Below are 54,176 nucleotides of genomic sequence, written 5' to 3' on the forward strand. Positions count from 1 at the left end.
TATTTTTAGAAACCTTTTAGCAGAGCTTTTTATTCTCTGATGTCCAGACTGCATCCTAATCTGGCACTATAAACGTATTTTGCGTTACAGCCATTAAGACAATGGTAAGAAAGTGGAGAGCCAAAGACTGTCAGGTTCAATCACAGGCTTTTATGACAGATTTCTGTAAAAGATTCATGCCGCATACACACGATCATTTTTCGGCATGAAAGAAAACGTTGTTTTTCAGCATGTCCAAAAAACAAAGTTTTTTCCAACTTCATCATTAAAACTGACGTTGCCCACACACCGTCGTTTTTCAATGACAAAGCGCGGTGACGTACAACACGTACGACGGCACTCTAAAGGGGAAGTTCTATTCGCCTTTGGGCTGTTTTAGCTGATTCCTTGTTAGTAAAAGACGATTCACGCTTTTTTGTCTGTTACAGCGCGATGAATGAGCTTACTCCATTATGAACGGTAGTTTTACCAGAACGAGCGCTCCCATCTCATAGCTTGCTTCTGAGCATGCAGGGGTTTAAAACGTTGTTTTAGCCCACACACGATCATTTTTTACAACCCAAAAAAAGAAACTGAAAAATTATGTGCAGCCCACACACGATCATTTTAAATGACGTTTTTAAAAACAACGTTTTCTTTCATGCCGAAAAATTATCGTGTGTTAGATCTATATTCATAAAAGAAACTAGCATGATTCATTTTTTCACATCTATGTGTGCTTTCAATTTGCAAATTTAAGGTTTTACCCAATTGTGTTCCTTCATTTTTTAACAATTGTGCTAAGATTATGATTACTTGTGGATCTCAGGGCTTTATCTATACTCTTGCACAAGCTCAGTTGAAATGTTGTTGATTTTTGCATAAAAAAATTGGATGTCTTGGAATGAAATTCTAGTGCCTTAAATCCATGTCTCTTCTTCACTTTTGCTTCCATTATTTTCATCCCATAATTGATTTAGCTGGGAACCCGAAGCTTCTAGGGACAAAGAAAGTTCTGAGACTGCTTCATCGGTATCAACATCTCCTGTACTAATACCTGCGCTGTATGATTCACTCTGACTCCTAGCACTAGAAGGAATTGTTGTGCTGTTTTTGGGGTTTTTCGTTTTCTTTTTTGTTTGTTGATAAGAAACAGGGGTTGGGATCTTGGATGGCTTCTTTTCTGGTCTGTTATCTCGTCTGGGACGGATTTTGGGGCGTAGCTTGAGTTTGTATATTGATGGCACTCTTTCTGGCTTTTTCAGCGATCGTTTTGGCTTGGATGATTGTGGTAACTTTGATACTTCCGGGGTTGCTTCTGCTTTAGGACATTTGGCTGATGAATCCAGGTTATCAGCTGCAGCCTCCAAACTCTTCTTCTTGGCTTCCATTGCCAGTTGTCTTGCTCTCTGAGATGGCAATTGCTTGACTTTCTTTTCCTTGTTCTCTGCAGAGATCAAATTAGTTTTATCTGTTTCCTGTACCAATAATGCTGGCTTACTTTTCTCTTGACATACTAAATGCTGAACAGTTAAATCTGTTTCCGCAGCCACAACAGATTTTGGAGTTATTGTGGAAATCCAGTTTTCCACATCAACCCTATTAAGTTTTAACTGACCTTGAGAAAGTTCTGTGATAACATCATCAAAACTTCCTCCTCCAGACTGCCATTTGGTATTTATATACACTCCACTTCTGGGTATTTCTACTTCCCCATCAGGTGTCTTTAATCTATTTCTCACTGAGACAGAAGATACTGAAGTCCTTTTCATGTTAAAATTGTGAACAGCAACATCACTTGCAATGCTAGATGTAAAGTTATTGCACTTGTTTTCTTGGTTGCTGTTCTCATCAGAATCTTCCTCTAAAGCCTTTATGTTCGATTGGATTTCGTCTTCCAGGCTCTGATACAGTTCTTGCTCTTGGTCTGGGCCAATGGGTTTTGGTGTGTACCTGTAATCTCGTTCCATATTATCTGACATAATTGAAGCTTCCAAAGAACTGGTTTGCCTGATCTGCGTTTTCATACTATAGCTGGGGACCTTGTCCCGTGTTAGACCATTTTTGTTAACGTGCACTGTTGGAGTAGACCTACCAGTCAGTATAACTTTGCTTTGCTCATTTTGAGCAGGCACGCTTCTCATTACTGTTAGTTTATTATGAGACATAAAATCGCTTCCTACAGATTTGCTTCTATCTCTGTTTAGAGATTCGCCTTGGTAATATCTGCTTGGTGTAGATGGCCTACTATAAATAGGCATCGTCTTGACACCATTCAGTTCTTGCTTAAATGGCTGACTAAGCTGCTTAGTTGGAGACATTGAACGTGTGATATGTTGTTTAGGTGGTGAAGAAGACTGAGTATTAAGATGCTTAGATGGAGAAGTAGGTCGAGTATTAATTTGTTTTGAAGGAGAAGAGGACCGTGTATGTTTAGTGGGAGAGGAAGGTCTTGTAGTAAAATCAGAACTGACCCTGGGTTGGTATTCTGATATTTTGTTTTGCTGATTGTGGAGTAAGTATTTGGAGGGACTTGGTGGTCGTAAAAAGCTGGAAGGTGTTTTAGGTCTTGATTCTTGCTGAATACTTTGCTTTTCTGATGCTGATTGTGCTCTAACATTTGTAGTATGTATCTGGCTGTGGTAGGTATCCGTCATTGTTCTTTCTTTATGTCCAGGAGCAGGACTCTTCATTATTTGTCTTCTTCTGTGGTTCTCATAGAAGACATCTGAAGAATGAGAGTTTTCATCTTCACTTCCAGTCAGTTGGGACCCAGTGGAAGATGTAGATAGTCTAAGACCATCATGGGAAGACTGTGGACACAGAAATTGTTGACCAGAATGACCATCTTCAGTAAATAGTTGTCTCCTTGATGGGGTTGCAGGTCGTTCATGTCCTCTGGCAATATGAACAAAATCAAAAGTTAACAGAGGGAGGTTTATAAACAACATTGCTCTTTGAACTCTTAGCTAAATAAAAGGGTCTAAAAGGCTATCTGTTTTTTTCATGTAGAAATGCTCAGATCCCCAGTGCATAATTTTTTTTATACATTGCATGTCCATAAACCCATACACAGGCTGTAATATATAGTATCTATTTCCATCTATGCCATAGGCAGAGCAAAATGGAAGCAATTAATGGACAATCTTTCCAAAACACAGAATTAAACATTTGGTGATTGGAGATGATTAGTTGTGATATTTTCACAATTGTACAGGTACACCCACATCATTTACAGTATAATATTGAATAGTAAGCAAGTATCCATTACCTTTTCATTAAATATAAGAAAAAATCCCACCAAAGAGCACAATTTATGTCAATAGATTTAAAAAGTAATATTTATGATGAACTTCTAATGATCCTCAAAACAGTATTTTTTTAAGAAGCACATTGGTCTTTACAGTCTGGTTTACGTAGTAAATCCTGTATTCTATATTCATTTAATAGAATGATGGTGAGTGGTGATAAAATACTTAAGAATATTAGCAACCAGCTCTATTCCCATTAGATCTTTTTAACAAATTGGCATTTTTCCACAGTAACCAGGCAAGTTCTTTCTTTTATGCGCTTACAGTAAAACACAGAGGTCAAACCTAGGATGCTGTTTTAATCATTTTACTATGTTTGGTTAAGAGAGAAGTATGGACTTTAAAAAAAAAAAATTAACATTTATACTCACCTAGGTGAATGCAGCATGAATCCGATGCTCCATCTGTCCCCCGCTGTCTCTGCAGTGGAAAGTTGGAACTGAGCAATCAAACACTGCTTATCTTACTTCTCCTTTAAGCCAACAGGTATTCTTCATAAAAGTCCAAATGCACAAATAGCCATGGAACAAACAGAAGAAACTCCTCAGTGTTAAGAAAGGTGAACTTGAAAGGGGAATCCTCCACCTTAAGAGAGCCACAGACACAGGTTAAGATGTGCTGTTACCGCAAAACAAAGACTCTCTAATTACGGAAGGTCCCTTAAGCCTTAGTACATTCACCATTGACGAGGTCCAACGAAAAAAACAACCCATAATAGTGGGTCCTTGTTTTGCGGTAAGAGTATATCTTAACCTGTGTGTCGGTGGCTCTCTTAAGGTGGAGAATTACCTTTCAAGTTCACCTTTCCTAACACTTTATGAGGAGTTTCTTCCGTTTGTTCCATAGCCATTTGACTTTATGATCATAGCCTTTTGTGCGTTTGACTTTATAGAGACTCTTTTCTACACCTTTATGCACATTTTGAACAATTTAAACTTTTAGCACAACTTATCTTTCTTTGCCATATTTTTGTTGTGTTTTTTTATCTCACAATATTTGTTGCTGCTTTTATATTTATTTTCAACACAAGCGCAATATTGCTTTACAGTTTTTTGGACATTCTTCATAGGAGCCTTCTATGTAATTCTATTTGCCTTTTTTAGCACTTGATTTATTTTTGTTTTAAAAACACATAGCATATTGGGCATTTTCAAACATTATATTAACCCATATAAATGTATCTTTTGGATCCACACCATTGATTTGCGGTAATGTGTGGTTTTTAATGCACCTTACGTGTATTGGTCTACTGTGGTGCATTTATTTCGAAAGGCACCTTAAAGTGGTTGTAAAGGTTTGTTTTTTATTTTCTATATTGGTTCCTTTAAGCTAGTGCATTGTTGGTTCACTTATCCTTTCCTCCGATTTCCCTTCTAAATGATTTTTTTCTTTGTCTGAATTTCTCACTTCCTGTTCCTCCTCAATAAGCTTGCCCCCATCATCTGAGCCGTTCTGAGGGGATGACGGGGAGACACACAGCGATGTAGTCCCGAGGGAGGGGGCGAGCGCGTTGACTAACCCCCCGCCAGAACGGCTCGGATGATGGGGACAAGCTTACTGAGGAGAAACAGGAATTGAGAAATTCAGACAAAGAAAAAAATCATTTAGAAGGGAAATTGAAGGAAAAGGTAAGTGAACCAACAATGCACTAGCTTAAAGGAACCTATTTAGAAAATAAAAAACAAACCTTTACAACCCCTTTAATGCACCTTCACAATGCACCTTGCTTGCAGCATGTCAATGCTGTCGTGAGCTGTGGTGCTCTGTGTTGAAAGAAAAGAAGGCCATCATGGCTGAAACATGTTAGCTATTTTGTGCCGCTTTTAATGTAGCCTTATAAAGAATTTGGAATGTACAGAGTTGCTGGTTTATTTCTTCTATGAATTGATGCCTTGGGAGCACACACTCCAGCCATGAGCAACGGCCCTCAGCAATCTGTGATAACAGACCAGTTGAGCTTGGGTAAAGTTTCTTCAGTTGGGAAAAAAAGGTACAGATATGTTTTTCTGTCTGCCCTGATACTTTGGAAACTCATTCAAAATTAATGGATTGCCGAACGCAATGCCTGTTAACACCTGACATAATACGCATGTTTTGCAAAGCACTAGTGGACAGCTGTGAATGTGCCTGATCTCTGTGTCCCATTTACACTAGATCATTTTAGATGCACCAAAACTGCCAAGGTGTAAACTGGTTAGTGAGTGCAAATAGGACCACCGGTCTTTGTGCAATCATAAATAATTTAATCCATAATTCAGATGCTAGTTGATGTATTACTATGTTAATTTGTTTAACATCATGAACATATGCTGCATGTACCTGAATGCAAAACTCCTCTGGAGGTCACTGTGTACATTAGGCGTTCTAAACCCAGGCGTCTTATCAACACTTTCAGCAGAGGTAGAAGATGAATGGGTTCTACCATTGCCAGATGTGTAGGTCTTCCAGTCTACCGGAGGCAGTGGACTCTGGGAACGGTTTACTATTAGTGTGGTTTGAGTTTTGTTGGGATTGTCAGACCTTGCTGTTAAACGTGCTGTTATCTCATGAACTGGGTGAGCTGGCTTCCGATTGCTGACTGATGCTGAAGCTTGTTTATGAGCTGTAGGAAAAGGAGTTAAAACATTTATTGTGTCATTATTAATTAAAAATCTATCAAATTAAAACCATATCATAGCTTGGAACACCTTTACAAAGCTTTCCAAATACAATCTTGAAAAGAAAAAAACTGTTTTAGTCTCCTGTGAGACAGAAACCTACACTACCGATTTGCTTCCTTACATTAGCAGACTTTCTATAAACGTGTGGTGAAGAGATGGTTAACGTCTCACAATAATCCAAAAATAGAAAACTGCAGACACAATGTCACAAATATCAGGGACAAGTGACATAACAGTAAGAAGGTAATGGACCATGCAGAGACGTGATTGTCTCTCATACCTTTCCTTCAGAATAGAGTCTACTAGCTGGCAGACTTCCAAGAGATACGTGAGTGACAGTGATGGTGTGCATATAAAACTAGGTATTTCAAATGACTAATACTAGAAAGCAGCTAGATAGGTTCACTCAGGCAACCTGTCAGAATTTTATAACCACCACTAAACAATGACCTCGCCTGGGTAATTGATTTGCATATACTTTGACAGGTAATTGCTAGGTCTGTATAACAGATTCATGTTTTTCTTAAATATATTGCCAGGATAAAAAAAGTGTCTTCTTTGCCACCAAGATGCATGCTGTAGACTTTTAATGCCATGCCATACATTTATATGACATATATAGATATGGGTAACGTAGGACTATCCATATACAAACTAGTTAACAGTCAATTCTTGCTGAAAATAATACAAATGTATTTAATAAAATTAAATGAATTTATATAAATATTTTTAGAGCCTTTATCAAGTATTTTGAAAGCAAACACATTTGGGAGGCTATTTATCACTTTAAGAGACTTATGTTGAAAAGATATGTAGTTGGATTTAATGCTGTAAAGATAGCCAAACATGACCAACTGACATATTATCTGTGGCATTCACATTTCTAAATCTGACAGATATGAATATTATTAGGCTATTTACTATTCAAGTAGCGTTTTGCAAGAGATTTTCCCCCAAAGTTTACTAAATGTGGTGAAGTTTCACTTTGCAAAGAATACCCAATCATCTGCAAGGGGGAAAAAAACAGCATTTTTGCATCCATAATTGGCTGATGGATGTCAACAGAGCTTTACCTCATTCACTAAACTCAGAGGCAAATTTCCCTGCAAAGTGCAACTTCTCTTGCAAAATAACCAGCCTTTTTCCCTTTAGTAAATCATCACCACTGTGTAATGGAGAAAATAAATAATTTAATTAGATACTCATGCACTACACAATGCAACCCTTGTAAGTTGAGTTTGCCTTTTAGGCCTTTTAGATCCAAGTTGATATTTGTTGTTCCTGAATCTCAATGGGGGTCCACATATTTTTTTTTTTATTTCTATAGAAACTCTACAAATTATGGCCTCCATTTGGACACCTTGAAACAGCTTGGTATTCACCAGACCTTCTTGGAAGTGGGCTCAGAATATTGTGTGGCTCCTAAGATAAGATGTACAGGCACTGATAGGTGCGTGCCAGGAATAGACTTACCATGCAGTAGAGCAGGCTTGTTCTTATAGGAGGAAGCAGTAAAACAGTGTTTTTTTCTGAATATAGTTTTTGGCCACAGTTAGTAGTATTTAATCACAATTAAAGCAGTATTAAACCCAAAAGCAAACTGGTATTATATTGCAGCTTGCCAATGCTTAGATATGATGGCTGTATTAGTTTCCCTTTATAGGCTTTATTTCTTCCACATCTAATGATTATCAATCCTCAATATATAAAAAATGTTGTTTTGGGATTAATATCACCTTAACATAACTTGTTATAACTCTTATAATATTGAATATGTTTTCCTGCTTGTCGAAGCAGCTCATTTGTGTCTAATGAGTTTCAGGAACATATCTAGTATTTAAAGCCACAAGGTTAACTCAGTAACCTCAATTCAATCGCCATGGAGTGTGTCAAGGCAAATGTTGATTGTCAGTGAACATTATGAGAAGTGTGAAAAGTGGGGCTGAAGGTGTGAATTGTAAAATCCTAAGAGTATGGATTTTAAAATGACATTATAAATGTGGATGACAGGTGGTGTTAAAGGTTTGAGTTTTAAATTACCATATTTATCGGCGTATAACACGCACCCTAACTTTAAGAGGGACGTTTAAGGAAAAAAACTTTACACAGCCCCCTGCGTATAACACGCAGGTACAGTTTACCCTCCATTTTCAGGGTAAAAAAGTGAGTGTTATACACCAATAAATACAGTATGTTAAGTTTGAGATGGATGGCCTCTTCCACGTGACTTGCAAATCAGTTGTCCAAAATGTTCACCTCACTATCCTTGAAAAACCTAAACACAGAAATGTTATATCTTGCAGTTTACCAGTTATTAGATGTGTTCAAAGCTGCAGTGAAAGACACTGGTGATACCATTTCATGTCAATCTTTCTGTCTGTAGAAGTTATCCTTGTGCTTAAAATAGGTAGTGTTGGGGCAGCAAGGAACATGCTTAGTCTCACTTTAATTCTGTTTGGTTTTGCATTTCATGGTGATTGGATTAATGTGACGGAGTCACCTGTGTGGATATATGTTCTGGGGTATGTTCTTGACTTTCATTTTCCATTTTCCTAAGAAGCTACTTGGCTAGGTAGCAAAAGTATTCAACATTACAGAAGATGATCAATTGTTAATGACTACCACTAGCTACATCATGACTTAGATAAGCAAGAACCTTCCCAGACATTCATGGCCACACGTTTTTCTCCTAATCATTAACAAAAACAAGGAATGTCATTTTAGATTACCACCAGTAAAACAAAAAGAAAGACAGGAGATCTTAGCAGAGGTTTTTCTTAAGATGCCGAAGGTGGTGTACCTAGAGCAGCTTTTCTCAACCTTTTTTTTTCACAGAGGAACCCTTAAAACACCTTCCAAGTCTCAAGTAACCCCTGCTTGTACCTATTATATCTGTAGGTCACTGTACATTAGCGTGGACAGTAAGTTAATACATAAGAATAAAGAAAAAGATAAGGAATGTGGCATAATTAGTCATTTTGACACCCAGAACTTTTTAATATGACAAAATAATCGTCGGTAATAATGGAAATTAAATTTAGCAAATGGTAATAATGTCAACAAGAAAAATGCAGGCACCGAAGATGTTAGTGTTCTCCCACATTGGTGGTCAATAAAGAAGTGCTCAATTCAATTGGTGGTCAGTGGGAAAAGGACTTGCTTACATTGGTGGTAAGTGGAAGAAGGGCCTCCTTACATTGATGGTCAGCGGGAGAAGGATGCTATTGGTGGTCAATAGGCAAATGGCCGTATACTTACGCATAACTGGAAAGATTATTGGTGTCAGGGGTTTCTAATCTGGAAGGCAGAAATTGTTACTTGCTCAAAGAACCCTTGGTAACCTCTAGAGGAAAGGGACCCTTGAAGTCCTGGTTGAGAAAGGACTGCAAGGCATAATTTTAAATGTTCCCAGAGTTGGTCTTTAAATAGGTGTGGAGTGTAATGATCATACTGATCATTGCTAAGAGTTTTGCATACTACCCTCAGAAGTCATCAATACATCAGTTTGGTTAACAATAACAAAACGGTCCTATCTGTTAAAGTGCAAGTTCACCTTTGTACACTTTTTTTTGTATTATTATTATTCCTGCTCCCCTATGCACCAATACTATCATGTACTTTTTTTGCAAAAATATCAAAACTTTCCATTAAATCTACAGTCACTTACTTTTTTTGTCCTAATCCACGTTTCCAGACGTTTCCATTAGTAATGTCTGCTTCCTGATCAGACTTTAGGTCATAACACAGGAAGGAGTTGACCAGCTGACCTCATTAGCACACACCCTGCATCATTTACCCTCCCATTCCCAGGTGCACATTTTTTAAATTAAATGCAATCAATCTGTGATCACCCTTCTCATTAAATACACAATATACAATCAGATTGCATAGTGTATGGCCATGTTTATGAACCTAAAATTACTAGTTGCGCTTTTAGTGCCATTAATTTTTAACGGCACACTAAACACAGAAGCAAACACATTTTGCCACATAAAAAAAAAACGAGGGGCAAATGCTGCAAAATGCACAGTAAAAAAACATACAACCCACAAAACGCTAAAATGTCCTATTAACCACATGTAATGCAGCCAATTGAAATCAACAGGCTGCCCTATGCTTCACAGGAAAAACGAGACACAAAATGTTTGCTCCTACTATGCTTGATGTGAATGGGGCTTGAAAGTGAAATTAGAGCAATAACACAATAACAACAAGGCTCCATTCACATCTGTATGTTTCCTTGCATTTCAGAAATGTGCTGCACCAAAAATCGCTGTAAAAATGCACCAAGCTCCACTCTAAAAAATTGTTCTGAAGCTTCATTGGGGGGATTGCTGTGTGTAGGGCAGCCCGTTCAGGGGATGGACTGCCCTACGTGTGATGAGTGAAAATGCTCCAAAACTTCTCCCCCTCACAAAAAAAAGACGCATGTGGGAATGTGAGTTCCCGCTATGCAGAGTTGTGAATGAAGCTTGACAGCTGAGTGTTTTTTGTCCACTCCCTCCTATGCACTTGTATAAAGATGGCCATACACTATGCAGTCTTTGTGTAATTGTGTATTTAGTGAGAAGGGTGATCACTAATTGATTGAATTTCATTTAAAAAACGTGCACCTGGGAATGGGAGGGTGGATGATGCAGGTTGTGTGCTAATGATGGTTCATGTGTGATGACCTAAAGTCTGATCAGGAAGAAGACATTACTAATGGAAACGTCTGGAAACGTGGATTAGGACAAGAAAAGTAAGTGACTGCAGATTTAATGGAAAGTTTTTTGATATTTTTGCAAAAAAAGTACATGAATGCTATATTGGTGCATAGGGGAGCTGGAATAAAAATAAAAATATACACTATCACATATAAAAAGAAAGAAATACATTTCCTCTATGTAATTTTTCCACGCTTATCTTCTATATGTTTCGATATGTCATACTCATTTTTTGATTATTCTATAGGTAATAAGCATTTTGAAAAGTTTCACAGTATTTTGAAAGGTACTCCTCTCTGTGGTTGATCCTGCTCGATCTGGTTGCTTTCCATGGGAAGGTTTTTGTGCTCAAAAAGTTGCTCTAACACCATTACTTACAGAACAGTGTCTGAATCCTTTACATTTTGGATTTGCAACCTTTTGGTTGGAAGTTTCTGCAACCATCCGGATGCAGTCATGTATAGTCATAAGCGTGGAAAAATTACATAGAGGAAATGTATTTATTTCTTTATATGTGATAGTTCTGTATATTGTTTCTTCTATTTTTGTAATATTTTTTTTTTTTTACATTATATGAGTTGTAATATAATTTTACTATCAGGCAGCACCTATAAAGGCCCATGCTCCCCAATTGGGTTTTCTACTATTCTTTTTCTAAGGGATGATGGTGCCAAATATCTAAATATGGAAATGGATCACTAATCACGAATTTACCATCTTACATGAATGCTATATTGGTGCAAAGGGGAGCTGGAATTTAGAAAAAAAAAGTGTACAAAGGCGAACTTAACCTTTAAGGGAAATTCACCTTGGATGTCATTATTACAAGTTGCTATGGTTTTTAAAGTCAATTTTCTACTGTACGTTTTGAAATGTTTTTTTCAATTTCATTTTAATTAATGCAGTGTTTACTGTAAATATTCATAGCAGCTTTCTTGCGCTGTTTAAGATGTTCTGCTTTGAGAACCCATCAGTCAAGGTATTATTGCAGTTACTAGTTAACTGCTTCAGAGTACTTTAATGTTAGCGGTGTAAAGCTGGCCATATACTATGCAATCTGATTTTACAATCTGTTCTAGATTTACTATCAACCATGTTGTACAAGGGCATGTCTGACTGGATATAAATGTAATGGATTGTTTAGGTACTTATCTTGCATAGTTTTGGTAACTTTGAGATTGTACACTCTCTGTATAATGTATTGCCAGCTTAACATACAGGGCAGATAATGACAGTGAACCTACAAGAGAGATTTCTATCCCTCGATCCAATAGAAACTACGATAGACTTAAAGTGGTTGTAAACCTCTGAAATTAAAAATTAACAAAGCATACACTTGCCTTGATCCAAAGCACCTATTATGATTTATGTCTGCTCTGCCATTTCTCTACTATCTGCATGGCTCACTTCTGGTAGTGTATGCCAACACCAGGCATTCCTGGAAGATCCTCTTGCCCCCATCCCCCCAGCACACAGTAGGTGAATGACAGCCCCAAGTGTGCATGTTTCCCTATGAGACTGGGTAGAGGGTGTTTGTTCATTCCCTACACTCAGCTCCCTGCTCTGTGCTGTGCTGTGTGTGTCTGTGCTGCGCCTTTTGGTTTTTAGAAATGCTGTGTAAAATGTGGGCTTTAGGAGGCTGTAAACAGGTGACTCTTATGTTGTGGGATTTGTTTCATCTCTGTGTATCACCTGAGGTCAATCACTTCACTGGGTGTATGAGAGGGATTACAACCACATTAACAACTTCCAATTCCGGCCAGTTCTGACATTTTTCTTATACATGTTAGAATATTTTGTTGGTAGAAAACTACTTTGAAGCCAGAAACAATAAATATTTTCTGAAAGCAATGGCCCTGGAGAATAAATTGGTGGTTTTTTAAAATTGTATCTAGTAAGACATTTGTTCAGCTGTTTATCAAACACAATGTTTCGTAAATAAATTATGCACAAACACAATAAAATACCCAATTTTATGGTCAAATATAAAATATGATGTTGCATAGATACAAGACATGTAAAATTGTAAAATGGTACATGCCCAGGAAATGGTAACAAACAATGGTAACGAAAATCTTCATAGGTGATGCTTTAAAAGCCTTTACAAGTTGCCAAATTAGAGTAAAACATGAGCTCTGGTGTTAAAATGATTGCTCTCACTCTGGTGTGTTTACCGTTTACATATGCATGCAGGACCTAAGTACACAATTGCATTTGCTTATGAGCACAGGGGGATGGGGGCAGTTTTTTTATAATTTTTTTTATTATTATTATTATTATTTTTTTTCTTTTTCTGCATTGCTTCTTTTTTATATATTTTTTATAATCAATTTTATTGCTATCACAAGGGATGAACAACATTCATTGTGATAGCATGGACAGTGACAGGTACTCTTTATAAATAAATCTGGAGAACATCATTCTTCTGCCCTCCAAGGCAGATCAGTTTGAACAGCTGCCTGTCTGGCCCTTAAACAAACAACCAAAACAGGAAGTTACGTAATACATATCACTTCCGGCTTCATACGTCACAGAGGAAGGGGAGGAACGGATCTTTCTCCCTGTCCGCTGTCTGTAGCCAGCCGACATCTGCAGCCATGATCCTGGTATTACCACTTCTTCCCAAGGACATACGGGTATGTTCTAGGGACAGGAATTGGCAGTCCACAGCTAAAGCATTACAATAAGGATCCGTATTTTCAATAAAGCAAAAGTTAATTCTGTTCAAGTTCAAGTCCAATGAATTTGTAAAATTACAGTGACATTACTAAAATAAAGATCCTTGCACTTCTCTTAAAGCTTTGTAAATTGAGCCTATTGCCTTTTCTTTTTCATTAACTAGGCACAGGTATAAATAATGCCCTGTTTAGGGATACATACAGAGAGAAGTACATCGGCAGGGGTCGTGCTTGTCCAAATAATGCTCCAGCGTGTCCCAGCCCCCTCCTACTCTGACCATCACATGGTTACGAAGAATCTATAAAACAGAAACCTGCTTACTAAGAAACGTTTGATAATTTCAATGTTGAGTCAATTTTATTAAATACAGTAGACAGACAAATGATTTCTTAGGGCCAGATCCACAGCCCGGCAGCGCAACGTAACTTTTTAGATTTAAGTTACACTGCCGCAAATTTTCTAAGTTAGGTACCGATCCACAAAACACTTACCTGGAAATTTGCAGCGGTGTAACTCAAATCCGTCCGGCGCAAGGTGGGCCAATTCAAATGGGGCGAGTCCCATTTAAATTAGGCGCGCTCCCACGCCGGACGTACTGTGCATGCTCCCGACGCTTTTTTCCCCGACATGCATTGCGTGACATGACGTAATTTTTTGAACGGCGCGGCGCGTAGTGTATTTCCGTATTCCCGTAGGCTTACGCAAACGACGTAAAATTTAAAAATTTGACGCGGGAAGGACGGCCATACTTTACACAGCAGTACGCCTGCTGTGTAAAAGTAGGGCTGCCTCACAAAAGTGTAACTAAGTGACGGGAAACTAACGTAGCGGCGACGTAGCGAACGCGAAAAAGCTTTGAGGATCGACGTAACTCCTCATTTGCATACCCGACCCTGGATTTCGACGAGAAATGCCCCCAGCAGCGGCCGCGGTACTGCATCCTAAGATCCGGCAGTGTAAAACAATTACACCTGCCGGATCTTAGGAATATCTATGCGTAACTGATTCTGTGAATCAGTCGCATAGATAGAAATAGGGATACGACGGTGTATCAGTAGATACGCCGGCGTATCCCTTTTGTGGATCTAGCCCTTAGTGCCCAGAATGTCAGAACAATAACTCTAACTGAAAACAACAGGCCTATTCATGTAACCATTGAGAAATAGTTCAAGTCTATGTGGTATTTAACATTTAGCTGGAAATAGTATATCTCCTGGTTGGTAACAACATTACAGATTACTAAAAGACTATGGGGTGATTTACTAAAACTGGAGTGTGCAAAATCTGATGCAGCTCTGCATTAAAACCAATCAGCTTCTAGCTTTTTTTTTTTTTTTTGTCAAAGCTTAATTGAACAAGCTGCAGGTAGAAGGCGATTGGCTACCATGCACAGTTGCCCTCGATTTTGCACTCTACAGTTTTTTGTAAATCAACCACCTACAGTGAGGAAAAAAAATATTTGATCCCCTGCTGATTTTGTACGTTTGCCAACTGACAAAAGCTGGGGTTTTACTTTACCAAGTTGTCTCACATTGATGGTGGCCTAGATTCTGTTGTAAGGCGTCTGTCAAGGTGGAAAGATTAGCTTGTGGAAAATGTCCAAGCTGCAATCCCAATTTTGCTTACTTCCATCGCAACTGTGGCCTACAACTATGCCAGCTAGGGTGACCACGTGTCCCGGTTTGCCCGGGATCGTCCCGTAATATACATTTTTGTCCCGTGTCCCGGGAGCCTTCAAACCGGGACAATAGAGAGTCCCGGAATCAACTGCCTGCCACACTCACTGCTGCTGCTGTCGCTGTAATTAAATGATTCTAAGTCACTGGTTGCTAGGGAAGCCCCGCTTGGCTTGTAGCAACCAGTGACGTCACCGTGTCCCGCTCTCTCTGCGGCTCCGACTCCACCCCCACCTCCTCCTCCTCCAACGGCCAGCCGCGGTTCTTGCTGCAGAGAGAGCAGCAGCATCGTTACAGGGCAGGCAGAGACAGTGAGTCACTCACCGTCACCTACCAGTACCGCGGCACAGACCAAGACCTCCTCCTCCTCCCCTCCAGGCCTCGGTTGCTCAGCTGGACTCGATCCGCCGTCCGTCCTGAGTCCCGACCTCCCGCGAGTCCCGACTTCCGCTGCGCCGCGCCGGCCATCCTTGGAGCAGGGGCAGAAAAGGTAGGTGCAGGGGAGGGGGGGGGGGTTGACCATGCAATGGGGGGAGATATTATACAGTCCAGATTACAATTTGCAGGGGCAGCAGAGGTGACAGTGAGAGAGGGGGGGGGGTTGCATGGTGCACCCCCCTTTTCTCTGTCACCTTTGCTGCCCCTGTAAATTGTAATGTGGACTGTATAATCTCTCTCTACCCAGTCCTCTGTCACCCAGTCACTCTGTCCCTCTGTCACCCAGTCACTCTGTCCCTCTGTCACCCAGTCCCTCCGTCACCCAGCTCTCCGTCACCCAGTCCCTCCGTCACCCAGCTCTCCGTCACCCAGTCCCTCCGTCACCCAGCTCTCCGTCACCCAGCTCTCCGTCACCCAGTCCCTCTGTCACCCAGTCACTCTGTCACCCAGTCACTCTGTCACCCAGTCACTCTGTCCCTCCGTCACCCAGTCCCTCTGTCACCCAGTCCCTCTGTCACCCAGTCCCTCTGTCACCCAGTCCCTCTGTCACCCAGTCACTCTGTCCCTCCGTCACCCAGTCCCTCCGTCACCCAGCTCTCCGTCACCCAGCTCTCCGTCACCCAGTCCCTCTGTCACCCAGTCCCTCTGTCACCCAGTCCCTCTGTCCCTCTGTCACCCAGTCCCTCTGTCACCCAGTCACTCTGTCACCCAGTCCCTCTGTCACCCAGTCCCTCTGTCACCCAGTCACTCTGTCACCCAGTCACTCTGTCCCTCCGTCACCCAGTCCCTCCGTCACCCAGTCCCTCCGTCACCCAGTCCCTCTGTCACCCAGTCACTCTGTCACCCAGTCCCTCTGTCACCCAGTCACTCTGTCACCCAGTCCTCTGTCACCCAGTCACTCTGTCACCCAGTCCCTCTGTCACCCAGTCCCTCTGTCACCCAGTCCCTCTGTCACCCAGTCCCTCTGTCACCCAGTCACTCTGTCCCTCTGTCACCCAGTCACTCTGTCACCCAGTCACTCTGTCCCTCTGTCACCCAGTCCCTCCGTCACCCAGCTCTCCGTCACCCAGCTCTCCGTCACCCAGCTCTCCGTCACCCAGTCCCTCTTTCACCCAGTCACTCTGTCACCCAGTCACTCTGTCACCCAGTCACTCTGTCACCCAGTCCCTCTGTCACCCAGTTCCTCTGTCACCCAGTCCCTCTGTCACCCAGTCCCTCTGTCACCCAGTCACTCTGTCACCCAGTCCCTCTGTCACCCAGCTCTCCGTCACCCAGCTCTCCGTCACCCAGCTCTCCGTCACCCAGCTCTCCGTCACCCAGTCACTCTGTCACCCAGCCCTCTGTCACCCAGCTCTCCGTCACCCAGCTCTCCGTCACCCAGCCCTCCGTCACCCAGCTCTCCGTCACCCAGCTCTCCGTCACCCAGCTCTCCGTCACCCAGCTCTCCGTCACCCAGCCCCCCGTCACCCAGCCCCCCGTCACCCAGCCCCCTGTCACCCATCCCCCTGTCACCCAGCTCTCCGTCACCCAGTCCTCCGTCACCCAATCCCCTGTCACCCAGTCCCTCTGTCACCATGTCCCCTGTCCCCCAGTCCCTCTGTCACCCAGCCCTCTGTCACCCAGTCCTCTGTCACCCAGTCCTCTGTCACCCAGCCCTCTGTCACCCAGCCCTCTGTCACCCTGTCACCCAGCCCTCTGTCACCCAGCCCTCTGTCACCCTGTCACCCAGCCCTCTGTCACCCAGCCCTCTGTCACCCTGTCACCCAGCGCTCTGTCACCCAGCCCTCTGTCACCCTGTCACCCAGCCCTCTGTCACCCAGCCCTCTGTCACCCAGCCCTCTGTCACCCAGCCCTCTGTCCCCTGTCACCCTGTCACCCAGTCCCCTGTCACCCAGCTCTCTGTCATCCAGTCCCCTGTCACCCTGTCCCTCTGTCACCCAGTCACTCTGTCACCCAGTCACTCTGTCACCCAGTCCCTCTGTCACCCAGTCCCTCTGTCACCCAGTCCCTCTGTCACCCAGTCCCTCTGTCACCCAGTCCCTCTGTCACCCAGTCCTCCGTCACCCAGTCCCTCTGTCCCCCAGTCCCTCTGTCACCCAGCCCTCTGTCACCCAGCCCTCTGTCACCCAGCCCTCTGTCACCCAGTCCTCTGTCACCCAGTCCTCTGTCACCCAGCCCTCTGTCACCCAGCCCTCTGTCACCCAGCCCTCTGTCACCCTGTCACCCAGCCCTCTGTCACCCAGCCCTCTGTCACCCTGTCACCCAGCCCTCTGTCACCCAGCCCTCTGTCACCCTGTCACCCAGCCCTCTGTCACCCAGCCCTCTGTCACCCTGTCACCCAGCCCTCTGTCACCCAGCCCTCTGTCACCCAGCCCTCTGTCACCCAGCCCTCCAGTCCCCTGTCACCCTGTCACCCTGTCCCCTGTCACCCTGTCCCCTGTCACCCTGTCCCCTGTCACCCTGTCACCCAGTCCCCTGTCACCCAGTCCCCTGTCACCCAGTCCCCTGTCACCCAGTCCCCTGTCACCCTGTCCCTCTGTCACCCAGTCCCTCTGTCACCCAGTCCCTCTGTCACCCAGTCCCTCTGTCACCCAGTCCCTCTGTCACCCAGTCACTCTGTCACCCAGTCCCTCTGTCACCCAGTCACTCTGTCACCCAGTCACTCTGTCACCCAGTCACTCTGTCCCTCCGTCACTCTGTCCCTCCGTCACTCTGTCCCTCCGTCACCCAGTCCCTCTGTCACCCAGTCCCTCTGTCACCCAGTCACTCTGTCACCCAGTCCCTCTGTCACCCAGTCCCTCTGTCACCCAGTCCCCCTGTCACCCAGTCCCTCTGTCACCCAGCTCTCCGTCACCCAGCTCTCCGTCACCCAGCTCTCCGTCACCCAGCTCTCCGTCACCCAGCTCTCCGTCACCCAGCTCTCCGTCACCCAGTCACTCTGTCACCCAGCCCTCTGTCACCCAGCTCTCCGTCACCCAGCCCTCCGTCACCCAGCTCTCCGTCACCCAGCTCTCCGTCACCCAGCTCTCCGTCACTCAGCTCTCCGTCACCCAGCCCTCCGTCACCCAGGCCCCTGTCACCCAGCTCTCCGTCACCCAGTCCTCCGTCACCCAATCCCCTGTCACCCAGTCCCTCTGTCACCCAGCCCTCTGTCACCCTGTCCCCTGTCCCCCAGTCCCTCTGTCCCCCAGTCCCTCTGTCAACCAGCCCTCTGTCACCCAGCCCTCTGTCACCCAGCCCTCTGTCACCCTGTCCCCTGTCACCCTGTCACCCAGTCCCCTGTCACCCAGTCCCCTGTCACCCTGTCCCTCTGTCACCCAGTCACTCTGTCACCCAGTCCCTCTGTCACCCAGTCCCTCTGTCACCCAGTCCCTCTGTCACCCAGTCCCTCTGTCACCCAGTCACTCTGTCACCCAGTCACTCTGTCACCCAGTCCCTCTGTCACCCAGTCACTCTGTCACCCAGTCACTCTGTCCCTCCGTCACTCTGTCCCTCCGTCACCCAGTCCCTCCGTCACCCAGTCCCTCTGTCACCCAGTCACTCTGTCACCCAGTCCCTCTGTCACCCAGTCCCTCTGTCACCCAGTCCCTCTGTCACCCAGTCCCTCTGTCACCCAGTCACTCTGTCACCCAGCTCTCCGTCACCCAGCTCTCCGTCACCCAGCTCTCCGTCACCCAGTCACTCTGTCACCCAGCCCTCCGTCACCCAGCCCTCCGTCACCCAGCCCTCCGTCACCCAGCTCTCCGTCACCCAGCTCTCCGTCACCCAGCTCTCCGTCACTCAGCTCTCCGTCACCCAGCCCTCCGTCACCCAGCCCTCCGTCACCCAGCCCCCTGTCACCCAGCTCTCCGTCACCCAGTCCTCCGTCACCCAATCCCCTGTCACCCAGCCCTCTGTCACCCTGTCCCCTGTCCCCCAGTCCCTCTGTCCCCCAGTCCCTCTGTCCCCCAGTCCCTCTGTCCCCCAGTCCCTCTGTCACCCAGCCCTCTGTCACCCAGCCCTCTGTCACCCAGTCCTCTGTCACCCAGCCCTCTGTCACCCAGCCCTCTGTCACCCAGCCCTCTGTCACCCAGCCCTCTGTCACCCTGTCACCCAGCCCTCTGTCACCAAGCCCTCTGTCACCCTGTCACCCAGCCCTCTGTCACCCAGCCCTCTGTCACCCTGTCACCCAGCCCTCTGTCACCCAGCCCTCTGTCACCCTGTCACCCAGCCCTCTGTCACCCAGCCCTCTGTCACCCAGCCCTCTGTCACCCAGCCCTCTGTCACCCAGCCCCCTGCCACCCAGTCCCCTGTCACCCTGTCCCCTGTCACCCAGTCCCCTGTCACCCAGTCCCCTGTCACCCAGTCCTCTGTCACCCAGTCCTCTGTCATCCAGCCCTCTGTCACCCAGCCCTCTGTCACCCAGCCCTCTGTCACCCAGCCCTCTGTCACCTGTCACCCAGCCCTCTGTCACCCAGCCCTCTGTCACTCAGCCCTCTGTCACTCAGCCCTCTGTCACCTGTCACCCAGCCCTCTGTCACCCAGTCCCCTGTCACCCAGCCCTCTGTCACCCAGCCCTCTGTCACCCAGTCCCCTGTCCCCGTCACCCTGTCCCCGTCACCCTGTCACCCAGCCCCCTGTCACCCAGCCCCCTGTCACCCAGCCCCCTGTCACCCAGCCCCCTGTCACCCAGCCCCCTGTCACCCAGCCCTCTGTCCCCTGTCACCCAGCCCTCTGTCCCCTGTCACCCAGCCCTCTGTCCCCTGTCACCCAGCCCTCTGTCCCCTGTCACCCAGCCCTCTGTCCCCTGTCACCCAGCCCTCTGTCACCCAGCCCTCTGTCACCTGTCACCCAGCCCTCTGTCACCCAGCCCTCTGTCACTCAGCCCTCTGTCACTCAGCCCTCTGTCACCTGTCACCCAGCCCTCTGTCACCCAGTCCCCTGTCACCCAGCCCTCTGTCACCCAGCCCTCTGTCACCCAGCCCCCTGTCACCCAGCCCCCTGTCACCCAGCCCCCTGTCACCCAGCCCCCTGTCACCCAGCCCTCCGTCACCATGTCACCCACTCCTCTGTCACCCAGTCCCCTGTCACCCAGTCCCCTGTCACGCAGTCCCCTGTCCCCGTCACCCTGTCCCCGTCACCCTGTCACCCAGCCCCCTGTCACCCAGCCCCCTGTCACCCAGCCCCCTGTCACCCAGCCCTCTGTCCCCTGTCACCCAGCCCTCTGTCCCCTGTCACCCAGCCCTCTGTCCCCTGTCACCCAGCCCTCTGTCCCCTGTCACCCAGCCCTCTGTCCCCTGTCACCCAGCCCTCTGTCACTCTGTCACCCAGCCCTCTGTCACCCAGCCCTCTGTCACCCAGTCCCCTGTCACCCAGCCCTCTGTCACGGGCCCGCTGATTTCATGATACGCCCCTGCCCCCAAAACTGGCAAAAAAATTAGTAAAAAAACGTATTTTTTTTTTGGGGGGGGGGGGGGGGTGTCCCTGAATGGCAGTTTGGAAATGTGGTCACCCTACCAGGCTGGTGTAGTAAGTACAGTAGTGAATTGCAGCATCATAATTACATAGCCAGTGTATGTAATAGGGATATGTTATGTGCAACATTTAGTGGCTATCAGCTATAATGTGTTATTATTATGTAGAAAGTATATTGGGCTTAAGTGTCTCACTCTCTTGTTATTTCTTCCATGCAATGAACATCTTTCAAAGTAGATGAAGGAGGACATCTTGTGGTGGAGAACAGGTACTTTAGGGCAGTGGTTCTGAACCCTGTCCCCAAGTACCCCCAACAGGCCATGTTTGCAAGTCTAGCACAGATGCTTTAAATCAGAGTCAGTGGCTTGACATTTTGGACAGCTATTTTATCTAAGAGAAATTCCCATAACATGGCCTGTTGGGGGTAATTGAAGACAGGATTGAGAACCAATGCTTTAGGGGAAAGTTTGAGCTTGAAGGTGAGTATTTCAGCCTGAGCTGTTTATTTTTGTTTGTTTTTTCACGTACAGGAGGAGTCTTCTGAGTTGGGTTTTATTAAAATAGAGACTACTTTACTTTTCTGAACATAATATCTAAGGTCTCAGGCTACAGCTAAATATATATTTCTGAACACTACATTTATTATATCTATGTACTTACCCTAACAAAAATGAGAGTGTTTGATTGCCCTACTTTGTATTTTCCTTCCGAGACTTTGATCATAGAAAATTGCTCAGGACACGTGCATCTGCTCACCAAATGCTGCACCTGGTGAAAAAATATTGCATAGATGATACATTTGGGTATAGTAGCAAAATGTCATATCTATTCATCTGGTTTTAATATAACTGTTTAATGTCAACCTGTCGAACGAAAAACATATTCACTAAAACTCTTCAATTAATTACCTTGGTATACAGCAAACAGATGTGAGCAATATTTCAATATCTAATTGTAAACTTTGAGAATCAAATGCAGAAATACATATTAACAAATAAAAAAAATATATACAGTAGAACTATAGACTTTCATAAAAAAAAAAGCCAAAAAAGAAAGCCTAATGCCGCGGACACACAGGGGCAGATCCACGTACAGCGGCGCATTTATCTGCCGGGCGTAGTGTATCTAAGATACACTACGCCGCCGTAACTTACTTTATTTTTTTCAAATCCACAAAGAATCTGTGCGGTAAGTTACGACGGTGTAGTGTTTTTTTGGCAGCGTAATGGCGCGGCAATCAAATCTCTGTGATGGGAGCGTGTTTTATGTAAATACGTCGTGACCCGACGTAAACAACGTTTTTTTTTTAACTGCGCATGCGCCGTCCGTGGGAGTATCCCAGTGCGCATGCTCGAAATTAACCCGGAACAAGCCAATGCTTTCGACGGTGACGTCATTCTACGCAAATCCCTATTCGCGAACGACTTACGCAAACGACGTAAAAATTTAAAATTTCTGCGCGGGAACGACGGCCATACTTAACATTGAGTACTTAACAACAGTAGCTTTAACTATACGCCGGAAAAAGCCGAACGCAAACAACGTAAAAAAATGCGCCGGCCGGACGTACGTTTGTGGATCGCCGTAACTAGCTAATTTGCATACTCAACGCGGAATTCGACAGAAACGCCACCTATCGGCCGCCGAAAAATCGCATTTTAGATCCGACGGCGTACTCAGACGTACGCCTGTCGGATTGACCCGAGATGCCGTCGTATCTTGTTTTGAAGATACAAAACAAAGATACGACGCGAGAAATTTAAAATTACGCCGGCATATCAATAGATACGCCGGCGTAATTCTTTTGTGGATCTGCCCCACAATTTTTTTAATTGGTCATTAAAAACAACCATGTGTAGTCTCCAGAGCATTTTTCTCGTCGTGAAAAACGGGCATTAAAAATTTAGAACCTGGTCTAATTTTTCTCGGCGTTTTTCACGTCGTGAAAAAACGGTCGTGTGTAGGCTTTAATGACGGGAAGAAAACGCGCATGCTCAGAAGCAAGTTATGAGACGGGAGCACTCGTTCTGGTAAAACTATCATTCGTAATGGAGATAGCACATTCATCACGCTGTAACAGACTGAAAAGCACGAGGACTGAAAAGTGCGAATCGTCTCTCACCAAAACTTTTACTGACACGAAATTAGCAAAAGCAGCCTAAAGGGTGGCACCATCTGAATGGAACTTCCCCTTAATAGTGCAGTTTTTTTTTCACGATCATGTGTATGCAAGGCAGGCTTGAAAAGAATCATGTTGAGAAAAACTTTGTTTTTTCCATAACATTAAAAACGGTCGTGTGTACGCGGCATAACTCTGTGCATAAACTCTCACTCATCCCTCCCACCTTTCAAACCCATTTTTCTAGTTTTTTAGATTTTCCTCTCTCGTAAAGCCAAGAGTCCCCCCCATCAAGGTCTTTTGCTGATGCATTTTCATCTTTGGGGACCGCTGATCCAGCTTCGCAGATTAACCCTTGTTGTCCAGTCTCCTTGACTCTACTCTGGCTGACATTAATGGTCTTCTGGATCCTAAGAAGATCGTTTGGGTGAACAGCCAATGGGTATTGTCCACGTAACTCAGGCAGTGATATAAACATCCTTATGAAGGACCCCAGCAGAAAGTAAATAGAGATGGGAAGGACCCGTCACTGGAAGATGACGTGACCACAGCTTACAGTAAGTGAAAGGGAGTATTTCAAAACCGATTAGTGGGTGGGGGCTGAGGGGTTCATTTGATCCCAGAGTTTGCTTTCAATTAAAGTTCATCTGCACTTACAGTATTCTCTTATTACCTTTTAAAGTCCTACAAGTACCTGTTGATCCTGCCAGTGAAGTCCACCTAATTAAATATGCTTTATACTGCATGTAGCTCAACAGGAAATACTGCTCACCCACACATACGTGAAAACATATACAGGCTATGCACACATTAGGATGAATTGCATTACAATTTATACAAATTTACATAAATGGTGGATATAGAAAATACACTTTTTGGTGTAGAAGTGTAAATATGTATAGAAATTACTTTTGACAAAATATTCTGCTATCCGCAAAAACAGCATTTGGTAGGTGACATGCTAAAAACATTAAAATAAGTGTTTACACAGTGCATGCAGGGGATGGATCTATACTATAGTAAAACATAGTAAACATAGATAAACCAGGAATGGAGCCTAATGCCGCGTACACACAACCGTTTTTCAGGTTGTAAAAAATTATGTTTTTAACGTCGTCATTTTTAACGTCGTAAAAAAATGGTCGTGTGTGGGCTTTAACGACGGGTCAAAAAAACGTGCATGCTCAGAAGCAAGTTATGAGACGGGAGCGCTCGTTCTGGTAAAACTAGCGTTCATAATGGAGTAAGCACATTCATCACGCTGTTACAGACTGAAAAGCGCAAATCGTCTTTTACTAACACGAAATCTGCAAAAGCAGCCCAAAGGGTGGCGCCATCCGAATGGAACTTCCCCTTTATAGTGTCGTTGTACGTGTTGTACGTCACCGCGCTTTGCTAGAGCATTTTTTTTCACGAATCGTGTGTAGGCAAGGCCGTTTTAATGAACGGGTTGAAAAAAACGTTGTTTTTTCTAGACCTTTAAAAAATTGCATTTTTTAAAACCCGAAAAACGGTCGTGTGTATGTGGCATTAGGATTCGGACTTTAAATCTCTAGTATTGCAGATTACCAAATTATTTCTACAGTACTATGCACAATATGGATGCTGTGTGAGATGCAGTATGTTTGAATAATACAGATTTGTTTATACACTTTTATAGAAAAATCTATTAAATATTAGGCTGCCCATGGTTTTGCTCAGATTAGGTCGGGGGGCAAGTGGTTAAAGAAAAAAATGAATACTTATTGTTATTACAGACTCAAAATTTACCAAAGCCATAGGAGGAACATGACAGCCAGGCAGCTAGTATTTTAAGAACATGAGGTTATCATTTGCAACCTACATATTTTAGTCATCAATGGTTTCTTTTAATTCCATAACCATCTTAACACACAAGCCTTAGATCCGCTGCCATCTGCAGTCCACCACTTGTTAATACCAAAAGAATTTTATTTGCTGAAGGTGTGACTTGAAGAGATACTCAGATTTTTACACGTGACATCATCAGTTGACAAGCTGTTGGCTAGGAGGAACATCCGTTGTGTAGGACCATAGCCTTGGTTACTACAATCAGTAAACCATGGACTGGCTACTTGAAAGAAAAACAAGGAGCAAAGTTGTTTGCTGCAGGCTGTCACACATCTTCTAGAATGCAAATAAGATACTATCAGTATTTAAGTTGCAGAGTGTTGCTAGGGTTAATTAGAAACAGAAATTGCCACAACTACAGCATACTCTGCTTTTCAGATTTAAGACACTGTATACTCTACATTTTTATATATTCACTGAGGATAATTAGGACTGTTTTACTTTTTACTTTTACTGGGGTTTTTTCAGCTACAAAGCGAGCATAAATCATTAAGAACAAGCATATACTAACAGCCTTCAGGACAGCAAATATTCAGACCACTGTTGGTTGGCCTTCCTATACATGGGCTACCTTTGCACCACCTTGTAAGTTACCTTGTATTTGGACTACCTGGTAAGCAATCAAATGTCCACATAAAACATATTTTTCATGGAAGAAATCCCCCTGTTAGAACATGTATTCTAGTTTGCTTATATGCTTATACGTTTATACATATGCTTATACAGTATATAAAGATCTTTTTGTGATTCAGATATGCTTGGTACATTTAGTTTCTGTCTGAACAAATCTATCCTTGATAACTAACTTCTTCTGACAACCTAACTTGTAGCAGAATCAGTGGCGGCCCGTCCATTAAGGGCACACGGGTGCCGCCCCCTCTATCACGTTACCCCCCCCCCCCACACCCTATATGAGTAATGAAAAGATTCATGCATAACATTAATCTATCCATGACCGCCATGGTCACCACCCTCTATTCATGCGCCCAGCCCCTTTCAGGACGCCGGGCGTGTGAATTACAGCAGCAGGGTGTATTTTTGAAGCACCTGGTTGAAGTCAGAGGGTCTAATAGGCTTCAAAATAGAATCAACTCAGCGTGCAGAGCATTGCGATCGGAGCCCACCCCGTGTGTTAGAAAAGCAAATTAATATTCGCTTTTCTAACACTGAGCTGCCTTTCTGCCAATAAGGAAGAGTGAGTCTGATACCCGTCACCTGCTTTGCTGAAAGGACAGGTGATCCTACTTGATGCCTAGCAGAAGGAAAGAATAGATGCACAGCGGAAGCATGGAGGACACAGGAGCCGCTGCCTGACCCGCTGTCTGTCCCAGAGCTTGCCTCCGTCACCCGCTGCCTGACCCGCCACCAAGATATGGAGTAAGTGCTGGTCAGACTACAAATGGGCGGACGGGAGTGCTGTTTAAATGTCATCGGGGGTCACAGTGGCTGCAATTGATGGGCACAGTGGCTGCATTTGATGGGCACAGTGGCTGCAATTGATGGCACAGTGGCTGCATTTGATAGGCACAGTGGCTGCATTTGATGGGCACAGTGGCTGCAATTGATGGCACAGTGGCTGCATTTCATAGGCACAGTGAGGCTGCAATTGATGTGTTTTTTTTCAGTATTATTCAGTTTGTTAGCACCCACCCCCTCAAAAAAAATTGAGCACCAGCCGCAACTAATGTTGAGACAGGGTCTCGCACTACTGATGTATAGCACAATTGACAGCACACAAGGGGTTAATTTTATAAAGGCAAATAGGATGTTCGCTCTTATGGGGAAGTTGCACTTTGCAAGGAAATTGGCCCCAGAGCTTGGTGAATGTAGTGACATTTCATTATGCAAATACAGCCAGGTACTTGTCCAGCTACAGAGACTGGGATGCTGAGTGCTGGGAATCCCTGGGCATGTGTGTCTGCATTAAGGAGACTGGCTAATGCAGCTGCCCCTTCCCGCCCTCCTGAATGATGCAACTGCGAAGAACACTGGAAGGTAAGGTGCACTCTGAAAATGAATGTGGCTGTGAACTATATGAGCCTAGGACACCTTATAATAGGACTAGAGTTGGGCATACAGACCTGTTGCTAGTGTGTGTCTGTGTTTACACCAGGGGGAGGGAGAGCCCCTGAGGACCTGAGCGATGAGCCGCCGACATATGTTTCGTGGACGTGGATTCCACGAAACATATGTCGGCGGCTAAGGTCTGACATCTCGTTCCCCAGCTGATCCCGCTAGCAGCCACTGCAGTTACAACCTGGACATCTGACCACACGGCATCCAGTGCGATCGAGACAAGGTCCCAAACGTTACGCATGCAGTCCTAGTGCCGGGTAGTCACCCACACAAGTAAGGGGCCATTCAGCCTGTTTTTAAATTATGTTTTATTAAATCGGTAATACACTATAGACCCCTTTTGTTTTTTGTGGTTGGATTTCTGGGATACCATGGTTACAAGCATCGTGCCAGTTCCAGCGTTCGATGAATAGTGTACAGGCACTGTAACCTGTTCAGCGTAGCAGACCTACTTTTTCATTAAAGTGGTCCATTAAATCTGGTAAGCATATTCCCTGTTAAGAGCACATCAGGTGAAGTTCTAATAGATGGTGGAGGCTGCATTATCACCAGGATTGATTGCATGAACACTAATTGAAGTATCCTGTGAAGGGGATCCCCTATGAACTGTGTTAAGTCAATTGTGTTAATCAAGAGACACACTTTTTTCACATTTTTATTATTTTTTATTTTTTATACATTTTTATTTTTTGCATTTATTAAATTTTTCTTCACTGACTTTATTCTTTGGATTTATCTGTGTGCACTTAAGATATCTCTAGATAGAGATTTATTGATTGTTGGATCAACATCTTTTAGAAGTATCACCCTGCCATGTGGGATCCTCCCTAGTGAGTGTGTCCCAATTGTTAGGATTTATTATTATTCACATTAGGTGATTTATCTCACTAGCGCCCTCTTCCACACCTTTATCTCATAACGGACTTCCCACTGTTTAAAAAAAAATGGTACCCCTTTTTCAGGAAAATATTCACAAACCTCTACTCATACTCAGGAATAGGGATGAGCTTTGTGTTCGAGTCGAACTCACATTTGACTCGAACATCGTATGTTAGATTGTTCGTTGAATTACGAACGTTATGGGCTGTTCGCGCCAAATTCGAGTGGCGTGTCACGGCCCATAATTAACTGCAGCATCACAAAAAACGGAGAGCCATAATTGACCAAAGCCAGGGTGGCTTTGGCCAATTATGGCTCAGGGGGTTTAGTACACGCCCCACACTATATAAGGCCGCCTGGAAGTTGACCTTGTGTAGTGTGTTGCGGTGGTTAAGACAGAGAGAGACAAAGAGAGAGAGTGTCATTTTTTTTAGTTAGATAGAGCAGGCAGGCTAGTCAGTTAGAGTTACAGTCTGTAGAGGATATATATGCATCCCAGGTGTTGTGTATATATATTTATACACTGTATTGAGTTTAGCTAGATCTGCTCTTCCTAATATACTGACAGGCAGGCAGGTGATTGTGCTAGCTGCAGTATTTTCACATGTACTGTGTCCTCTGCACAGTGTGCACCTAAAGCCACGTGAATACAATTGCTGTTGTTGTCATATTAATACCACAGGCAGTGGCTGATCACCAAGTATTTCCACTTGGTGTACTGTGTCCTCTGCACAGTGTGCACCTAAAGCTACGTCAATACATTTGCTGGTGTTCTCATATTAATACCACAGGCAGTGACTGATCAGCAAGTATTTTCACTTGGTGTACTGTGTCCTCTGCACAGTGTGCACCTAAAGCTACGTCAATACATTTGCTGGTGTTCTCATATTAATACCACAGGCAGTGACTGATCAGCAAGTATTTTCACTTGGTGTACTGTGTCCTCTGTACAGTGTGCACCTAAAGCTACATGAATACATTTGCTGGTGTTCTCATATCAATACCACAGGCAGTGACTGATCAGCAAGTATTTTCACTTGGTGTACTGTGTCCTCTGTACAGTGTGCACCTAAAGCTACATGAATACATTTGCTGGTGTTCTCATATTAATACCACAGGCAGTGACTGATCAGCAAGTATTTTCACTTGGTGTACTGTGTCCTCTGCACAGTGTGCACCTAAATCTACGTCAATACATTTGCTGGTGTTCTCATATTAATACCACAGGCAGTCACTTTTTAACAATGGCATGTAATTACAATTATTGATATAACAGTTCACAGCAGGGCGTTCCAGCGCCCACCAAGACTAACTGTGAGTGCATACAGTGTTGTGGCAACACAACACCTAGGGCCCAAATTTCTGCAGAGTAAATACGGCAGGCCCCTACTTTCAAAAATTCAACTTACAAACGAACCTCTGATGAAGTCACGTGTCGTGACTTAATGCATAAGGTTAGACGTGACCGGAAGTGACGCGACACCCTGACCGTCCACCGGAAGTGCCGCTGTTTGGCGTTTTATTCGTTTTTTCAATGTAAGCACATTTTTACCTTTATTAAATTTTAAATTGCTTGCATACTTCACCATGAGAGCTTTTTATTTCTACATTTGCTCCTGATACACCTTGTGGCTATCCTGTGGAGTCGACTTCGCTGCGCCTGGACCTATACTGGTATTGGATACAGAGAACGCCCCTCGACTCTATCTCAGCACTGGGAAGATTCCGTGCAACACGAGTTACCCACTGTTTGGATTCTGTTCCAGTTTTGGGAGGATTTCGTTGACACGCATGACCTAGTGTCTGGAGGTAAGCGCTCTGTGAGCCCAGGCTAAGCAAAGAGTTATCAAGATTGTCCACATTGATGCCCAAAGTGCAGAAGTTTTGTTTATCACTGGCACACCAGATTGATTTATCCAAACTTTGATTTATATATTTGGACTTTTATTTTTGGATTTATTATCAGTTTTGGGTTATTTCACTAATTTTGAATTCACTGCATATCTTTATTGATTGTTATCAGTCCCCTATGGACTGTCTTTATATTCACTTTTAGATTTTTAGTTTGCGCTCATCATTCTTTATTCAGACCTTTATTTGTTGTTAGCACATTTTAGATTTGAGCAGCATTTTGTTTTTCACTGGTCACTTTTAATTTTCACTGTTGGCTAGCGCTTTAGTCACCCACTTGTTTATTACAAACGACTCCTACTTGCAAATGGAAGGAGACAACAGGAAGTGAGAGGAAATCTACCCCTAGGAAGGGAAATTCTCTTCTGTAAGATGTGTCTCCTATCCACTGATGCTTTATCACCAATCCTTGTTTCACTAAACATTTTCAAAAAAACATTTGTCATTGGGACAGAAAGTGAGGTGCAATCCTCTGAACAGATGCGCACAGACAGCAAAACAAATGTTACAGGGGTGATAACCCTTCTCTATGTTTTCCAAAAAGCTTAAAAATAGATTTTTTGGCTGTAGCTACACTTTAAAAAAGTACCAGTTCAAAATTACAAACAGATTCTACTTAACAACAAACCTACAGTCACTTTCTTGTTTGCACTGCCTGTATACTGCTGTTCAAAGTATATAGGGCCAAAGGGGCTGGTAATGACCTGGGGGGAGGGGGTGAAACCCATGCTATTTTTCTAAATGATTTTTATATATATTGCAGGGACCAGACATTACATTAAAGCCACAAGCAGTTTTAAATTACCTTTTTTTTATAGTAATGTCATTTTTGTGCAGGGACAGTTCTAAACACGTGCCACTTCACAGGCATAATATAGACACCCAGCAGGTACGATATTTAAAGGAATTTTTCTATTTTTTTTCACTTTAAGCATTATTAAAATCACTGCTCCCGAAAAAACATCAGTTTTTAAATCTTTTTTTTCTATTGATACATGTTCCCTGGGGCAAGACCTGGGTCCCCAAACCTGTTTTAGGACAATAACTTGCATATTATCCTTTACAATTAGTACTTTTGATTTTGAACGTTCGAGTCCCATAGACTTCAATGGGGTTCTAACGTTCGTGCGAACGATTGGCCCGTTTGAAGGTTCTGGTGTGAACCGAACGGGGGGGTGTTCGGCTCATCCCTACTCAGGAAGAGTGCACCCTGGGACACTGTCTGCTCACTAGTTTATGCAGTTCTTTGGTTATGTTTCTCTTTACCATTACTGCTGATACTAGTTAAAATTTGATTAATATCACTGGTCTAGATTAACTGCCATATTAAAGCCCGGTATTTAAGTCAGTTCATTTATTGCAATCAAATTGACTTATTTTCCTATTTACTGCTTGTGTGTATTGTTATTTAGTCAGCCTAGAAATAATAATATACTCACTTTATTTTAAATCAAGTAGTATCATGCCTATGTGCTAATATAGTTGTGGTAGTATATCAGTACTTCAGCTCAACAGGTGTGTCAGAGGGGATGGAGCACTTCACAGAGCCATGGGACTCCTCTGAGGGTAAGCGCTACACATAGAATACTCAATAATATGCAGGGAAAAGTTAAAAACAGCATTTTTGCTTGAACATGATTAGATGATGGAAGTTGTCAGAGCTTCATCTTATTCACTAAGCTCTGACAAACATTCCTCCTGCAAAGAACAATTTCCCTGCCAAAGTGAACAGACTATTTGCCTTTAGTAAATCATGCGAATGACTGAATTTTGTTTGCTGGGCCTAAAACACACACCATTTTTATTAAAGCAGTTATAAACCCTTACATATACCCAGTGAAGTGACTAGTCTCAGGTGATACACAGAGATGAATTAAATCCTCCAAGTTGCACCTGTCAATCCGCAGTATTCTCTTTCCTACATCCATTCTAAATCCAGACATTAGCAAGCTTGGCTGAGTGTTCAAAAAAAGGGGCGGAGAGCTGAAGTTATACTCTGCAGAGCTCAACTTGGAGAGTTCTGAGAGGTGATTGGCGAGAAGGGAAACACCCCCTTCACACAGGAGCGGAGCTAAGACTGTCCCTCCCCTGTCATCTTTTTTCTCCAACCAAAGCAGCCAGTAGTACCCCCTACTCCTCATTAGTAGATTCAAGACTCGGGGCTCATTCCTGTTCCTGACACAGACAACAAGGTAAGGTCCTCTCTTTTGTATCAATGATGGTTAAAAAAACACAAACTTCTAATGCACAGGTATCAAGAAACAGTCCTATCCACTGCAGCCAACACATTGATCCAAAATGTATTCTTTTTTTATACTACAACATATTAATCATACATTTATGCTATTTTAATGCAGTTTATTTATTGAGGATGTTTTTTTTATTTGCTTACCATTTGGTCCAGATTCTTAAAGTCACATAGTTTTTTTTGAGGTTGTGGTTTAGGTAGTGGGATTTCAACTGGAGGCAGTTCTAGTTCCACCCGGATCTCTTCTTCTATCTGCTCCTCCATTTGAATTAGCATGGGAGCACTCATACCAAAGCGTGATGCTCGTCTGGCCAGCTCCAGCAGGCACAGGATAAAGTTTTTCTCATTTTTCCTTAGAACTAGATCCTCTGTCTCAAACATCAGGACTTCTAAAGGAAAGCAAAATTGTCATTTTACGATGTCAACCAATGTGGACAGCTACATACAGTTCTGTCAATTGTCACACAACCTAAGCCGGTGCTAGAATTCAATTCATGCTCGTTACTTCCTGGTCTTTGCTCAGAAGGAAGGCTTATTGGACGGATGTCTGTGGAGCTTCTGCCGTCCTTTCCAGGGCCCCCCCATGACCACACAGGGCCCACAGGTGGGGTAGCAGAGCCCAGTAAACATGGTGGGGAGTTTTGCGGGGGAGGGCAGCAGATTGTGGAAGTGATCAGCGGCTTAAGAGCCGCTTGTATCACTTTCACATTGAAAGCCGAGAGTTGGCTTTACTGAAGAACACACACTCCCAGCCGGTATAGCGGCTGGGAGTGTGTTAAGAACTGGCCCTGGGGAAACCAGCAGCTGTGGCTGCACCCTAGGCGGCTGCCTAGTGGTAGCATTGGCCCTGCACACAACAGCAACAATATGTTTATAATTAAAATTTAACTGAATCATGTAAATTGCAAAGATTACTTTTTTGGGTAGTTTGGCTCTATGCAATTTTTGTTGTTTAATCAGATATGTTGCCTAATCAAAGGCTGAATTTGCTAAGAATTAGTAATAAAGCCACACACAAGAAAAATGCTGTTTTAAAGGAGTAGTAAAGGCAGAGGGTTTTTTTTATCTTCATGCATTCTGTGCATGAAGATAAAATAACTTCTGTGTGTAGCAGCCCCCCTAATACTTACCTGAGCCCCATCTCTATCCAGCGATGTCGGCCGTACAGGACTTCCCTCCTCATTTGCTGAGACACAGTAGTGGCACCATTGGCTCCTGCTGCTGTCCATCAAAGTCAGTTAGCCAATGTGGAGAGAGAGGGGGGCCGAACAGCAGCTCTGTGTCTGAATGGATACACAGAGCTGCAGCTCAGGTCAGGTGCCCCCATAGCAAGCTACTTGCTCTAGGGGCACTCAAAGGGAGGGAGGGACCAGGAGAGCCGAAAAGGGACCCGAGAAGAGGAGGATCCAGGTTGCTCTATGCAAAACCATTGCACAGAGAAGGTAAATATAACACGTTTGTTATTTTTATTGGAAAAAAAAACAAGACTTCACAATTACTTTAATCTAACAATGAAGGAAGTCATGGGTGTCCTGTGACTTCACTTAGAGGGCTAGGGTGGCTAAAGACACATTTGTCCTTTAACCTAATCCCTGTCCCAATCACATAGCTTAAAGATCTTGGAGCTATCTCTTGTTAAAAAAAAAAAAAGATCTTGGAGCTGAAAAAAAATATGATGATCAAGGATTAAAAGTGTGGATCGGGAGTAACATCATGTTCACAGCCTACGTGGCTTAGTCGTAGATGAGAGCATTGTATTGTACAAATAAGGTCATGTTTTTATTTTTCTTGTTTTTTTCATGGATTACACATGTTTGCAGATCATATTCATGTACATTTCCATGTGCAAAACTGACAGAAAAAAATAAACCATTTAGTATTAAAACGGGAGAAGTGAAAGGGAAACATACACTATATTACCAAAAGTATTGGGACACCTGCCTTTACACGCACAGGAACTTTAAAGGGGTTGTAAAGGTTTTTTTTTTTTTTTCTAAATACCGGTAGGTTCCTTTAACCTCTTCCCGCCCACACGGCGGGTTTTTATGGCCAAATTGTGGCTCTGAATTGCCGGGAGGCCGTCTATATACGGCCTCCGGCCTCCAGGCCACTGGCCGCGTCAGTCAGGCACCCGCGATCGGCGGTCATAGAGACAGGGACGTGGAGCTATACAGACCACCTCTAATGCTGTTATGGAAATGAAATTGTAAAACAAGGGTGATTTTCATATATTCACACAGTGACTGGAATAAGTTATCCATTACATTAAAGAAAAGTTAAAATGGTTTTATTTCAATTTTATTGTAATTTTTTAGTCCAACTAAAGGACACCCAACTCGTTTCAGGGGCCGCATGCAATCCCCCTTCATCAGGGCTGAGTGAATTGGCAAAATATTAAATGGATTCAACAATACCCCTAAGCAGACTGATTTGCAGGTAGAGGATTTTTTCCCTTTTTCCGACAAACCAAGCAGGTTCTGGGAAAGGTAGGGGTTTTGGGTGGGCAGAGTTACTAAGTGGAGATGCACTTATGTTTTTTTCCAACAAACCGAGCGGGTTCTGGGAAAGGTAGGGGATTAGGGTAGGGAGAATCACTAAGTGGAGATGCACTTAGGGTTAAAGTTCATAGGTCAAAAGTCAGCTAGGGTTAGGTTTAGTGTTAGGGCCTAGGGTTAGTGTTTCTGAGCATTCAAGGTGATGCTCTTACGATTTTTTTTTTCGGGCGAATACTGTACTCATTAAACAAAAAGCGCACAAGAAATTTTTTTGTGTTTGTCCCTTGGGATAATTTTGGATGAACTGTTAAAAAGCTGTGTACTAACAATCAGATTATTGTACGATCGATTCAAAAGCAGTATTTTAAGTCCGATTTTCTGATTGTGTGTACTAGACTTAAGGATTTTTCACTTAGCACTCTTTGACCTATTACATTAAGTATTTATTTCTGTCCTTGTCCCCACTGAGAGGATTTTTTCCTCTCTTTGTCCTGATGACCATGGTCACAAATACAGAGTGAGGGGGAATCCAAACATTTTGAGCTGTGACAAGAGCAGGACATGAAGGTAAATCTTTCTGTCAGTGTAGGGACCCTCTCGCTTCAGTGGGCTTTCCTCTCATTTCCTGTGGCAGGACAGGAAGTCCCTACTGTACACCCCCCCCCCCCCCACACACACACAAATGGCTTTACATACAATTTAAATATTTATAACATTGTAATGATTCTTTTAAGCCAAAAAAAATATGTTATTGTTTTATATTCAGTTTAGTTTAGGATGGGGTGGGAAGGTTTAGAGCCTCTGTCAATTTTACTGTGATCTAGGGCCTTGTTAAGAGAAATGTTCCTGCAAGGGAAGCACAGACAGCAATAATAAAGTTGACAGATTCTGGCCTTTCCCTACTCCCCACACACTTCTTGCACCACCACTTTTACACAAAAAGATGTGCATCCAACTCAGTTAGTGCCACTTAAATAGTTACTGAGCCTTACTCTTATCATTAAATGGTATAAATTAGTAGCTTTCTTCTGATGATTCACACAAAGGAAAGGTCATTTAAAATCAACCATTTACTTCTAAGGTAACCAAACTGGTGCTTGCTGTGCGGCACTCAACAGGAGGGAGGGGCCAGGGACCAGAGAAGAGGAGGATTGGGCTGCTCTGTGCAAAACCAATGCACAGAGCAGGTAAGTATAACATGTTTTTTTATTTTAATAGAAAAAGAAACAAGACATTTCAATCACTTTAAGGCCCAATTTGCCCTTGAAGGAACAAAAAAAGAAAAGAAAATGTGTAGGATGCTTTATGTAATGTAACCTTATATTTGCCACTCTTTCAAAAACAAGACATAGGGCCAAATCCACAAAAGGGATACGATGGCGTAACTGCTGTTACGCCGTCGTATCCCTGTTCCTAACTATGGAACTGATCCACAGAATCAGTTTTCCATAGTTAGGCAGAAGATCCGGCATGTGTAAGGGACTTACACTGCCGGATCTTAGGATGCAGTACCGCATCCGCCGCTGGGGGCATTTTGTGTCGAAATGCCGCCTCGGGTATGCAAATTAGCACTTACGGAGATCCACGAAGCTTTTCAGCTTCGTTTTAGTTTGCATACGCAAAATTAGGGCTGCTTTTACAAGGTGTAAAGTTAGTACACCATGTAAAAGCAGACCTTTCTGTCCAGCGACGCGATTTTTTTAAAATTTTTAATTTATTTTTTTCCGCCGTATCTTTTTTTTTTCCCGACGCAACTTTATTGACCCGTCGCAATCCACAAAGCTCGGCGTAACGTAATTTCGCGCTATGCACGTCGGGAAAATGACGTCACGAGCATGCGCAGTACGGCCGGCGCGGGAGCGCGCCTAATTTAAATGGGAATCGCCCCCATGAAAATAGGAACGCCTTGCGCCGGCGGAATTTAAGTTACACAGCCCAAAATTTCTAGGTAAGTGCTTTGTGGATCGGGCACTTAGGTAGAAATTTTAAGGCAGTGTAACTTAAATGGAAAAAAATAAGTTACGCCGGATCTTTGTGGATTTGGCCCATAGTTTTTCATTTTACAAGTCAGTTAAAGGGGTTGTAAAGGTTTGTTTTTTATTTTCTAAATAAGTTCCTTTAAGCTAGTGCATTGTTGGTTCACTTACCTTTTCCTTCGATTTCCCTTCTAAATGTTTTTTTTCTTTGTTTTCTTTGTCTGAATTTCTCACTTCCTGTTCCTCCTCAGTAAGCTGTTCAGTAAGCTGTTCTAAATTACTTTCCACCGCTTGGATGATGGTGGAAAGCTTACTGAGGAGAAGCAGGAAGTGAGAAATTCAAACAAAGAGAACAAACATTTAGAAGGGAAATAGAAGGAAAAGGTAAGTGAACCAACAATGCACTAGCTTAAAGGAACCTATTTAGAAAATAAAAGACGAACCTTTACAACCCCTTTAAAGCGGGAGTTCACCCTAAAAAAATGTTTTAACAGTAGATTGGGTCTAATTACAGGAAGCAGAATCGGTGTTTTGATTAAAATCAATGCAGTACTTACCTTTTTTGAGATAGATGTTCTCCCGCCGCTTCCGGGTATGGTCTTCGGGACTGGGCGTTCCTATTTGATTGACAGCCTTCCGACGGTCGCATACAGTGCGTCACGAGTTGCCGAACTTCGGTGCGGCGCTATACGGCGCCTGCGCACCCACGTTCGGCTATTTTCGGAAACTGGTGACGCGCTGTATGCGACGGTCGGAAGGCTGTCAATCAAATAGGAACGCCCAGTCCCGCAGCCCATACCCGGAAGCGGCGGGAGAACATCTATCTCAAAAAAGGTAAGTACTGCATTGATTTTAATCAAAAGTCCCGATTCTGCTTCACGTAATTAGGCCCAATCTACTGTTAAACATTTTTTTTGGGTGAACCTCCACTTTAAGTCTGTAGATCAAATAATTGCAGCCTTTGTAAGTTACCTATGGAACACTTGCATGTAGTTACACAACAGTACTGTTTACCTTTTATGTCCATTTCCTTCCTGCACCATTGGATGAAGTTGGATACATTATCCCTTGCCAGGAAGGTTCCAGGTTGGGCCGTTGCATTGAATGTTACTCCTTGTTTTGGAAGCCGGAGTTTCTTTGCCAAGTCAGGGTATTCCACAGCAAAGGCGCAAGCAGCATCCTTCACATTATTGGCGTGGTAACAAATGATAGAGCCATTTTCCAGGACTTCAAAGAAGTTATCTACATCTATTTCCAGGTTGTAAAGATCCTTCAGCCACTCAGCCAAGTCCTCTTTCATGGCATACAGGTACTGTTCACTTGACTTAAAAGGCCGGATGCTCCGCACCACACCCCCTTGATAGGATGACATTTTTGTTGTTGTTCTACTTGTTGGAACTGAACTACTGTAGTGAAAATCCAGTTACATATCTAAGTCTTGCAAAGTGTGATTCTCCATCATCACCATCGTATCCCATATGGCTTCTTTTATACTGGAGATATGTTATCTGCTATATCTGAAAGAGACCAGCAAATACTATAAAGATTAAATGCACATTTACCACTATCTACTTATCAACCTCACAGACACAGGGGAAAACAAGTGCTTCAAATCTTCGATTTAAACTAGAGCAGGGGTCTCCATACTTTTAAAGCTAAGGGCCAGTTTACAGTCTTTCCGACTTAAGGGGGGCCGGATTCTGACCAGTTGGGGTAGAAAATGCCCCAGGGCCGAGCATCAGTGAGAATAAACATGGCCCCAGTGTTGGTGGGCAGTAGGAGGAGGAATAGTGCTCCATCATTGCTATTAGTCTAAAAAATATTGCCCCATTGTTGGTGCTATTGGGAGGAATAGTGCCTCATATCATTGGGAGACATACTGCCCCAAGGGCCAGATGAAGGCTAGCAAAGGGCCACATCCGGCCCTTGGGCCGCAGTTTGGAGTCCCCTGAACTAGAGTGACATATGGTGAACACCCAGCTATACCTTTGCTATTCGTTCTCAAGCACTGTAACTAGCTGACTTCTGCTGGGCAGCATAAAGACTGTTTTAAGAAAATTATCAGTAAAAAGTATCAGTAATGCACTATTCATCTAATAGGATTTCCCTTACTAGTACATCAATATGTAATATATAACCATTTCAAGGAAAGTCAGATTTGCTTTTGTGAAAACAACAACACGCTCAATATTTCTAGAGGGCGCCCCTTTTTTTTCCTAACACCTTTCTCTCCTCTATAACCATGTCAGTTGTAATATAACACTTTTCTCTTTCAATTATATGTACCGTACTGCACAAAATTGTCTCAAAAAGTCTCAGAGACAGGAATAGGGACTGGAATAGGAAAGGTTTTGTGGTAAGTGTTAGGTTAAAACAGCTAGAAGCACTTGAACTTGTATCTGGTTATTACCATATAAAATATTTATATAAACTTTCTGTACCAAAATAACCAGATAAGTGGAACTGTGGGCAAAATAAAGCATTGCATATCTGATGCAGTCTGTCACAAGCAAGACCAGGCACAGACTGAAAATGCTACTGTCCAAGAGTGGCTACATTGCTCCCCCATAGAGTAGAAGAGTTACTATAGAAACCCTAAGGCCCCTTTCACACATGAGGACAGTATGTCCGTATTTCATCCATCCTTTTTTGGATTAAATACAGACATACATGTCATCCGCCGACACCCTATCTCATCAGTCCCCGCTATGGTCCGATTCTGCAGACGGAGGAAAATCCTATTTTTCCATCCGTCTGCAGAGCGGATCGGGTGAACACGGACAGACGGTCAATGTTCATCCGATCCCCCCATAGGGGAGAGTGGAGATCTGACAGGGCGGTCCCGGCACAGTGTGCGGGGGCCGCCCTGTCATCTGCCGGCTCAGCGGGGATCAACGGAGCGATCCCCGCTGAGCAAGCGGATAATAAAGTAACGGATCCTCACGGGATCCGTGAGTGTGAAAGGGCCCTAAGGCAGGACGTGTGTTCCTGGCCACATCAACAGGTAAAAATAAATAAAGAAACTAAAAAAAGAAAACAGCCACCAAATCATTGGATTGGTAAACTGCAACATATTACACTTTTGGGGGGGGGGGGTTCCTATAGGCTTTAACATTGAATTCATGATCATAAATGTAAATTCAATTTAGTACATTTTAATGGTGCAGGTACTAAACCAGTTACACTCACTCTAGTTGTGTCACAGATGTTACGTTTTTGGACTCATCCCCACCTACATACCATTTATGTAACTATCATTGTGACAAAACATTTAATTCAATTTTTTATTAAAAGTACATATTAAAGCTGGCCATTACTGCTGAACTAGCTGAAATGTGAGCAGTGGCTGGCCCTGCTAGCACAACCCAGCTCAACAAACAGTTAGCTAGATTCAGTAAGAGTTAGGTCGGCTTATCAGTAGATACGCCGACCTAACTCGGAATCTGCGCCGACCTAAGTTTAAGTGTATTCTCAAACAGAGATACACTTAAACCTATCTAAGATACGACGGCTTGAGCCGTCCTATCTTAGGGTGCAATATTTAGGCTGGCCGCTAGGTGGCGCTTCCATTGCGGTCGGCGTAGAATATGTAAATCACTAGATACGCCTATTCACAAACGTACCCTCGGCCGACGCAGTACAGACACGCCGTTTACGTAACGCATTATCAGGCCTAAGGATATTCCATCAAATAGTTGGAATAGTAATGTTAAAGTATGGCTGCCGTTCCCGCTTCGAAATTCGAAAATTTTACGTTGTTTGCGTAAGTCGTCCGTGAATAGGGATTTACGTCATTTACTTCCACGTCGAAACCAATAAGCCCGTGCGGTGTACATTGCCGCAATGCACACTGGGATATGTAGGCGGACGGCGCATGCGCCGTTCCAAAAAAACGTCAATCACGTCAGGTCAAGCTCATTAACATAAAACACGCCCCCTCAGCTAAATTTGAATTAGGCGCCATTACGCCCGCCCGATTTACGCTACGCTGCCGTAACTTAGCAGGCAAGTACTTTGTGAATCATGTACTTGCCTTGCTAACTTACGGCGGCGTAGTGTAAACACGATACGCTACGCCGTCGCAAAGTTAGGACGCCCTACCTGAATCTAGCTATTTGATTGAAAAGCGTCCATTCAGATGCATCCACAGGTTCTGGTATTCAAGCAGCCCCAGATTTTGTGGCAGCTTGAAGATCATAGTTAACAGCAGAGAATATTTTAGATCTCCCGCAGGCTGCACGAGAGAAATCCATGGAAGTATAGTTAGTCTTATGCCCTGTTCCAACTTTGCCCATGCAACTTCAATGAACAGGATCCGATTTTGATCAGACTTTGAGATAATTGCGACTTGTCCTTTGACCAATCAAAACTATATCTTTGGTTCTGGAATGGATGAAACCTCATGCCAAATGTATCCCAAAAAAAACAGTGTGGATCTTGAGGGGGAACCCCACACCACAATTAAAAAAACAAAAAAACGGCGTTAGTCCCCCCAAAAATCCATACCAAACCCTTATCCGAGCTTGAAACCTGGCAGATCAGGAAAGGGAGGGGAGAGTGAGCACCCGAACAACACTCCGAATGGTCCTGGAGGGTAGTACACTGCTGAGCTCTGATAAAGAAGTCTTGTGCTTTGAAACGCGTCAGCCGGCAGTGATCCTCATCACATCCTCCATGACCATTCGGAGTGTTGTTCGGGTTCTACATGCTGTAGCCTTTTATGGAATTACTTTTTACTGCATATCTTTCCACTACAATTGTGAGTAGTTTTTATATTGCATACTATTAAAATGTATCCAACGTTAATACACTAGGCTGGTGTGCCCTTGTTTTTCTTCTTGTTTGTCACAAGGATACCCCCTTCCGTGAAGGTCAGCAAGGCTAGTGTCATCGCTATGGATTATTGACTGCCGGACAATCCACTTATGCGCAGGAGCGTTTGTTTTCTGTTATCCAGAGTGAGCACCCCCCTGAACCATACCAGGCAACATGTCCTTAACATGGGGGGTGGGTGCTTTGGGGCAGGGGTCTCTGCCCCCTACCCCAAAGCACCTTGTTCCAATGTTGATGGGGACATGGGCCTCTTCTCCACAACCCTGGGCTGTGGCTGTGGGGGTCTGTAGGTGGGGGCTTATTAGAATCTGGAAGCCCCCCAACACCTGCCCCCACCCCCCTATGTGAATGAGTGATAGTAACACTACCAATTCATGAAAAAAAAGCAGTGTCGTATAATAAAAACATGAGACATGAAATTACTAATGCCCCCCATTGGTAGCTCCAACGTCGCTCACAATTTCTTTCTCCGCCATCCAACCTGCAGAAAAAAAAAACGCTCCTCCGACGATGGCTCTCACCATTCTGTCAGCTCCAGTGTCTGACAGTTGTTATGTAACTTTGGGGCGTGGCCATGCAGTGACGCAACTTGGACACAACGCCCCCTTGTGACGTCCCAGACCCAGGCATGATGGGTCCTTGACGTCACAACAGGGTGGGGTCTCCGAGTTAAGTACCCGCATGGCCACTCCCCAAAGTTATATAAGGACTGTCAGACACCGGAGCTGATAGAATGGCGGGAGCCAGCGTTAAAAGAGGAGCTTTTTTTTTCCATGGCTCGTGGCAGTGGCGGTGGTGGAGGAAGACATTGTGATTGACATTGAAGCTGCCATGGGGAAATTAGTAATTTTTAATAAAGGACTTTTTAAAAACTGTTTCATGTTTTTATTACACTACACTGCTCTTTTTTGGGTGAATTGGTAGGGGTACTATGTACCCCATATTCATTCACATGGGGGGCTGGGATCTGGGGGCCCCCTTTCATAAAGGGGGCTTTCAGATTCCCATAAGCCGCCACCCGCAGACCCCCACAACCACAGTCCAGGAGGGTTGTGGGGAAGGGACCCTTGTCCCCATAAACATGGGGACAAGGTGCTTTGGGGCGGGGGCAGAGTACCCACCCCCCATGTTGAGGGCATGTGGCCTGGCATAGTTCAGGAGGGGGGGCACTCGCTCGCCCCCCCTTTCCTGGCCTTCAAGGCTGCATGCTCGGATAAGGTTCTGGTATGGATATTGGGGGGAACCTCTCAAAATCCATACCAGACCAGAGGGTCTGGTATGGTCTTGGGGGGACTCTCACACATTTTGTTTTTCAATACATTTTGCATTGCTAGCATTCCTCTGAGCACAAGTCGCATGTCACAAATCAGATTAGTTAAGATGCAGATCCGACCTGGATGCAACTTCAATTAAATTCAATGGGCTGACATCTGACCCAAGTCAGACCAAAGTAGTGCAGGAACCTTTTCAAAAGTCATACTGACACAAGTCGGACCAGTTAAGACGGCTCTCATAGGGAACCATTGATTTTTACATGTCATGCGACTTGTGCACTTGAAGTTGGTGCACTTGTCGGACCAGTATGAACCTGCCCTTGGTTGGCACACTTGATTAGTGCATAATGTAAGTCCCTCTGCTCTATTAAGCCCTGCCACACCAGAAGATTAAGGCAGCTGCAGCGGGGGATCGAGAAGGAAGGTTTAAACGAATGCAGGAGCCAGCAGCACAAAAGACACATTGCATTGCTAGAGGGCAATGTCCCTAGTACTGTTTTTTTCTGACTAAACTTAGACTTTAAATGTGTTCAGTAATCTCCTGTATCAAAGAATGTTTATGTGATAATAAACTTGTATTTTTCTTCTTTAAGACAAGTGGCTAAATTCCACAGCATGTATTGACAAGTCATATGGATCAAGAGCTGACACCATGTAACAAATGGAGATCATGGAGAGTAATCAAGATCATAAAAGGGTGATGAAGAGTGAACCGAAAACATGGGATAGAACTTCTAGTTTAAAGAGTAAGAAAACTCCCACACAACATTTTCTTAGCTTTTCATATATCCCCTAAGCAGGTGTAGCCCACCCCACCTTCACACAAATAGGTCCGGTAGACGGATAGGAGCCCATCCTCTCCCTTTAAAGTGGTTGTAAACGCTGAAGGTGTTTTACCTTAATGCATTATCTACATTCACATTATTGTAAAAAAAAAAACATTCTATTGTCAGCTTTTTGTGTTTAAATAGGATAAAAATAAGGCGGATTTTGGAAATTGGATGCTTATGTACAGTATTTGTGCAAAGCATATTTAAACATGATAGCAGAGGGAACATTTCAAAGAGGTAATCCATGCATCAGTGATAATTAACTTACAGAGCAGAGCTCCATCAGAGATAATATAGTAGTCAGAAACTGAATATAATAAGAACTGACTATATCCAGTGTCATCTTAAGAGCATTATAGACCCCCGGGCAATACAGTGCACTGGGGCCCTGTCTACACAATCACGCACAAGAATTTACTGACAAAAATCATAAAATTTACTGGCAGAACCACATTTTTTACTGCCACTGCAAAAAAAGTAGACTGAGTTCCCCCTTGCATTGTAAGGGGGAATCCTGCAGACTCTGATGTAAAGGGGAACTCTGATGTGGGGGGCACACTGGTGACCAGAGACCACCTTCCGTAGAGTAAATACACTAAGGTAAGGGGGGTCACTAATATAGGAGGGGGAACCTTTATATCAGTGGCCCCTTACATTTTTGCATTCACTCCCCCCTTACATCAGAAACCCCCCCGCACTCGTGGAGGACCAGATCTTCTCTGTGATTTCCGCAAACTGGGCATGGTCAGTTCTAACCTGTCACTCTCCACATTTTTTTACTGGGGTTACTGGGCAGCCGGTGGGGCCCCCCAGGCAAGCAGGGCCCCCGGGCAACTGCCCAGCGTGCCCAATGGAAAAGATGGCCCTGACTATATCAAAAGCCAGAAAGGATATACATGAACAAAAGGAAATGGAGGGAAATGCATGGAAACTCAAAAATATCATTGTTTCCTACTTCTTTTTTTCTTATGGCTCCATTTGCATATCTAAAGTTTTAACAAGTATAAAGGAATAAAAAAGGCATGCATTGAGCATCTGTGTAAAATAACACTTGGCTGTGCACAGGCAATAAAACATACCTAACCCCAAAAAAATTGAATTGTTATATGTTGCTGCTTGCTAGTCCTTGGATGTAGTGGCTACACCCATTTTATTTCTTAACAATGTTTTCCCTAATTTTCATCTTGTGATCCTGCCAGTAACACAAACTGTCCTAGGGCAACACTAGTCACGTTGTGCACTGTATCTATTGAGGATTAGTGTTGTCACCCTAGGCTGCTCTCCTGAGTTGGACTACAATAAAGTGACCAGATTTTTAAAATGAAATCCAGGGACATATTTTTTCTTTACTAGTAATGGCAACAATCAGCGACTCTCTGCCCGTCGCTGCCCACCTCACAACCTCTCAAGTCTTACTCTTTGGGCCCCGGCTACTACTGGGTGGGGAGCGGAGGAAGATCACTCCGCCAGGGAAGGCAAGGAGATAGGCAGGTGGCTGGCCAGGATTGGAGCCAAGGCAGAAGAACATGCGAGCAAAGCTGAATTGGCATGCGCCCAAAACATATATTTTTTTAATTCTGCACTGATTGTCTTTGAAATTGCCCCTGCCCCCTATTAAATCCAATCTGGGAACAAAACCAGGGACAGACTTGGTCCGGGGACAGTGTCCTTAATCAGGGGACTGTCCCCTGAAACTGGGGATGTCTGGTCACCCTAGACTACAAACACTTTCCCCTCACTGTATCTTTATTACACAGGGGGATAGGTTTTGTAGTTCACAGAAGATAGCTGAAGGCTGATAGCATTGTTTAAGATTTCAGTTTAGTGCACAAGGACACTGGACAAACAGGTATTTTGTGTACTAACTAAAAACAATCTGTATGGACATCAAAGGACTGGTATTCTTAAATTCATTACGGTTTTGCACTTACATTTCTTGAGATATTATTGATTTTTTGTTTGCTGACAATATGTAATTCCATAATATTATTGTTAGAACATGCAACAAATCCCTCCATAAAGAAATATTGGGTTATAAAACACTTTGCATTACTCAATTAATAATGATTTTTTTTTTTACTTTGGTATCTATACTAGCTCATTAAAATACTCTACATGGAAACACAATCACTAAAATGTCTTACAAGCTTTAACATGGTAACATCATTTTAAAAGTCATTCTCAGTATTCTTATGCCGCGTACACACGACCATTTTTAATGGTCTAGAAAAAAAACGACGTTTTTTTCAATCCGATTGTTAAAGCGGAGGTTCACCCTAAAAAACAACTATGTACCATCCCATCCAGGATACTAGCGTCAGCTACTTGAATGCCTTTTTTTTTGCACTGTACTTACAGTTTAATCCTTTAGTTTCATTTTTGGACTCCCGCGGGGAGTAGGCATTCCTATGAAGAGGGGAACATGATTGACGACCGGCTATGGCGCGTCACGCTTTCCGAAAATAGCCAGGGTAGGACTCGGCTCTTCACGGCGCTATACAGCGCCTGCGCACAGACTAGAAGCTAACTGCGCAGGCGCCGTATAGATCCGAGTCCTATTTCGGCTATTTTCGGAATGCGTGATGCGCCATAGCCGGCCGTCAATCATGTTCCCCTCTTCATAGGAATACCTACTCCCTGCGGGAGTCTGAAACTAAACTAAAGGATTAAACTGTAAGTACAGCGCCAAAAAAATAAATAAAGGCATACTGTAGCTGACGCTAGTATGCTGGAATGGATGGTAGACCAAGAATTTCTTTTTTTAGGGTGAACCCCCGCTTTAAGCTGGCCTTGCCTACACACGATCGCAAAAAAAAATGCTCTAGCAAAGCGCAGTGACGTACAACACATACGACAGCACTATAAAGGGGATGGCGCCACCCTTGGGGCTGCTTTTGCTGATTTCATGTTAGTAAAAGATGATTCGCGCTTTTCAGTCTGTTACAGCGCGATGATTGTGCTATCTCCATTATGAACGCTAGTTTTACCAGAACGAGTGCTCCTGTCTCATAACTATTTAGAGCATGTTCTAAATTTTTAATGGCCATTTTTGACGTCGTGAAAAATGCTCTGGAGCCCACACACGATCGTTTTTAATGACATTAACATCCCGAAAAACGGCCGTGTGTGCGTGGCATTAAACCATCAGCTTTTATTTATCCACTTCTCGAGCCGTCATTTGGCTATAGCGCGGTCGGTCAGTTCTGAGAGGGCATTATATGATGTCCTCCCCTGATCGTGCCCCCGCCTCAGCGCATGTCCTTGGGACACAGCTCATCACAGATCGAGATGAAGGGCCAATCACAGCGGTCCTTTACCACGTGATCAGCTGTGTCTAATCACAGCTAATCACAATGTAAACACAAGCCAGTTATTGGCATCCCTTTCCTTAAAGGGGTTGTAAAGGTACAAGTTTTTTCACCTTTAATGCATTCTATGCATTAAGGGGAAAAAATATCTGAGGATTAGCAGCCCCCCAAGCCCCCCTTTACTTACCTGACCCCTTAAAAGTCTGGCGCCGTGAACGTGCAGGCTTCTCGGGTCATTAATTGGTTGATTAAAAGCAGCGCAGCAATTGGCTCGCACTGCTGTCAATCACATCCAATGACGCGGTACACCGGGGGCGGGGCCGAGTGATACAGCGAGCGGCTATAGCCGCCGGCTGTATCACGGGAGTGCGTCCGCAAGAACTCATCACCATGCGAGCTTGCATGAAGGTGATGAGTTCTTGCGAGGAGGAGCCGAGACAGCACCCGAGGGACGCCAGAAGACCAGGTTTTGGGCCACTCTGTGCAAAACGAGCTGCACAGTAGAGGTAAGTATAACATGTAACACTTTAAAAAAAAAAATCCTTTAGTGTTCCTTTAAGCTGACAGCGTGAAGGGAGTTAGTAACCGTCATGTGTGAAAGAGACATCTGCACTGATGATCAGGGCACTGATTATCAGTGTCCTGACTGTCAGTGCAGCCCCAACAGTGCCCATCAGTGCTCCCAGTAAGTGGCCATCAGTGCTGCCTACCAGTGCCCATAAGTGCCGCCTCATCAGTGCCGCCCCATCAGTGCAGCCTATCAGTGTCCATCAGTGCACGTTAGTGAATGAGAAAAATTACCGGTTTAAAATGTTTATAACAAACTATGAAACACTTTTTATTTTTTTCAAAATTTCCACTCTTTTTCCGTTTATTTAACAAAAAAATTAAAACCCAGTGGTGACTAAATATCACCAAAATAAAGCTCTATCTGTGTGAAAAAAATGATGTAAATTTGATATGTATAGGTACAGTGTAACAATTGTCATTAAAAGTGTGACAGCATCGAAAGCTGAAAATTAGTAGGCAAGTAGTTAAATAAGACCTGGTGATATTGTTATGAAGATCCTTGTTCAGGCACCTCTAGTTACGGGTGCTTCTACATTGTCACCTTGTCACATGGTATCTGATGGCGACTACATTCAACACACATTATGCAGGTTTGTTACCACTAAAAAACCCAACCCTGAGAAATGCCATGCAGCCATCTGTCAAGTACATGGATGTAGACAGGAAGTGGCTGCAAACAGGCTGCAGGAGATCAGCGGCACTGACATGCAACCAGGGATGAAAACAAGGTAAATCAGTATTTTAATTTAAGGAATGGTACATTTTTGTAATAGGCAATGCTTTTTGGATGCAAAATATGCCCTACATATAGTTCTGAATTAGGGAAACTCTGGGTTCTACTTAAAACCCAGTGCCTTGTTTACCATCCCTAATGTTCCTACAAAATTGCAGTGGTTTTAAACATAACTAGATGGAATTCATGCTGCATAAGGATATAAAATGGAAAGGCTATGGGCCAGATTCATGTAGATTTACGGCGGCGTATCGTATCCCGTTTACGTTACGCCGCTGCAAGTTTCCAGCGTAAGTGCTTGATTCACAAAGCACTTGCGTGTAAACTTTCGGCGGCGTAACGTAAAGCCGTCCGGCGCAAGCCCGCCTAATTCAAATGGGGCATGTACTATTTAAATTAGGCGCGTTCCCGTGCCGAACATTCTGCGCATGCTCCGTTTATAACATTTCCCGCCGTGCTTTGCGCGAAATTACGGCGCCCCGACGTGTTTTTTGAACGGCGACGTGCGTAACGTACTTTCGTATTCCCGGACATCTTACGAAAAAAAAAAACATTTGAAATTCGACGCGGGAACGACGGCCATACTTTAACATGAATGGTGTCATTTTACACCATCTAAATAGCACTCTTAACTTAACGACGGGAAAAGCTGACGTAAGAGAATGCGACGAACGCGCGTACCTTCGTGGATCGCCTTTAAACAGCTAATTTGCATACCCGACGCAGGAAAACGACGCAAACTCCACCCAGCAGCCGCCGGAGAATTACACCTACGATCCGAAGGCGTACGCCTGTCGGATCTATGCCAAAAGCCGTCGTATCTTGGTTTGAGGATTCCAAATCAAGATACGACGCGGCAAATTTGAAAATACGCCGGCGTATCAGTAGATACGCCGGCGTATTTCTGCTGTGAATCTGGCCCTATAAGTGTAAGTATTATTATTTTTACAACAATCTTCTAAGGTGTCTAAAGAAGGAAATAAGTGTTGTGAAAGTTTGCATTTGTAGTGTTATTAGTTTCCCAATAACATTGACAATACCGTTGCTTTCTCTACCTGTCTGTTTCTGGCTAACACACAAAAAGTACATGCTTTTTATTCTAAAAATTGCTAAAACATTATTTTTTTCTAAGGCTGGCTATACATTATGCAAAAAAAAATGTATTAGTATATTTAAAATTCCTTTGCCTATTTGTATACATCAAGTTGCTGAATACATTTTCAATTTAGAAAGAAGCTTTACAACAAATCGACATTGAAAATTCACATATTAACAAGCAAATATATAAATAAATATCAGACAGGTTGCAATTTTTTCAAACTTGTTAAAGTCCATCAAATTGCTTTAAAAAAGTAGGTCATAATGCGCTATGTGTGGTTTCCTAAATGAAGACATCCTCTCCTTTTAGAGTACAAACCTGACGTCCCTTTGGAGAGACCACCTCCCAGTGTCTTGTCTATTCGAGGTCCCATGTCATCTTTTGTTAGACATGTGGATTGTCATCACGGTGAAAGAGAGACCACATACCAAGTCTCCCCCATGTAACAAGCAGAGGGGGAAATGCCTATTCTGAAAGCGCTGCTTAGTGTTTTGTTTCCTTACCAATAGCTTACACATTTCTCCTTGGTGACAAAAAGCTTGCTACAAACACTCCCTATTAACTCTCATAGTCCCACAGGCTTTACTGTCCTGTCTGGGAACAGGTTATTGGCCTAAACAAAGACCGTGTTTTTTTAAGTGTAGACATTCCTCTTAATTCTTCCTGCAATATTTCAAATATTAAGTAAACTTTTCTAAACTTCGGAGGTACGGTCTCAATTATCACAGTTCATTGAAGGGTAATGCCATGTACACACGATCGGATTTTTGATGGAATCAAATCCGATGGATTTTTTCGTCGGATATCCGATGAAGCTGACTTTCATCAGTCTTGCCAACACACTATCAGACTAAAATCCGACCGTGCCAAAACGCGGTAACGTAAAACACTACGACGAGCCGAAAAAAAAATGAAGTTCGATGCTTGCGTGCATGCGTCGACTTGATTGTGAGCATGCGTGGATTTTTCTCCGATGGAGTTCCACACAGACGATCGGAATTTCCTATCAGTTTTTTACCCATAGGAAAAATTTAAAACATGTTCTATTTTCTTACACCGATGGAAAAAAGACCGATGGGGCCCACACACGATAGGTTTGTGCGATGAAAACAGTCCATCTGTCTTTTTTCATCGGACAAACCGATCGTGTACACGGCTTAACTCTACCTGAGTTTGGAGAAATCCATACAATGAGCCTGTAGCTTTCTGTATAATGATGTATTTTACTTTCAAAGTATTTTATTTTCAAAGTGTATAGGATACAATTAAATACAATTAATTATTGTTTTAAAGTTACATAAACAATAAATTCTGGATAATGACAAGATGGAATGAATAATTACTAAATATCTAAAAAAAATAAAAAAAACAGAGGCATAATACAACCCTATTGGACCAAATTAATAAAGCAACCGGCCTTGGGAAGGACGTCCAAGCAATATTTTATTGTATAAACCACTTCAGCCCCGGACCATATTGCTGGTCAATGACCGGGCCACTTTTTGCGATTTGGCACTACGTTGCTTTAACTGACAATTGCTCGGTTGTGCGACGTGGCTCCCAAACAAAATTGGCGTCCTTTTTTTCCCACAAATAGAGCTTTCTTTTGGTGGTATTTGATCACCTCTGCGGTTTTTATTTTTTGCGCTATAAACAAAAATAGAGCGACAATTTTGAAAAAAAAAATGAATATTTTTTACTTTTTGCTGTAATAAATATCCCCAAAAATATATAAAAAAAGACTTAAATGCATGTGTTGAAAAACGCATAATGCACCTGCAATATGCAAACTGCAACCTGCATAAGGCTCAATTCACATCTATGCATGTTGCTTTTGAGCGTTTCTGCAGTGCTTTTTGCGGTGCTTGCCACGTTTTTCTCCACTCTTTTTTTCCCGCGATTTTGCATTTTTTTTTATCTGGTTGCTAAGGAGGGGGCCGGGAAGCCGGCTGCCACGTCGATAACAACCGATGAGTCATCAGTTGTCAGCAGGCTTCACGCTAAATGTAAAAAAAAGTAGGGTCCCCCCCAGGTCCATACCAGGCCCTTGGGTCTAGTATGGATTTGGAGAGGACCCCCCCCCCCCCCCACACCAAAAAAAAAAAAAAAAGTGTGGGGTCCCCCCAAAATCCATACCAGACCCTTATCCGAGCATGCAGCCCGGCAGGTCAGGAAAGGGAGGAGATGAGCGAGCACCCCCCCTCCTAAACCATATCAGGCCGCATGCCCTCAACATGGGGGGGATGGGTGCTTTGGGGCAGGGGGGCTCTGCACCCCCCACCCCAAAGCACCTGAAATTATTTGAATATACCTCATGGAGTGGGATTGTATAGGCAACACAAAAAAAGGGTTTCACAATATATAAAAAATTATTATATCAATTTATTACAAAAATAGATTAAGCATATACAAAAATATCTCAAAAATTACATAAATGTACATTATACAAATCATAAATGATGCAAATACTGTCCGGCATACGGTACCATCACCAAATTGGGAGGTAAGTTGTAGCTGAAAGCCAACGCGTTTCGAATGCTACGCATTCTTCATCATGGCATAAACAAGTATTACATCTATTGTTTAAAAATTCTGCGCCCAAGGGTGTGAACCAGAAGCCCCCCGATGTCCTGGGACATGGATGTCTCTTATTGCAGGCTGCACCATACAGAAAAGTCCCTATTTAGTATCACTCATAGAGTGGATAGAACCAATTGGTTCAATTTGAGTGGCGTTAGAAATCCACCAGTGATTGGGAATCCTGACATTCCCTCTCCAAATTCAGGAGAGCAAGGAGCTATTTTCTACCCCCAAGGGGAACCGGCCTGGGGAAACCAGGAACCCTTTTCAGGATTTACCTGGATTTTTACCTGGATTTTGGACACACAGGATTCCCAATCACTGGTGGATTTCTAACGCCACTCAAATTGAACCAATTGGTTCTATCCACTCTATGAGTGATACTAAATAGGGACTTTTCTGTATGGTGCAGCCTGCAATAAGAGACATCCATGTCCCAGGACATCGGGGGGCTTCTGGTTCACACCCTTGGGCGAGGAATTTTTAAACAATAGATGTAATACTTGTTTAAGCCATGATGAAGAATGCGTAGCATTCGAAACGCGTCGGCTTTCAGCTACAACTTACCTCCCAATTTGGTGATGGTACCGTATGCCGGACAGTATTTGCATCATTTATGATTTGTATAATGTACATTTATGTAATTTTTGAGATATTTTTGTATATGCTTAATCTATTTTTGTAATAAATTGATATAATAATTTTTTATATATTGTGAAACCCCTTTTTTTGTGTTGCCTATACAATCCCACTCCATGAGGTATATTCGAATAATTTCAAGTACTATGGGATGACGGCAACTACATGCTGTCATATATGAGTTGGTTCTTTTTCTACCCCAAAGCACCTTGCCCCCATGTTGATGGGGACAAGGGCCTCTTCCCGACAACCCTTGCCCAGTGGTTGTCGGGGTCTGGGGAGCTTATCGGAATCTGAAAGCTCCATTTAACAAGGGGGCCCCAGATCCTGACCCCCCACCCTATGTGAATGAGTATGGGGTACATTGTACCCCTACCTATTTACCCAAAAACAAAGTAGTGTAGTGTTAAAAAAAAAAGTAGACCGTTTTTGACAAGTCTTTTGTTAAAAATCTTCTTCTTCCTCCGGTCTTCCTCCATCTTTTCCCGCATCTTCATCCTCCAGGCTTCTCTTTGTCCCACTCTTCCTCTCAACCATAAGCCCAAGTCTTGATTTTCGCGGGACTGTCCTGGGATTTTTATGAAATTCAGGGGTCCCATGAACCCACCCAGTGTCCTGGTGCTGGAATGCTTTTTACAGCACCTGGAATTAGTAACTGACCAGTGCAAACACAGGAGATTGGAGAAAACCTATCACCACTTCCTGTTTCTGGTCATGTGACAATAGCATCACATGACTCAGAGCCACAAGAGAAGTCTATGGTAGACTTCCCTTGCTTTGTGGAACCTCACTGGTTTGAGGTCTTAAGAGGTTTTGATGGAGGCTTATCTGAGGTCTGAAGAGAGACTGATCAGGGTCTGAAAAGCAGATTAAAGTGAGCTGATCTAAGGTCTGAAAAGTGCTTTAAACAAGACTGATCTGAGATTTGTAAATGTGCTGAGAGGGGATCTGAAGTGTAGATTTAACCACTTAAGGACCAGCCCATGTACATATACGTCCACAATATGGCACGTACAGGCACATGGGCGTATGGGTACGTCCTCCCCTATTAGCGGGTGGGGGGTCCGATCGGGACCCCCCCCGCTACATGCGGAGGTCGGGTCCGCTCGGGGAGCGATCCGGGACCACGGCGCGGCTATTTGTTTATAGCCGCTCCGTCGCGATCGCTCCCCGGAGCTGAAGAACGAGGAGAGCCGTGTGTAAACACGGCTTCCCCGTCCTTCACTATGGCGGCGCATCGATCGCGTCATTCCCTTTATAGGGAAGACACGATCGATGACGTCATTCCTACAGCCACACCCCCAAACAGTTGTAAACACATACACAGTGATCCCTAACTCCTACAGCGCCGCCTGTGGTTAACTCCCAAACTGCAACTGTCATTTTCACAATAAAGAATGCAATTTAAATGCATTTTTTGCTGTGAAAATGACAATGGTCCCAAAAATGTGTCAAAATTGTCCGAAGTGTCCGCCATAATGTCGCAGTCACGAAAAAAATTGCTGATCGCCGCCATTAGTAGTAAAAAAATAAAAAAAAATAAAAATGCAATAAAACTATCCCCTATTTTGTAAACACTATAAATTTTGCGCAAACCAATCGATAAACGCTTATTGCGATTTTTTTTACTAAAAATAGGTAGAAGAATACGTATCGGCCTAAACTGAGGAAAAAAAATGTTTTTATATATGTTTTTGGGGGATATTTATTACAGCAAAAAGTAAAAAATATTGCTTTTTTTTCAAAATTGTTGCTCTATTTTTGTTTATAGCGCAAAAACTAAAAACCGCAGATGTGATCAAATACCACCAAAAGAAAGCTCTATTTGTGGGGA

General features: G+C 43.6%; 1 protein-coding gene across 1 annotated transcript; it reads right to left on the reverse strand.

Moving 5' to 3' along the window:
* Positions 1 to 602: 602 nt before the first annotated feature.
* On the reverse strand, positions 603 to 49,613 carry LOC120926693 (GAS2-like protein 2A). The gene is made up of 7 exons (XM_040336840.1): positions 49,442 to 49,613; positions 37,491 to 37,993; positions 32,150 to 32,394; positions 21,564 to 21,671; positions 13,537 to 13,633; positions 5,610 to 5,892; positions 603 to 2,877 (listed from the first exon to the last, which is right to left on the reverse strand). Exons 2-7 carry the CDS (start codon positions 37,846 to 37,848, stop codon positions 900 to 902), a joined length of 3,069 nt encoding a protein of 1,022 aa, XP_040192774.1. The 5' UTR covers positions 37,849 to 37,993; positions 49,442 to 49,613; the 3' UTR covers positions 603 to 899.
* Between the last annotated feature and the right edge of the window lie 4,563 nt (positions 49,614 to 54,176).

The sequence above is a fragment of the Rana temporaria genome, chromosome 2 (assembly GCF_905171775.1).
Source record: "Rana temporaria chromosome 2, aRanTem1.1, whole genome shotgun sequence".
Taxonomy (NCBI): Eukaryota; Metazoa; Chordata; class Amphibia; order Anura; family Ranidae; genus Rana; species Rana temporaria.

What these genes read in the sequence shown, in the direction of transcription:
- LOC120926693 (XM_040336840.1), bottom strand. Translation starts at nt 37,848, where the DNA reads ATGTCATCCTATCAAGGGGGTGTGGTGCGGAGCATCCGGCCTTTTAAG. An exon ending in GAAGGAAATGGACATAAAAG is followed by an intron (nt 32,395 to 37,490) that starts GTAAACAGTACT and finishes GCTTTCCTTTAG; the next exon opens with AAGTCCTGATGTTTGAGACA. An exon ending in CAGAGGAGTTTTGCATTCAG is followed by an intron (nt 2,878 to 5,609) that starts GTACATGCAGCA and finishes TCATATTGCCAG; the next exon opens with AGGACATGAACGACCTGCAA.